Source organism: Bidens hawaiensis, unplaced genomic scaffold (assembly GCF_021521415.1).
Source record: "Bidens hawaiensis isolate Kalapana, Puna unplaced genomic scaffold, B.hawaiensis_p1.1 tig00001461_1, whole genome shotgun sequence".
NCBI lineage: Eukaryota > Viridiplantae > Streptophyta > Magnoliopsida > Asterales > Asteraceae > Bidens > Bidens hawaiensis.
Genome location: NW_027491082.1, coordinates 2,636,611 through 2,708,699, shown reverse-complemented (window position 1 = coordinate 2,708,699; position 72,089 = coordinate 2,636,611). Strand labels below are relative to the sequence as shown.

Sequence of the window (72,089 nt, the reverse complement as noted above, 5' to 3'; positions counted from 1 at the left end):
GCAGCCCTCTCCACGAGGCTGGTTTGGAGCCCTCCAGGTCGCAGGAGAAGAGGCCGATTGAAGAAGATGAGGAGGATGAGGGAGCTCAAGCTGAAGACTCCTTCGGAGTCCGTGCCAGCCCTGCGATGCCACAAGACTTCGCAGCGCATACTTCTGGTGGGGCTGGCGCTGACTTTTCTGCTTCATCCCCGCAGGTATGTTTTAATTTGTTGCTCCGCTGCGCGTACTTCCATATAAGTATGTTTTTATGACTTAGAACATTTCTTGTGTTTTGCAGGAAGGTAACCACGTTTACCGCCCGAGATGGAATATTAACGAACACAGTTCCTTCCAATCCATGGGTGTATGCGAGGACTTCTGGGCTCATGCCGTGCCTCCTACTGAAAGGAGGTATCAGGAGGGGCGCACCCGCGCTGACTTGCTCAACGATCACATTTTCGCTGGGTCGGCTTTCTTTGCTGCCTCCCAAGAGCTTCATCGTGATTATATTAAAGTACGCGATGCTCTTGTGGAAGCCCAGCAAGAGGCTAAGGTGGCTGCCTGGAACCTTTCTGATGCTCGCGCACGAGCTGAGAAACTCCAGGCGGAGCTCAGCGAAAACCGAGCAAGTGCCAACACCGCCTTTATTAAGCGCGGGCATGAGCTCCAAGCTGCGCGGGAGAAGCAGCAGGTGGCGGAGGCCGAAGTTGCCAAGTACGCGCGGAGAGTGCGTGACTTGGAACTGGAGGCGGAGGCGCGTGACCAAGCTATCGTCCAGAGTATCACTGAGAAATCATCACTGGAGAGCGAGGTTGCGCGCCTAAAGAAGTATTTGGCGGCCGCGCAGGCCGATAGAGATGAGGCCTTGGCGACGGCAGCGTCTAGCCGGGAAGCACTTGATGCTGCGCAGGCGGAGAAAGAAAAAATTTTGGCGGCAGCAGCGTCTGATAAAGAGGAGCTAAAAAAGACCAAGGAAACTGTTGAGTTATTAAACTCCCAGGTTCCTGCCCTCGAGACGTCTGTTGCTGGCCTCGCGCAGGATCGCCAATGGCTGGTGTCACAGGGCATGACTCGTTGCGCTTTGGCGATGAAATATTCTGGCGAGTTTCAGGCCCTTGTGATGGACTGCAATGCTGCCGCGCGCTTGGTCGGTCGAGCTGAAGGGTTTACGGATGGCTATGAATATGGCATGTTGAAGAAGAACCCATCCGAGTACCCTTACAAGAGCGACGCGGCCTGCGCGGACATGGCCGCGGTGGGGGAGAAGTATATGAATACTCCCATCCCCATCCTTGTGCAGGTACCTTGACCTTAATGAGTTTTTCTTGATTAATTTTCCAAGTGTTTTGTACTCAATACTTTTCTAATGATTTGCAGATAGCTGCGCTTGCTGACCAGCCCGACCTCGGCGCGCTAAAGAAGTTGCTCGATGAATGCGAGGGGGCTGGTGGCGATGTTGGTGGCGCGGGGGATGTTGCCCCTGCCAGCGGCTCTGGCGCGGCGAAAGAATCTGCTCCTGACACCGTCGTGATAGAAGACTCCATTGAGGAGGAAGAACTTGACTATGGTCAGTTTGGAGATGAGGAGCGGGTCGCGCCAGATGCTGCGGGAGATGATGAAGGTGATGAAGTGGCTGACGTCGACGTGGAGACTTGAGAAGCCCTTCATCTTTCTAATTTTTTTTTTTTTTTTTTTTTGTTATACTTGTAATTTGTAACTCATCACCCTTGTAAATTTCAATGCTATGGAATGAAATTTGTTTTCCCTTTTTCACATCTTGCGCATTTCCATTCATCTCTTCATGTTTGCTTGTATAGATATAAGATATGCTTGCACGTTAAAATAAGAACAAGGTTGTAAGGAAATTATTTACTTAACCATAGTCCTATTTTGTAAGTGGTTTCGCAGTATCTTGTTTATGCTGACACGCGCGATGACTTTTCACTATTCCTTTTTTGCGCGTCGTTGTCGCGCGTTTTTTATATGGAATTATGAGTTTTAGCCATTACATGTCAGCATGTGTTACTCAGATATCCACTATGATTCCGCGCTCGACCTCGACCTGAGACCTTAACAACTATGATTTGGCATGTACTTTGCCTTAGTTGTGTTTAGGGATTTTTATGATCAGGCTGCGCGGGATGTAAGATGGATGTTTGTGAGTGTTTTGAGCTAAGGCTCTTTGTTTTGGGCTAAGGCCCTGACGTTTTTAGAGTTAAGACTCGTTAACGTGTTTGAGCTAAGGCTCGTAGGTTTGGGCTAAGGCCTTGACGTTTTAGAGTTAAGACTCGTTAACGCGTTTGAGCTAAGGCTCGCGCAAGTATGTTTTACTTCGTTTTATTTTGTTTTGAAGTCAATATAGTTTTGTCATATTGCTCCAAATTAATAAAGGAAGTGTGAAACATGTATGCAAAGGTAATAGAACAAATATTGAAAGATAGCGCGAATCATCATTCATGATGGCTTAAAAGCCTTGATTACATATTTGAATTTTTACATGAAGCATTTTCTAAGCTGTGCTGCGTTCCACGCGCGCGGTATCTTTTTTCCATTCAAATCTTTTAAAGTGTACGCGCCTTTCCCCAATTCTTCTGAGATTTGATAAGGTCCTTCCCAATTGGGGGACATTTTTCCTGGGGGTATTGCGCGGCTAGCTTCATTGTTTCGAAGGACAAAATCATTTTTCTTGAAGTGGCATTCTTTAACGCGCTGATTATAATATTTTTCCAGCTTTTTCTTGTAATTGGCTTCGTTGATGATAGCCGCTTCTCTGCGCCCTTCAAGCAAGTTGAGGTCCAATCTTCTTTCGCGCTCGTTATCAGTCTTGCTCATCATGAGTACCCTATGGGATGGGCATCCAATTTCTGCTGGGATCATAGCCTCTGTCCCATAGGTTAGGCTGAACGGGGATTCGCCATTGCTAGTTTTGCTTAATGTCCTGTGCGCCCACAGGACATTAGGTAACTCTTCGACCCAAGAATGGGATTCTCCCTCCAACCTTTTCTTCAGCCCATTTAACAAACTTTGATTCGCGCGCTCCACTTGGCCATTCCCCTGAGGGTGGTAGACCGAAGTGAAGATTTGGTTGATGTGCAATTCTTTGAGCCAGCTGGATATCTTCCTGTCAGTGAATTGTTTGCCATTGTCGCTCACAATTTCCATAGGAAGGCCAAAACGGCAAATGATGTGGCTCCAGATAAATTGCTTCATCGCCTCAGCTGTGATTTTTGCTAGTGGCTTGGCTTCAACCCATTTTGTGAAATAGTCTACCGCCACTACCAAAAATTTCACTCGCCCTTGCGCTTGCGGCAGGGGCCCCACAATATCAATGGCCCATTTGTGGAAAGGCCATGCGGAGGTCACTGGAATCAAGTTGTTCTTTGGCCGCATGGTGTTTGGCGCGTAGCTCTGACATGCCTTGCATTTTTGGATTTCTTTTAGCGCATCCAAGTACATGCCTGGCCAATAGTAGCCTGAGCTCATTGCCTTGGCGACCACCATGCGCGGGCCAGCGTGTATTCCGCAGATTCCTTCGTGAATCTCCCTAATCACATAGCTTGCTTCTTCAGCATCCAGGCATTTCATGAGCGGTCCAAGATAAGAGCGTCGATATAATGTACCATCAAGTAGTTCATAGTTCTGCGCCTTGTGTCTTATCTTTCTCGCCTGTGCGCGATCGTCCGGTAACTTCCCCTCCTTCAGGAATTCCATTATTGGAGTTATCCAGGATGAAGGGGTTGTATGAATTACAAGGACAGATTGCGTTTGCACTGACGGTTTGCTCATCACTTCCACCCTGACATCTTTGCCAAAGTGATCAAAATTAGTTGATGCCATCTTACTCAACGCGTCAGCGGACTTGTTTTCGCTGCGCGAGATGTGTATGATTTTGAAGAAGTCAAACTGCTCAACGAGCTTTTTTGCCTGCTCTAGATATAGAGGCATGGTGTTCTCCTTGGCATCATAAAGGCCATTGACCTGTGCAGCTACCAAGTAAGAATCAACATGGGCCTCTAGCCTTTTAACTTCAAACTTGCGCGCAATGCGCAGACCAGCCAGCAGGGCTTCATACTCAGCCTCATTGTTGGTACTCTTGAAGTCCAACCTAATAGCATAAGTATATTCATGATTATCAGGGTCCACCAGTTTGAGGCCTGCGCCGGACCCTTCGCTGTTGGAGGCTCCATCAGTGAATAGCCTCCAAACATCTTCTTCATCATTTGCTCGCAGAGGGTCTACCTCGCGCTGAGCTTCTTCAATCTTTCCCTCTGGGATTTCCGTGATGAAATCCGCTAAAACTTGACCCTTTATTGCTGGACGGGGCTTATAGGTGATCGTGTGTTCACCTAATTCCAGCGCCCACTTTGTCAGCCTTCCGGAGAGCGCGGGGCGTCGCAAGACTTGCTGGATGTTGTAACCTGTCAGAACTTCAATAGGATGACCATTGAAGTATCTATGAAGCTTTCGCGACGCGTGTGTTAGTGACAAAACTAACTTTTCCATGATGGAATAGCGCGTCTCAGGGTCTGTCAGCACCCGACTCACATAGTATATTGGCGTTTGGATCCCCTTGCGATCCACCAATAATACTGCGCCGATGGCGCGGTCTCCAGCTGACAAGTACAATGTAAGGGTTTCGCCAGGAAGTGGAGCTGTGAGCGCGGGCAGCTTTATGAGACATTCTTTTATCTCACTGAAAGCTTGCTCAGCCTCAGGCGTCCACTTGAATTGGCTCTTCTTCAAGCAGTTCCTCAAAGTGTTAACGAATGGAGTAGATTTGCTGGCATGGTTCGCTAGGAACCTGTTGATTGACACCAATCTACCATTCAGCTTCTGAACCTCTTTCATGGTGGATGGTGAAGGCATGTCAAGGATGGCTTCCACCTTTTCAGGGTTCACCTTGAAACCATCCTTAGTGACCATTACACCAAGAAATTTCCCCTCTTCCGCGCCGAAAGTACATTTGCTCGGGTTGAGCTTCATGTTGACTTCCGTTAAGCGCTGAAGAGTTTCCTCGATGTCTTTGAGCATTTGTCTCTCCTCCCTGCTCTTGATCACCAAATCATCAACGTAGACCTCTAGATTTCTTCCGATTTGTTCACTGAAAACCGAATCCATAAGTCTCTGATAAGTGGCGCCCGCATTCTTTAAACCAAAGGGCATTTTTGTGTAACAAAAAACACCCTTGTCGGTTCTGAAGGCAGTCTTGTCTTCGTCTTGTGGTGCCATTTGAATCTGGTGATAGCCTTTGTAGGCATCCAGGAAACATTTGAGCTTGAATGGCGCCACGGAGTCCACCTTTGCGTCGATGTTTGGGAGGGGGTAACAGTCTTTCGGACATGCTTTGTTGAGGTCCTTGAAGTCAATACACATCCTCCATGACCCGTTGCTTTTCTTTACCATCACAGGATTGGCTACCCACGTCTGGTATCGGATCGGGCGGATGATGTTTGCGCGCAACAGATCCTCAACTTGCTCATTCATGGCCTTCGCCTTTTCATCCCCCATGATTCTCTTTTTCTGAGCAATTGGCTCCACCGACTTGAACGTGTTAAGAGAATGTTGCGCCAAGTCTCGCGGGACCCCAGTCATATCGGAGTGTTGCCACGCGAAGACCGACGTGTATTTTGTGAGCAACCTTTTCATTCTCAATCTCGTTTCGTCTGAAATGGTAGCGCCAATTGTGACCGTTTGCTCTGGGAATTTTGGGTTTAAAATCCACTTCTCTGGCGCATTGTCCGCCATTGGAAGTTTCATTCTCCCTTCCCGCGGCGTACTTGTCACTGCGCACAAATGATCGCGGTAAACAAATGTTACGCCTGTTGGTGTAGGGAACCCCAATGCGCCGTGCGCTGGCGACGGTATAGCATTAAATTGGGCAATCGTTCCCCTACCCAGGATCATATTGTGGCATGACGTGGTGGGCAAGACCAAGAAGTTGACAACTTCGGCTCGCTTGTGCTCATCATCCCCCATAGTTAGTTCAAACTGAATTTGACCTAGGGGATGGATGATTTCATTTGAAACACCACAGATTGGTGCCTTCACCATCTCGAGCCGCGCTTGGTCTGCCGGGTCTAACTTTCTGAAACATTGCTCATACATAATGTCAGATTCGCTTCCACTGTCCACCAGGACCTTTGACACTTCGTAATGAGCAATGTGTGTGGTGATGACGAGAGGGCTGCTGATTGAAGGGCCTCCCCTGATTCTTGGGAAGATAACTTGCTGCTCGCGCCAATCTCCGCTGATTTGCGCGCTTCTCTTTTTTGTCGTCTGCCCTTGTCGTCCCCCCTCAGCCACACAGATTCTTTTGTATTTCTTGCTGGCAGAGGCTCCTTCCGGTTGCTCATCTTCTATTCTTGGGTTTTTCACCAAGTGAGCCAGCCTGCCTGCTTTTACATCCTTCTCGATCGCATCCTTTAAATGATGGCATGCGTCGGTGTTGTGGCCCGGGGACCTGTGAAATTCACAATATTTGCCACTGTTTTGCGGTCCCTTGTAGTGTAGTTGCTTGGGGGGCTTGAATTGGACATTCTCAGTACTTAACACCTGTGAAGGTGTTTTAGTGAGGGGAGTCCATATTCTTGGCAGAGGTCTGCTAGGATCTCTGCCGCCCTACCTCTTGTCACCCTCCCCGCGATTACGAATATCTTTTTGGGGCTGGGGTGAGCTTGGTTGCGCTTGCTTTTCTGCGGAAGAAAAACTTGTTGGTTGCAACCTGGACCATACAGAGTTCTGTTTGGCCCTCTTCTCTTTGCTGCGCGGTGATTCAGCCTGATGCGCTCTTTCTCTTGCCCTATCTTGGGCAATCTGTTTTTCATTTCTCGCGAAGACTCGCGATGCTTCCATTAGTTTTGCCCAAGTGGTGGGCATACCATCTCTGCTTACGAGAGCTCGGCGGAGTTGATCACTGCGCGCGCCTTGTATAAAAGCCACGCGCAGGAGTTGCTCAGTTATACCCCCGATTGCCAGAGACTCCTGATTGAAACGAGTGATGTAGTCCTCAATCGTTTCATCATTCCTGCGCACGCAGTGCATGATGTCATCAGGATCGCGCGTGTGTCTGCGCTGCTGTACGAAGTGGGCTTGGAACTTTTCCAATAGTTCCTCGAACCCATCAATTTGCCCAGTTGGCAAGCTCTCGAACCAGACACGCGCCGCGCCCGTAAGGCAGCGGGCAAACATGTGACACCATGTTGGCATCGTCCAGCTCTCCAGGTTTCCCGTGTTATAGAAACCTTGCAAAAAGTCATCTGGATCTGTTGTGCCATCATATTTGCCCAGACCACTTGGCATCTTGGTCTTGTGCTGGATGGGGGCCTTAGCGATGCGCTCAGTAAATTTTGAGTGCTTCACTAAGATGGCCGGCCTGTACGGCGTGGTTACGTCCACTTGCCCCCTCACTGGCGGGCTGTACGGCATGTGCAGATCCAGATCTGCTCTGGCTCCAGGCGCCATGTTCACAGGCGCGCGAGTTGTGAGCCTCCTGCATGAGTATCTCGCGTCTTCCTCATGCTATGCACTTCTTCATCACTGAACTCAGTGTGTGCAGTGTGAACAGAATGTCCGTCTTCCGGCGCGCGCGGCCTTTTTGTAGTCTGCTTATCAAACGCTTGCCTTTGTGTTTGGTCGGCTAGCTTTTTCTGTTTGACCATTTCATTGTACTTTTCCATTAGACGCCGCTGCTCGTTTATGAGCCATTCATTCGGATCATTTGTTTCTTCTTCTGGACCCATTGGTCCTTTCAGTTTCGCGCCGGCAAGATTTTGTAACGTGAGATCGTCTGGAGGAGTTTCAGTCTGGCCGTGAGGGGTTGTGATGAAGGGACGGTTACTGGTGGCGCGCGTAGAATCACGCGGCACCCTCAGAAACTGCTGTCCCTCATTGACACCCTCACGTTCAATATCCTCCAGAGCTTGATCAGCGTTATGAACGCCAGAAACCATGGTGATTGATTTTTTTTATGTAGATCTGATGAGATCTGATTGCCGTTTGTAACAGTGGATGGCGCCAATGAAGAAACGTGGATCTACTCACTGGTAGCAGATCTACTTTCCTCGGGTTTTGATTGTACTATTTCACCGATGGTTCTTCTGGATCTGTGTTCTTCCACCTACAAAATGAACAACGCCGTTAACTTACCCCTCAGAAAGGGACAGAGGGGTCCTCTTTCGGGGTAACCCTCCGGCGTGAGAATAAGTATATGTAGGAGAAGATAATAATGTGAGAGTAAGGGAATCTGGAGAGTATTGCTTAATAGCTGAATACTGTATGATTGTGTGACTGTGTGTTTGTATGTAACTGACTGTGAGTGAATGTAATTCAATATGATTGAATGTGATATCACTGCCTGTAACTGTCAATGATTGAGTATGAATCTGTCCATCAAAGTGGAGTTGATGCTGTATTTATAGTGCTAGGGTTTCCACTGATTGGGCTCAGCCTCGTTGGCATCCTCCAATCGCATTGCGCCACGTGTCCTCTGGGACACCTGGCGCTTTCTCGTTGGTTGTAATCACGTGGTAGCACATGTGTCATGCTGAGTTGTCGACCTTTCATTTGGCAGCTGTCAACATCAGCATATTCTTACTCCTTAAAAAGATACCTTCTGGAAGGTTGTCTGACGTGCACAATCAAGGTTGCCCTAATCCTGATTTGGTGCATGTGTGATATGCGCCAATCCTGAGGATGCGCGAGGTCTTCTCTTTATTCTCACGCGCAGATGTTTCATGCGCAGATGTGATATGCACGAGCATGTGATATGCGCCGTGCGCTGATGCGCCGCGCGCATATGTGATGCGCGAGCATATGTGTGCCTGTGCATATGATGCCTGAGCATGTGTGGTGCCTGGGCATATGATGCCTGAGCATGTTTTGTATGCGCCATGCGCATAGGTTTTGGCTTTGTGCCTTCATAATGTCTTTATCTTGTGGGTTGACCCGCCTTGCTCGGTGTTTAGGCGGGTACATACCTCTTCAGTCTGGTTTCATTTTATTAACGGGGTTGTATATGGGCTAATACAGACCAGTTTCATCCTTAAAGTTAAAAACTTAATTGTGCAATCAATTCATACTTATTTTCTAATCATTCTATGTAGTATAACCTGTATAAGTTTTGGGGGTCGTTAATCAAATTATATATCTATTGTGATAGACTATAATATAACGCGATCAATTTCTAAGTTATATTTTGCACTTTAACCGTGAAATTTATAATATAATGTTTGTAAATTTCCGAGTTAATTATGTATCTTATCTGATTATATTACTTTTTTATTAACTTTAAAAGGCTATATTTGGTATTTTAGCCATATAACCCGTATCTATTAGCAGTTTGCCAGGTCATCTTAACAGAATAAGCGAATTGCCACCCCTATAGGCTACACTCTACACTAATAATCAACTCCCAAAGTCCCAAAGGTCAAAAGTCCAACACAAGTTTTTGGAAGTAGGTATTTGGGCTTTGAGCTTCTCCAAATAATTAACCACAACCCATAAATAGCATCTCAAATGGCCCTTACCCTTCTAATGTCTAAGTAGATTCAAAACCCGTAACATTACGACGACACACCATCGCTATCGGCTAGGTTGGGTTTGTTAACGACACTGAACCCAAAAAGTAAATTAGTAAACCTTGTTAATAGTATTGGCACTCGTATAGCTTATGACATAACAAAAAACATATGTAAAACGACATATTCGGTTGGTAAATATGAGCCAATGCGAATTCGTTCGTTGTTGGTTTAAGTTAGTGAGCGTACTATAAGTAGAGCAAAAAAAATACATTCTTTAATGTCCAAATACCAAAAGTTAACATGTTTATCAAAAAATTAAAAATAAAAAAAAAAGAAATGGCTCTGATACTAAACCCAAAAAATAGACTCGTCTTCGGTTGGTAAAACCTGCTCATTGCGGGTGCGAGTCGTCACACATTCGGCATGTATCGGTTTGGTTAATGATGGTGCCATAACCAAAGCCAAAAACTACATTCATCAACGCTCAAATACAAAAAATTAACATATTTTTAAAAAATAAATTGGAAGCGTCAACAGAAGTAAACCAAAAAAATTGGCGTTGGTTGGTAAAACCTTCTCGTTGCAGTCGCGAATTCGGTTGGTATCATTTAGGTCTGTGAAGCCAACGCAATTAAAGCAAAATATACTTTTGAGCATGTCACGACTTTATTTATTTGCTATCTTTTATGGTTGTAATATCAAGTGCCAATACTATATTGATACCTTAATGAACCTTACTGATGCTAATCGAATTTCTATCAAATTCCACTAATTTGATGTACAATGATTATTAAATGTGAAGATTTGACATTTATCATTTTTACTTTACGATAAAAAGGTAAAAACTTTAATCATATATCAAATCTTTTTATTAAATAAGTATACAAAATTAATTTTTAAATGAAATAACTTTTAATAACTAAAAACAAATAAGTAAACTTGAATAAAAAATAAGTAACTTCAACTAAGATCCTTCAAATTGGAATCCTTTATCTCTTAACTTTAAAAACCTTGTTTTTATCAAAATTTGTCTTTATTTTTTTCTTAATTTTTTATTCTTCATCTATGTCTTTGTATATTCGGTATAATTAAATCTTTAAATTAGTTATAGGGATATGGAGCTTATTCATCAAATTAGAGTAAATCTCTCTAATTTTTAGAGACTGCGGAAAAAAATAGAGATTCTAATTCAAGTTATTTTAATAAAACTAGTATTTTCACCTCTTCTGTTGTCGGTTCAGCCGTTCAGGTGTAGAGTTAAAAACTCTGCCACAAAAGATTAAGATTTCTATGTATATGTGGGTTGCCTAGGAACAAATCTTGAATTATACAATTGCTACAAAAGTTTAAGGTTTAAACATATATGATTACAAAACTTGTAAGGGTCATACGCTAGCCAAATAAATACGTAATTTCATAAAGATAGTACATCTCTAACTCCACAAAGTACAAAACCACAATGCCAAGTTTAGTTGAAATTTTTATTATCTAATCTAATCTAACCTCTAACTATATAGTAAAGCAATATGATTTTTTCACATGATATCATTCTAGAGCTTTCACATAAGATGCCACATAGATGTCATGTGAGCGGTTTCCTATTTTATCATCTCTTCTTCTAAACACAATATGGAGTATGAACCTGTTTTGTTATGTTATAACTCCTGACCCGGTTTCTCTTCAAATACAACCATCTTCATATGAAGATAACACTTCTAAACACAATATGGAGCATAAACCCGTTTAGTTATGTTATAAACCATGACTCGGTTTCTCTTCAAATGCAACCATCTTCATATGAAGATAACACTTTGTAAAATTTTGAAAAATCAATTATTGTGTGATACAAGTTTCAAACCAAAGACCTCATGTTTCAAATTAAAGATGTTTACCAACTCCACTTAAGTAGTTACCGTGTTGGATTTCTTGACTTATAAATGATATATTGTTAATTCACTTATAATTAATACCAGAAAATCATTAAACAATTAAGTTAACATCTAATGCTGTATTCAAAGAGGCTTTTAGAAATTTATGAATTATAAAATTTTGTTTATAATTATTAATATCTTATGAATCTATAACTATAACGCATGTTATAATGTATATTACTAAATTTAATTTTTTTGTTGTTTTTAACCATCCGTGTATTACACGGGCTCTATCCTAGTATAAATAATATATTTTTTGAACTATTAGTATAAATAATATTAAAAGAACAAGATCAAGTTTTAAGACTTAATATAAAATATAAATACAAATTGAAATAGCCGAACCAATGCATAATTTCAAAATTTTTATTTCTTAACTTCATTAAGGGTAATTAGTTGTGTAATAATGAGTATTCAATGCAGATATATTAGTATAAAATACAGGGAAATCTTAAAATACAGAGGGAGATAAAATAAAAAGTGTGAGAAGTATCTGTGCTCATACAAAAAACTCCTAAAAAAATTCCAAAATTAATAAAAAAAAGATCATAAATCAAAATATAAATAAAAAATGAAAAATAAAATGTTTAATTCGTCATTCCTGTTAAAAAAAACGCCGAAAAGACACAATACAAAAACAAAAGTCACAATGACGAAAATGAACAAAAGACACAATTATAACTAAAAAAAGACACAATAGATCGCAAAATATAACACAGTGCATAACAAATTATAACAAAGTGTTGAGTAATATAACACAGTATCAAGCAAAAAATACACAATGTTAAGGGAAAAAAACACAATCAATAACGAAAATAAACACAACGATAAACAAAAAGACACAATTATTTTTTTCCCTCTACATTGTGTTTTTTTTTTAATTTTTTTAAGAAGAGGAAAACGGTGGAAATATTTTTGTGTTTTTTTTTTGTTTTTTATTAAATTTTGAGTTGTGATTTTTTATTTGTTTATTTTTTAGTTTTTTGAGGGGCTTTTTGTATGGCTATAAACCCTTTTTATTCTTCTCATTTTTGTCCTTTTGTAAAATAACTTGATCCTAAAATACAAATCAAAATAAATGAACCAAATAGCATAATTTCAACATTAATTTACAATTATTAAAACGTTTAAACTAGTGTCGTTCAAGATAATAAAAAAAAAGGTAAATTAGTTGTATAAAAATATGAGAATTAAATGCAGAGATTGGGAGTTGTCATTATCTGCTTCAATAGATAAAGGTTAAAACATTGATCATATATTAAAGCTTTCTGCGGTCAAAAAAATTAAAGCTTTTTATTAAAGTTGTTAAAAACACAAGTTAAATTTAAAATTGAAAGTAGCATTTTTTAAATGAGAAGTTACTTTGTAATATGTGGGATTCGAACCCAAAAACCTAAGTGTTAAATAGGTTTAGTATTTACCACTAGACCACCAATCACTGGACAACTAATAGTAATATTTAATATCTTAAAAACTAAACAAACTTGATAAAAAAAAACATTATCATTGTATGGTTTTAAGAGTAAATTCAAAACAATAGTGATGTAAATGGACCAAGTCGAGTAGAGTTCAAATTTATTTAAGTTTGAGTTCAGTTCGTTTAACTTAAAATAACTCGGCTCTTAAATCACATGTACAATTTGACTTCAACTCGTTTAATATATCTTATATTTTACACAAATACAATTAATTTAGTCGTGTTTACAGCTGGAATCGTATAGCTTAACATATCGAATTAGATTATGTCCATGAATATCAAAACAGATCCCGAAAAATCCGCACCGAATCACAAAAGAACCTTCGTTTTTCATTTATAACCGTCAACATAATAAATATTAACCCAAAAATCACAACCATACATTGATTATACCAACATCACTTCATTAAAATAGGAAAAACACTCAAACTAAAACAAAAAGTAAATAAAAAAAAATGAAAAAAGAGTTTTAACAATGGGCCAAGAGTAATTAGTACCATGAAAAGTCATTATCACAAGTTCATGAACCTCACAGGCAAAAAGCCCAAAACCCATTACAGTCCACGTGGCATGACATCACTGGCTGTTACACAAAGACTTGTACACCGGACTCCATGCTTATACATACATATACATATACATATACATAATAATATATATACACACACAATAAGAATAATAATATCCCTCACTCCCTCCATTCGCCAGACCGCCTTCTGTTTCTTCAAACCCCCAAATTGCCGTCAGTCAATTACTCTTTAGGTTTCCGGCTTACGTCACGTCATGACAGTGATTACGCCAGAACCGATGGATGTATGTATTTCTAATTCTCTGTTATTTCTGTTTGTGTTTGTATATACCTGTGAAGTTGTAGTGATTGTACTGATTGTAGTGTGTTGATGATGTTTGTGAGTGTTTAAGTGTTAATCGTTACGTTACGGAAGCAATTGCTGGTGCAATTGAGGTTTTGCTAGGTTTACGAGTTGCGATCACGCTAGGTTTTTGTTGCTAGTGTGTGGTTTGCTAGTGTAATCGGCGGTTTTGAAGTGTTGATTTTAGGTTTTTTGGTTGTGGATGGTGAATTAGGGTTTTAGGTTGATCAGAGTTAGTTGTTTGTGTAATTGTGTGGTTCTGGTTGAAATTGTGTGCTTAACAGTGTTGTGTTGGTTGATTGAATGCAGCAAGACGATGTTCAGCCGCTTGTGCCGCATGATGAGGTTGTGGAAGGTGCTCAACCGGTTGAAGCACCTCAGAATATGGAAGGTTTGATTTTTTATATATATTTTTTTGTTTTGTTTTGTGTGTGTTACAGGTTTTTTATTAGTAATTATTAATTTGTTGATTTGGATTATTAGTGGAGGGTCAACCAGAAGTTGTTAGCACTGCAGAGAATCAAGTCGAAAATGAAACTCAAGCAACTAGGTTTACATGGACGATTGAGCATTTTTCCCGAAGAAACGTCAAAAGGCTTTTCTCAGATGTTTTTGCGGTCGGGGGATATAAATGGTAAATAATATAACTAATGATAATCTCCTGCCTCCTTTGTTTTTAAAATTTCTACTTTCATAGCTAATCATTTATTTGCAGGCGTGTGCTTATGTTTCCACAGGGAAATAATGTGGACTACTTGTCCATGTATCTGGATGTGGCTGATCAAGCAACACTGCCAATTAATTGGAGTAGATTCGCACACTTTAGCTTGGCTGTGGTAAATCAGGTGCACGGTAAATTAACAGTGAAAAAAGGTATGTTATCTTTGTGTTTTTGGTTGTGGGTAATTTGTGGTTGGATAAAATTTGTGTTTAATTGTTTATCACATTGTAGTCACATTGCTTGTTCTTTTATGGATCATTATAGTGTTATAGTATGTAATATATATAGTTGTAAATTCACATTTGAAACTAATAGATATCTTCGAACGAGGGAAAGTTTTCTATTTCTCAATCAAGTCATGTTGGCTGGTATAAAAACTAATTGATACCTGCTGCTATGTATTTTATTGATGCTAATGTTGAAAAAAGAAGATACACAAACATGCTGGAAAACAGATCAATCACTTTTGGCAAAAAATAAAATTAAAATTGAAGTTTTGCTAATTTTGCAGATGCACAGCACCAGTTTCATGGAAGAGAAAGTGATTGGGGGTTCACATCTTTTATGCCTCTAAGTGACCTATATGACCCCAGTAGAGGTTACCTTGTGAACGACACATGCGTTATTGAAGCTGAGGTGGCAGTACGTAGAATGGCTGAGTACTGGTCATACGACTCAAAGAAAGAGACTGGCTATGTTGGACTTAAGAATCAAGGAGCAACATGCTACATGAACTCTCTGCTTCAAACTTTGTACCATATTCCTTATTTCAGAAAAGTATGTAATTTCTATTATCAGCGCTTATACGTATAGCATACTTGTTTAGAATGAAACATCTCATGTAAAATTTAATATCAGGCTGTGTATCATATGCCGACAACAGAAAATGACATGCCATCTGGCAGTATTCCATTGGCTCTTCAAAGCTTGTTTTATAAGCTTCAATACAATGAAACTAGTGTTTCAACAAAAGAACTAACAAGATCTTTTGGGTGGGATACATATGATTCTTTTATGCAACACGATGTCCAAGAACTTAATAGAGTTTTGTGTGAAAAACTTGAAGATAAAATGAAGGTAAGGTTTTCGTTTGATGGTTTTAAGTGTTTGTTTGGGTCTGTTTAGTTAGATGGTCTGAACTTTTGATTCTTGCTTGTTCAGGGAACCGTCGTGGAAGGTACAATACAAAAGCTATTTGAAGGACACAATATGAATTACATTGAATGCATTAACGTGGACTTCAAATCAACTAGAAAAGAGTCATTCTATGGTATCAATTATGTTGAAATAGCAAATAGTCTTGTATAGTTTGAATGTGCTTGCTTAGTTTTGTTTTAGTGACATCAAAACTTTGATTTCAGATCTTCAACTTGATGTGAAAGGTTGTAAAGATGTTTATGCTTCTTTTGACAAATATGTTGAAGTGGAACGACTTGAGGGTGACAATAAATACCATGCTGAACAGCATAATTTGCAGGTTAGTTGTCAGTTTTTGTTTGTAAATTGAACATTACAACTACTATTGAGAATATAAGGTTTATCATCATATGCTATAGTTATTATGCTTGTTTCATATGCTTTTCTATCCAGGATGCTAGGAAGGGAGTCTTGTTTACCGATTTCCCGCCTGTTCTCGAACTTCAGCTAAAGCGTTTTGAGTATGATTACATAAGGGATGCAATGGTAAAGGTAAGTATGTTTTGTTTTAACTTTCCTGAGTTTCTTTCATGAAAACGAGGGTTTAATTTTAATTTGCATTGTTTTACATGAAAAGTTGGTAACTTTATATAATGTGTGAAGAGAAAAATAGAGACATATTGTGTTTGTTTAGAATATAAAACAAAGGTTCATATTACATTCCTACAGGTTAACTGTTTTAGTGAAATGCAATGACTCCTTTTGTAGATTAATGTACAATTGCTGTTTTCATCTTTTGGTGAAACATTTACTAGTGGTATTTCTATAACTTGTATGTGTTCAGCACTCATGAGTATTTCTGTCTTGTATATATACGTGAATTATACGTGTTATTTGAAAGCACAATTTTAGTTCTTTTTTAGTATGCTGTATATGGTTTCAGATGGAAACAATGGATATAATAGAAGCCCAGATTTTTTCACAAGTTACTTAATGTGATTCTTTTTGCAGATAAATGACCGTTATGAATTCCCACTAGAGCTTGATCTTGATAGGGATGCTGGCAAGTATCTATCTCCTGATGCAGATAAGAGTGTTCGCAACCTTTACACACTTCACAGGTATCAATATAGCCTTTTGTGTTTGTTTGTGGGTACGGGTGTGCATGGGTTGGTTTTTGGCTCATACAAAAATCATCGAAGTTTTGGTTTTGAGTTTTGAAAACCGCTCACCTCGGATTTTTCGGTTTTGCCATTTGGGCTTGAATTTTTTGGGCCAAAAAAAGCCCCAAAGTAATGAATTTGGGTCTAAATATTTTTGTTAATTAATGACTAACTGATTATTATGCATTTGGGTAAAATTTTTGGGTTACAATATTTATTAATTTTTTTATAAATTACTTTTAAAACTCAAGGTTAAAAATGAAAATCTATATAAGTTCTGTTTGGATCGTTCTTAATTACATGCAAAACGCTGCCGAATTTACGAAAACATAAAATTAAACCGCGGTTTTTGTTTGGGTTCGGTTGTTTCGGTTTCGAATTATTTTCAGTTTCATGCACACTCTCCTAACAAATTTTTTTTTGTGTACAGTGTGTTGGTACATAGTGGCGGCATAAGTGGTGGACACTATTATGCATTCATTAGGCCTACCCTATCAGATCAATGGTAAACCCTTTTCCTATTCATTTTTTGTGTATATTTTCAGACCTTAGTCAGTTTCTGGTTATGGTTATATACATATCTCTAATTTGGGACAGTATGAAGGTTTAAACATTATTTGCTATCTTCTTTTCTCTTGTTTCAAGTCAATATAACAATGGCTTCATGGACAGAGTATTCTTTTTCAGTATTCCTTGATTCGCTATGACTAAATAGTGTTACTAGTTATGTTAGTTGTGATTATAGGTGGCAATTATGGCCCCTTTTCCAAATAATGGGTTAATTCAGGCAAAATTAAGACGTATATGGGTTCGTTTAGGTCACCACAAATTAATCTACGGGTTCATTTGGGTTGACTCAAATTAGTCACAGGACAAAACATGATAACTTAAAAAGGGTTCAACATGGTTAGCACCACCCATGACCATTATGTTTCCACCACCTATACTTGTGGGGTGGGGGTAGTATTGTATAAGTTATTTGTTTTTATCATATGATTTTAAGTTTAAGTGAGGAAAACTATTTTGGTACTCTAATTTGGTCAAAACGAGTTAAACTGACCCAGTAACCCAAATCCGCTCAATAACATCTATATCTTGTACTTTGGTTGTCTACAATCAGGTTCAAGTTTGATGACGAAAGGGTTACAAAAGAAGATTTGAGGAGGGCATTAGAAGAGCAGTATGGTGGTGAGGAAGAGGTAAAGATTTACTCCGTCGTATAGGTACTTGACACTTGTCACCAACAACAAACTTATTTTTCTCATTGTTTCATTTCTTCCTCAACAGCTGCCTCAGACAAATCCTGGCTACAATAACGCTCCTATAAAATTTACAAAATATTCAAATGCATACATGCTTGTGTACATACGTGTGAGTGACAAGGAAAAGATTGTTTGTGATGTGAACGAGAAAGATATCGCAGAGCATCTTAGGGTAAAAACACAATTACTTATTACTTATATGGCACTAGGGGTGCGCATGAAACCGAAAATAGTGATTGTAACTGAAATAACCGAACTTAAACAAAACAGACAGTTTGGTTTATTGTTTTTGTAAAAACTCAACTTTTGGTTTGGTTTTGGTTTTGCGTGTAACTAAAACCAAGTTTGTTGATTTTCATTTTAGTTTCGAATTTTAACCAATGTATAAGAGTTCAATAGTGTTACCAAAATGTATGATAATCAGTTGTCTATTACAGCAACCATACCCGGTAAAAATGCTACCAATTAATAATCAACTAAAAGATTTGGACCCAAATTCATTATTTTGGCCAAATGTTCTTTCTGCCCAAGCCCTAATGGTGAAACCGAAAATTTCGAAACTGAATTGAACTGAACTGAACCTAAACCAATAAGACCAAAAAAGAGAAGGAAGATTTTGGTTTTTGGTTAAGTTTGAGCCCAAAGTCGACCTAAACAACCCTTGCACACGCTTATATGGCTCGTTCTTGACGAGATTTTGGTTTTAGTATAAAGTTAAACTCTTGCGTTTATGTATTTTAGATAAGGTTGAAAAAAGAGAAGGAAGAGAAGGAAACAAAGAAAAGATACAATGCAGAGGCTCATCTCTACACTATTTTAAAGGTATTTGATACTTTCTAAGAATCTTTAAAGTTGAATACTACTAATATATGTTGACATTGAATAGGTTGCTCGTGATGCTGATTTCGTACAACAGATAGGAAAGGATTTATATTTTGATCTTATTGATCATGAAAAAGTTCATAGTTTTCGAGTCCAGAAACAGATGCCATTTAACGTTTTCAAGGTACAAATACTCATGTTTTCTGAATTTCATAATGTTTTGTTATTTACCGGACTTAATATTTGAAGCCTAATCATGGGCCATTGCATTTTTTTTTCTATTCTGATATGTCTTTTTATTGGATTGTTGCAGGAAGAAGTTGCCAAAGAATTAGGCATACCTGTTCAATATCAGCGTTTTTGGTTATGGGCAAAGAGGCAGAACCAAACATATCGCCCCAATCGACCTTTGAACCAACATGAGGAAATGCTAGCTGTATGTTTTCACTTCATAACGCTCTTTATATTGTTTAATATGCTTTATTAAACTGAACTTGTTTGGGTCTATTGTTAATGAACTTAAGAGTTGGCTAGAGGTTTTTAAAGCTGTTTAGCTATGAAAGGGTTGGTGCAGGGTATGTTTTATATCAAATGGATCGAACATTAGCCAAAAGTGTATATTTAATGCTTGCAAAGTTTTAAATTGTTTCAAGGAAAAACATTAAATTACACTGCAATATTATAGTGTTTCAAAAGCACATGATTTTATTTGATATTTAGTATTTTGTTTCAACTTTTGAAATAATTTGCCAAAATAATATTTATGATCATTATTGAATTTTCAGGTTGGGAACTTAAAGGAGACTTCTCATAAAGCTCCAAGTGCTGAACTGAAATTGTTCTTGGAGATAGAGCTTGGACCAGTAATATCCTCTTTACAACATATATAATATTAGTTATAGTTTCTATTAAATCGTTAATAAGTTGTATTTTGTTTCAGAATTTAAATCCACTTCCGCTACCTGAAAAAATTAAAAATGAGATACTTCTTTTCTTCAAGCTTTACGACCCCGAGAAGTCAGAACTTCGGTATGCGTTCATTACCATTATTGGTTAATATGCATTAGTAATCAGGTTGGATGATTGGGATTATATGTTTGTCACTTTATTATCTAGCGATATGTGATTATGGTTTCCTGAGTAAACACTACGGTTTTTGTTTTTCAGTTTTGTTGGTAGATCTTTTGTGAAGATATTTAGTAGGGTGAGTGAAATTATACCAAAGTTGAGAGAACTAGCTGGTTTTAGTCCTGATGAAGAAATCCAACTTTATGAGGTTTATTTTCTCATACTGAAATAGGCATTTTTATGTCTGTAAATGATTTCTAAATATTAATCTGTAATTCGTCAGGAAATAAAGTTTGAGCCTAATCTCATGTGCGAATGTCTTGAGAAGAGTGCTTCGTTTGGATCTTGCAATGTAAGTATTTCATTAATTTTACTTAACAGATTATGTTAGTCAATATTTAAAGTTCCACTTAAATGTGAAATTAATTTCTTTAATTCTTTTCAGATTGAAGATGGTGACATCGTTTGCTTCCAGAAAATTCTACAGCCTCAAGTTGCTGAGAAATGCCAGTATCCTGATGTCCTATCGTTTTTTGAATATGTTAAAAATCGTCAGGTTTGTTATAGTATCAATGGTTTTATATAAATAGAGGAAGTAGTCTTTAAACGAACTGAACGAACACGAACGCAAACAGAGCATGTTTGTGTTTATTTATATAAACTTTTAAGTTTGACCAAACAAATGGTAGAACGTGAACAGTTAAACGAACGGGTTTTTCTTGTTCGTGCTCGTTTGGTAAGAAATTGAACATGTTCGTAACGAACGAACATAATTAAACGTAGATGAACGAACATAACTGAGTTGAAAACTGTTATTCTGTTAATAATAGTGTGAAGAACTGTGTATTGCAGTATTGGGCCTAAAAAGTTATTAAAACTAAACACAGTTGTAATGGGCCAAAAAATTTAAATGAATATATTAATGAACTTAAATACACGTAAACTAACAAATGTTTTTGTTCATGTTCGTTCGTTTATTAATTAAACGAACTTTTTACCGAACGCGCCGCTATCTGTTAACGGAATGTTTGGTTCGTTTGCGGATCTGTAGGGAAGTGACTATGTATTATCTGATTAATATTATCTTCTTTGCAGATAGTTCGTTTTCGATCTCTGGATAGACCTAAAGAGGATGATTTTTGTCTGGAATTGTGAGTTCTGTTTCTTACTTATGTTAGATTTCTGTCAAACAAGCCTGTTGACTGTTTCTTACCCGGGCGAAGCCACTTTTACTTATAGCCTTGTTTGCGGTGCGCACATATGATGTATATATGTGTGAACCCTCGGGTGGGCAAAAGTGAAATTGCACTAATTTTGACGTTATTTTACTAATCTCGTGAAAATAACGTTAAAAGTGACGGACGGTTAATCAGGCATCATGTAGTGGCGTTGATAGCTGAAAGATAAGGGTACATGCACCGATCAGCTGGTGTCCCGATGATTGAGTGCTATGTGCCTTATGTCCAAGGCTTGATGCAAAACTACTATCGAGCCGGGGGTCTCACCGGAAGCAGGGAAGTGACTATGTATTATCTGATTAATATTATCTTCTTTGCAGATAGTTCGTTTTCGATCTCTGGATAGACCTAAAGAGGATGATTTTTGTCTGGAATTGTGAGTTCTGTTTCTTACTTATGTTAGATTTCTGTCAAACAAGCCTGTTGACTGTTTCTTACCCGGGCGAAGCCACTTTTACTTATAGCCTTGTTTGCGGTGCGCACATATGATGTATATATGTGTGAACCCTCGGGTGGGCAAAAGTGAAATTGCACTAATTTTGACGTTATTTTACTAATCTCGTGAAAATAACGTTAAAAGTGACGGACGGTTAATCAGGCATCATGTAGTGGCGTTGATAGCTGAAAGATAAGGGTACATGCACCGATCAGCTGGTGTCCCGATGATTGAGTGCTATGTGCCTTATGTCCAAGGCTTGATGCAAAACTACTATCGAGCCGGGGGTCTCACCGGAAGCAGGGAAGTGACTATGTATTATCTGATTAATATTATCTTCTTTGCAGATAGTTCGTTTTCGATCTCTGGATAGACCTAAAGAGGATGATTTTTGTCTGGAATTGTGAGTTCTGTTTCTTACTTATGTTAGATTTCTGTCAAACAAGCCTGTTGACTGTTTCTTACCCGGGCGAAGCCACTTTTACTTATAGCCTTGTTTGCGGTGCGCACATATGATGTATATATGTGTGAACCCTCGGGTGGGCAAAAGTGAAATTGCACTAATTTTGACGTTATTTTACTAATCTCGTGAAAATAACGTTAAAAGTGACGGACGGTTAATCAGGCATCATGTAGTGGCGTTGATAGCTGAAAGATAAGGGTACATGCACCGATCAGCTGGTGTCCCGATGATTGAGTGCTATGTGCCTTATGTCCAAGGCTTGATGCAAAACTACTATCGAGCCGGGGGTCTCACCGGAAGCAGGGAAGTGACTATGTATTATCTGATTAATATTATCTTCTTTGCAGATAGTTCGTTTTCGATCTCTGGATAGACCTAAAGAGGATGATTTTTGTCTGGAATTGTGAGTTCTGTTTCTTACTTATGTTAGATTTCTGTCAAACAAGCCTGTTGACTGTTTCTTACCCGGGCGAAGCCACTTTTACTTATAGCCTTGTTTGCGGTGCGCACATATGATGTATATATGTGTGAACCCTCGGGTGGGCAAAAGTGAAATTGCACTAATTTTGACGTTATTTTACTAATCTCGTGAAAATAACGTTAAAAGTGACGGACGGTTAATCAGGCATCATGTAGTGGCGTTGATAGCTGAAAGATAAGGGTACATGCACCGATCAGCTGGTGTCCCGATGATTGAGTGCTATGTGCCTTATGTCCAAGGCTTGATGCAAAACTACTATCGAGCCGGGGGTCTCACCGGAAGCAGGGAAGTGACTATGTATTATCTGATTAATATTATCTTCTTTGCAGATAGTTCGTTTTCGATCTCTGGATAGACCTAAAGAGGATGATTTTTGTCTGGAATTGTGAGTTCTGTTTCTTACTTATGTTAGATTTCTGTCAAACAAGCCTGTTGACTGTTTCTTACCCGGGCGAAGCCACTTTTACTTATAGCCTTGTTTGCGGTGCGCACATATGATGTATATATGTGTGAACCCTCGGGTGGGCAAAAGTGAAATTGCACTAATTTTGACGTTATTTTACTAATCTCGTGAAAATAACGTTAAAAGTGACGGACGGTTAATCAGGCATCATGTAGTGGCGTTGATAGCTGAAAGATAAGGGTACATGCACCGATCAGCTGGTGTCCCGATGATTGAGTGCTATGTGCCTTATGTCCAAGGCTTGATGCAAAACTACTATCGAGCCGGGGGTCTCACCGGAAGCAGCCTCTCTATCCCTATGGGGTAGAGGTAAGGCTGCCTACATCTTACCCTCCTCAGACCCTACCATAGCTTTGCTATTGGTGGGATATACTGAGTACGATGATGATGATGATGATGATGATGATGATATGGCAGGTCAAAGTCACATACATATGATGATGTTGTGGAGAGGGTGGCCTATCAACTTTGTCTTGAAGATCCCTCCAAAATCAGACTTACAAGTCATAACTGCTATTCTCAACAACTGAAACCTCACCCAATTAAATACCAAGTTCCAGATCAACTTCTAGACATGCTTGTTCACCACAATCAGGTATCTGTACTTTTTAATTATTTTAGTTCATTTTTAATTAATAGTTTGTGTACATTATGATTACTAAAAGGTATAATGTCATCCTATTTTTTTTTATTACAGATGTCTGATATTCTATACTATGAAGTGTTGGATATACCTTTGCCACAGTTGCAATGTCTGAAAACTCTTAAGATTGTTTTCCTTCGTTCTCCAAAGGAAGAGGTATGTTACTAAAACTGCAATAAATGTTTCATTTTTGGCCAACATATTGTAATCTATGTTATTGTTTTTATTATTTTGTTGTAAATTTTGTTGCAGCCTGTAATTCACAATATTAGGTTGCCCAAACAAAGCACTGTTGGAGATGTTCTCACTGAACTAAAGACAAAGGTATGCTTTCAATAATAATAATAATAATAATAATAATAGTAAACATCAAACTCATAATTTACAATTAAGCAGATTATTGCTTTTTAGGCAGTTTCAAATATGCCTGAAAACTGGTATTATATCATATTTACCCAAGCAAAAAAGTTATATACCCATTCAAAGTTCTTGAAATTTCATATGTACCTATTTTATTAACTACAAGTTATAATATGACCATTATGCCTCTCCTTTTTTGCCTTACACTCCAAACTCTCATATACTATCGCAAGTTGCGAGGGAGGGGTATGAAAGTCATATATGAAATTGTCCCTCTTTTTGTGGTTTTTTCTTTGGTTACAAAGTTCACATGTATGATTGAAGCAATATTTCTGGAAAACACAAATTTGACGTCACTAAATGATTTATCTGCTGACACTTAGTGTTTTTATTCTTTGATATATTCTAATCTGCACATCAAAATAGGTGGAATTGTCACATGCAGATGCTGAACTGAGACTACTTGAAGTGTTTGTTCATAAGATTTACAAGGTGTACCGTCGCGTATTTTACATAAGTTTTTAATTTAGGTGGAAATGTGTATAGTATTATAACAAGTTTTGTACTTTATTAGTTTCTTTGACTAGTTTTTTTTAATGAATTTTCTTTGCAGGTTTTTCCTCTGAGTGAGAAAATTGAGAATATAAATGATCAGTATTGGACAGTACGTGCTGAGGAAGTAAGTTTCATAGTTTCTTTTTGCCATTTGTTATTGATTATCTCGTGTACATGCAATGTGCTTTATATATAATAATTTTTCTTTCTCATCTCAGATTCCCGAAGAGGAGAAAGACTTTGGACCCCAAGATCGGTTAATTCATGTTTACCATTTTACTAAAGATACTAACCTAATGGTATGCAGATGATGCTTTTTATTTATTTTTCAATATAGTTTGGAACATTATTATTAACATTTTCATGTTTGATGGCTTTGCAGCAAGTGCAACGCTTTGGCAACCCGTTCTTTCTGAAAATTCATGTAGATGAAACTTTAGCAAGTGTGAAAACTCGAATTCAGAAGAAACTACAGGTTTCTGATGATGAATTTTCTAAGGTACTTTTTTAGTTTATTATTAATTTTCTAATAATATGTTATATATAAAAACTGTAATGTAAATATGCGTATAAATAAATAAAAATATATTTTAAGATGTATATTATTATAAATACCAACCGAGCCTGAGTTTGTAAAACAACTCACGAGCTGAGCTCGAGCTCTCTCGGAAATTAAACGAACCAAGCCTGAGCCTAGTTGTGCCCGGCTCTGCTTGTTTGTATAAAACCTACTTTTTAGTTTATTATTAATTTTCTAATAATATGTTATATATAAAAACTGTAATGTAAATATACGTGTAAGTAAATAAAAATATATAAAAAGATGTATATAATTATAAATACTAACTGAGCCTGAGTTTGTAAAACTAAAACTGGAATGGAAATATACGTGTAAGTAAATAAAAATATATAAAAGGATGTATATAATTATAAATACTAGCCGAGCCTGAGTTTGTAAAACTGCTCACGAGTTGAGCTTGAGCTCTCTCGGAAATTAAACGAGCCAAGCTTGAGCCTAGTTGTGCTAGGCTCTGCTTGTTTGTAGTACCCTTAAAATTGTACAACATGTCAATTTGGGTTATGAAACCTACTTTTGAGCTGCTTTTATTTATAAGTTATTGTAATTGCAGTGGAACTTTGCATTTTTGTCTCTTGGGAGGATAGAGTATCTTGAAGACACGGACATCTTGTCTAGCCGTTTTCAGGTTCGTTGGTGGTGGTATCTTTATAGTAATCATATTACATAATAATTTAACTTAAATGATTGAATTTGTTTATATAGAAAAAGGATGTTTATGGTGCTTGGGAGCATTTCCTTGGGTTGGAACACCCTGATACCACCCCGAAAAGGTCCTTCACTAACCAGGTAACGTTTATTTTCGTTTTGCGTTTCTTAAAATATAAATGTCTCCATGTTTCTAATGGACATGTTATTGTTGCTTGCAGAACCGTCATGCATATGAGAGGCCGGTTAAAATATACAATTAGATACTATACAAGTGCAAAATGAAATGTTGAATGTGAAGTATTTGAGGGTTTTGTTTTGGGGATTATATTTTTTGTAGAGTATTTATTTATAATAACTCTAAGTTGGAAAAGGGATTTTAATCGTTGGTTTTTCTTTCTAGTTTTTGTTGGGTTAACTCTGAGCCGTACATAACCAGATTTTGGCGTATGGGTCAACCTCAACTAGTTGTAAAACCTTTTGACTTTGATTTGAGATTATAATATCGTTAGCGTTGAGTATTTTGTGGTTGCTTGCAGTTTAAGAAACAGGTTATACAGGGTTTGAGTTAGATGGTATTGAGCTGAACAAAATATTTTTAACTAGGAGATTGAATTTTAATAGATGAGACCAAAGTACCAAACCATATAAAATAGTTAGATGTAGACCAGGATAATATGATATTTTAGGGTGTCCGGGGAGGGTTACTTGGACCACTCCGGTTTTAGCGACTAGGCGGGTGAGTAGTGGGTATTGGGGAGGGTTACTCGGACCACTCCGGTTTTAGCGACTAGGCGGGTGAGTAGTGGGTATTGAGTTCTAGTACTCAGGTTGACTTGAGGTAGCATTATCTTATTGGTTAATTGTTGAGTGGATGGGGGGTACCCCCTCTCCTCTTCTCTTAAATTGGGTAGACGTGGGTTGTTTTGAGTTGACTGCGTTGGTGAGTAGTTGGGTGAGCGGGTAAACCACCCCCTCACCCTTATTGGAACTTCGAATGGCGGAGTGCACTTAGAAAATAATAACTGTCAAAACTTGTGTTGGCTAACAAAATTGAAAGAGAAAGTAGAGAGTGAACCGTCTTGTAAGGATTCTGAGCAGTTTTTTTTTTCCAACTAGGGTCCATCATACCGAGGAGCAAACTTATTGTTTATATGAAGTTTAAAAAGATGAAGCTTGAGATAGACGAACTCATTTCTTAAATGAACTTTTATGATCTGTATATATTATCGGACTGCATTAGTGCTTCGTTTCGTTTCTTGCTGATTCCAATGTATGTTCCAAGTTTTGGAATCATATCTTCCAGAGAAGAAATAGGTCATCCATGACCATGCATCAAAGAGCCTATGCTTGTCCATCTGTATGGGGATGATAGGTAGTTTTTAAGGCGATAACAACTCTTTACATCTATGAGGTTCAAAATTTAATAATGATATCATCAATTAAATGATCCGATCGCTTCACACTGTAGGGACACTTCTCCACTAGAATTGTTGCTGAGACAAATTGCGACACTTCCTAGTGTCGCAAGCGACAATTGACGATTCACAGGCTAAGGCTCAAGTAACTAAAAATAGTGTGTTAGGGCCTTATTTGTAAGCGTTGGTCATTGTGTGAGCCACTACCCTACGGAAACTCACACATGGTGGAAGAGAAAGTTATGCAATTTTAGGTTCAAGTTTTAATGATAATCATAGCTTTCGATCTTCTATTGTCTATCATTATGATTATGACTGTTTAGCTCATAACCACCTGCCTCTATCATTATATATATATACACACACACACACACACACACATATATATATATGTATATGTATAGGAGAAGTATAGTTTGAAAACCCTCTTGAGTTGAGAAAACCCGTGAAAACCCTATGTAACATCGTTTTTTTTTTGTTACATGTAATATATGTTGTTACATTTAATACAGAACATCAAAAACATAAAAAAAAATGTTTTGCTATTTTTTTTACATTTTTTTAGTAATTTTTTTATATGTTTTCAAGAGAGAGAAAATATAAATAAACTTTTACATTTTTTATTAACTTTAATTGTAGACCACAAGATTTAATATTTAATTAAAAACATGTGGTTGAGAATGAGTTTCTAGATTTTCACAACTCAAATGGGTTTTTATTTTAACCTAATATGTGTGTTTGTGTGTATATATATATATATATATTAAAAACCAAATGGTAGTTATCTCACAAAATTACTATTCTTGAGTTAAACCAATAAGGCTTCTATATGTATGTTAACTTTGATTTTAATATCATTGTATGTTTGCATGACCATATTGTTTTTCAAGAGTTTTGTCACTATAGTTTGGCAAATATACATTTTTAGTCATTAACTTTAAGTTTCACATATATATATATGTTATTGGCCCATCAAATTTAAGTATCACATGTATAAGTTTTTTGCCCATTAACTTTTGTTTTCCATGTTTCGCATATATATATATTTGGTTGGCTACTAAACTTTGGTGATTAAACTTTTGCCATGTAACTTTTGCCCTTACGAATCGAACCCACACCGACCGATTTCCCGTCACGTGCTAATCGCAACGCACAATAGCTTTTAAATTGCCACACAAGTTTCACATATATACCTTTTGGCACCTCAACATTTGTTTCACGTATTTTACCTTTTTGGCTCATAAACTTGGTAATGAATTTTTACCCTTACATTTTTACTTTTGGGTCCATTCAACTTTTATAATACACTTTTGCCACAATACTTTTAGTGTAACACATCGAACTGATAGTAACCGACTTCCCGACGCGTACTTGCCACAATGCATGTTAGCTTTTCGAACATGTAATGCATTTACCTCACTTCATTGCAACGCACATGTACAATTACTTGTTTATATAAAAACGGGACTTGAAATCAAAGATCTAGCGGTCATAATATGATGTGCTTGTCAAGAGACACCCCTGAAACAATGATTGTTGTTATATAGGGAAAAAGTTTTATTTATGTATGCAATGGATGGTTATCTTTAATTAGCATCGCTCCCAACCCTTTAGATGATGCATTTATTTCGAAAATGAACAAATTTTTAAAGTTTGGCAAAGCTAAAACGGAAGCTTGAGATTAATGTCATCTTCAAGTTATCAAAAGATTGTTGTGCTTCATTGTTACAAATGCATCCTTTTTTAATCGACATGCCATTTATTTTACAAGAACTTCAAAAGATGTAATAAAAATCTTCGGTGGTAGCCATCTAAGCCTAAAAAATCTTATAACTGCTTAAAATTAGTGGGTATCGGCCTGTGTTTTAACTTCTATTTTAACAAAATCAATGGTTACATCTTCACAAGTGATCACATGACCAAATTACTCTACTTTCGTGCCCCTGAATATGCATTTAGACCTTTTGGCCCATCAATGAATTCAACCTCAAAAAGGACCATGCTTCTTGCAAATCTTTAACATGGTAAATTAAATTAAGGATACTAAAGAACAATTTCACAATACTTGTACCATAGTACTATGTGAATAAATTTACACATAACTTTGCACAATTTATTTTCATAAATATTATTAAAGAGACATTTTGTAATATTTACAAGAATTTACTCTATTTGTAAGGATATAATAGTTAAAAAACTAATGAACACTTGCAACATTACAATCGACAGTAGTTCTGTCATTTATCATTATTTTACATTTCAAATTCTTAACATTTTCAAAAATCAAACAAGATTATGTCAAAGATGTCATTCCAATTCTTACAAAATCATCATATGCAAATCAAACTCTCTGAGGCTCAACGTTTGAATGTTCTATAAACTTGTAACACTTACAGGTTCGTTTTATGTAAAATGCATTATATTTGAAGTAGTTATAGAGCGAGAACCTAACTTGTAAGCTTAATATCCGATAACAAAATGGGGTGTTGCATTTATAGGTTTTAAGGTGTAATGGGTAAACAAAAAGCGCCTTCCTAAGTAGAAGGTCGTTGATTCGACCGCTACCTGGCGGGTTTTTTTTTTTTTTTTTTTTTTAAAAAAATGGATAATTTTATAGAATAGTAACAAAGTTTTAAAAGTGTTTCAATATGTTATTTGAGTTTTAAAAGGTGTTTCAATTAAGTCACTCAACTTTATATTTTATTAAAATTATAGGTTTTAACATTTTTTTAGCATTTTTTTTTTTTTTCACATAGGAAATCTTTTTATCATTTTTTTATGTTGACGTGAAATTTATTTTTTATTTTTAATATTAAATATAATAAACGTTTTTTTTTATTTTTTTTAAATATAACTCTATATAATGCAATCTCGACCCCCACATCTTTTCCTCCAATGCTTTTTTAACGCACAAAAAATCTGATGAGGCTCGAACAAAAGATTTAGTTACCCAATTTGAGAAAAATTTTCATGAGTGACCTAATTTGAGCACTTTTGAAACTTGGTTACTGTTACATGACATTTTAAAAATGTTATCTAGAAATAATAAAATAAATAAGTAACATTTTAAGGCCAAAATTCATCATCTAACACTTCTTTGTTCGCCAATTAGCACGACGAATACTAAAGGAAGCGGATTGCGGTTAGGTGCTGTTTTAGGCTAAAACCGAATCAAAAACCAACTTTTTGTTTTTTATTTTATTTTTCAGAACCGGCGGTTTCGGTTTTTTAGGTTTTCGGATTCAATTCTGTTTTTTCGGTTTCGCTATCAGCCAAAAATTTTTATATCTCGTCCTCCGAATCACAAAAGGTCCTCGGTTGTTGCCACTACGAGAGAAAGCAATTTGTGTAATTGATTATTAGTATCCATAAGTACCATGCAGCTAAGATAGGTCTCTAAAACATTTATTAAGAGCCTCAGTCAGTGGACGTACAAGGTGACAGAAATTCCTTTACATCCTTTCAGAAATTGGTTAAGAATATAGGGTCACGATCTGCTATGATTGTCAAGGGGCACACTTGATATTTGAACGTGTTAACAAAAGGTTAGCCAATATTGGTCACTGTAAGCGGGTGTGCTAATGGAATAAAGTGTGCATATATTCTTAATATGTGCTTTGTACCTTGGAATAAAGTGTCAGTTTCTGTTTAAAAGAGGCTACAAGTGACTATTAGATATTTCTTTTCACTTAATGGGGTTACACGGACGCGTGGGATGATAAGGTGGTGAGCACCTCATTCTGGTGTTATTTTGCTCATTTTGGTTTCCATTTGGCTTTCATTTGCTCGTTTGAAAAATGCCGTCGCTGTTTTCAATGAACGGGGCTAGTAACGACTAGTTGGCTTTTGTTTCCACTGAACGAGAATATCAGGGGCTAGTGATATGATTAAGGAGGTGATTTCCTTATTCTAGTCTTCTTTTACTCATTTTGCTTTTTATTTATTCGTTTGGGCTTTCATTTGTTCGTTTGAAAAATGATACTTTTGTTTTCAATGAGCGGGGCTAGCAGCGACTGGTCGGCTTTTGTTTCACTAAACGAGGCTATCAGAGACTTGTGGGATGATTAAGGAGGTGAGTACGTCATTCTGGTCTTATTTTACTCATTTTGGTTTCCATTTGTTCGTTTGAGCTTTCATTTGTTTGTTTGAAAAATATCGTTTATGTTTTCAATGAACAGGGCTAGCAGCGACTGGATGGCTTTTGTTTTCACTGAACGAGACTATCAGGTACTTGTGGGATGATTAAGGAGGTGAGTACATACCTCATGCTATTTCTTTTACTCATTTTGGTTTCCATTTATTCATTTGTGCTTTCATTTGTTCGTTTGAAAAATGCCGCTTCTGTTTTCAATCAACGGGGCTAGCGGAGACAAGCTGGCTTTTGTTTTCACTGAACGATGTTATCAGGGACTCGTGAGCTGATTAAGGAGGTGAATACCTCATTCTAGTCTTCTTTGACTCATTCTGGTTTCCATTTGTTTATTTGTAAAATGTCGCTTCTGTTTTCAATGAGCGAGGCTAGCATTGACTGGTTGGCTTTTGCTTTTACTAAACGAGGCTAGCAGGGACTTATGGGATGATTAGGGAGGTGAGTACGTCATTCTAGTCTTCTTTTACCATTTGTTCGTTTGAAAAATGTCGGCCACATTTATTTTTAATGAACGGGGCTAACAGCGACTTGTTGGCTTTTGTTTTCACCAAACAACTCTATCAGGGACTTGTGGGATGATTAAGGAGGTGAGTACGTCATTCTGGTTTTCCTTTACTCATTTTGGTTTCTATTTGTTCGTTTGAAAATGTCGTTTCTGTTTTCAATGAACGGGCCTAGCAGAGACTGGTTAGCTCTTCTTTTCACTGAACGAGGCTTTCTATATTCTAATGGGCATGTTATTGTTGGTTGCAGAACCGTCATGCATATGAGAGGCCGGTTAAAATATACAATTAGATACTATACAGGTGCATATTTGAAATGTTGAGTGTTTTGTTTTGGGGATCGTATTTTTTGTAGAGTATTTATTTATAATAACTCTAAGTTGGAAAAGGGATGTTAACCGTTGGTTTTTCTTTCTAGTTTTTGTTGGGTTAACTCTAAGCCATACATAACCAGATTTTGGCCAATGGGTCAACCTAAACTAGTTGTAAAACCTTTTGACTTTGATTTGGATTATAATATCATTAGCGTTGAGTATTTCGTGCTGCTTGCGATTTAAGAAACAGTTTTATTTACTTTCATTAGCACCCATTAGATGGTGTCAAAAGTTTTGAGGTGTAACATTGAGTTAACAAGAAGCTTTATATCGGATTAAAAATATAATAAAAAAAATTGGATTTTCAATTTATAAGTTTTGAGCTGTAAAATTGAGTTAACAATAAGCGCCTGTAGCTCAGTGGATAGAGCGTCTGTTTCCTAAGAAGAAGGTCGTAGGTTCGATCACTACCTGGCGCGTTTCTAATAAATTTATAAAACTTCTTGTATTAGGGGTGTAACCAGTGCCGTTTTGAGCTAAAACCGAACAAAACCATTTTCTTGGTTTTTTTTTTCTCAAAACCGTTTGGTTTCTGTTTTTTGGGTTCGATTCGGTTTGTTTTTGGTATTTCTAATCGGGACAAACTTTTGAATCCCATCTTCCTAATCATGAAAGTTCCTCCATTGTTGCCACCGCTCTACGAGAGAAAGCTATTTGCGTCATTGGTGAGTAGTATCCATAACCATGCATCTAATATAGGTCTCAGAACATTTATTAAAAGCCTCTGTTGTTCATCCGTTGGTGGATGGTAACTCCTTACACCCACAAAATCCTTTTATAAATTGGTTAGGAATACAGGGTCACGATCTGATACGATTGTCAAGGAACATGTCAACAAAAGGTTGAGCAACATTGATAGCAGTAAATGGGTTTGCTAATGGAACAAAGTGTGCATATGTTGTTAATATGTTAGGAAGGCTAGTAATAATATTTACTAGGCAATGCAAAGGTCCTTCAAATGTTAATGAAGCAACGGACGACGTTAGAACAATCTTAATTTTCATGCAATACCTCTTTCAAACTTTACAATGTTATTTCAGCTCTCAACAATTGATATTTGCCGAAATTTTGTTTTCTATTCAAAGCATTCCCATCCCAAATAGCATTGCATTCGACATGACCTTAGTGGTATTACGACATTTAACATCCACATTCAATGCAACTTTAACTATAGCCTAATAACCTGGAAAGCCAAGTATGCAAGTTGGATGGTTATCTTTTATTAGCATTGCTTTCAACCCTTTAGATGATGCCATTTGTTTCAAAAATGAACAATTTTCTAAAGTTTGGCAAAGCTAAAAATGGACTCTCGGTTTAATACCATATTAAAGACGTCAAAAGATTGTTGTGCTTCATTGTTACATACGAAAGCATCCTTTTTTTTCTATAGTAGACATCTCATTTATTTTGCAAGACTCCAAAAGATATAATGCATCTTCATTAGTAATCTTCTGAGCCTAAAAACCCTGTAATTGCTTGAAATGAATGGTTATAGGCCACTATATTACAGCTTCTATTTTAACAAGATCGGTGCTTACACCTTTAGAAGCGATTACATGACCCAAGTACTCTACTTTTGTGCCCCCGAATGTGCGTTTAGACTTCAGACCTTTTGGCCATCAATGAATTCAATCTTAAAAGGGATACTACTTGCATATCTTTAACATAGTGTTCCATGGTAGTGCGGTAAATCAAAATATCGTTAAACATATTATTCAAACTTCTAATTTCACAATCATGGTATCAATAATAATAAGGAACTTATACACTGCCGTACAGTAGTTTATATGAAATCAACCCATCAATAGTCTCCACAACTAAACGGTTCATCTTCACGAGTAACAACAGGAATGATCGTGTTTTAGGGCCTACGTTCACCAGCAGCACAATTTTACTTAGCAAAAGTTATGGAAAAAAAAAAACTTTGACCAAAATTGTTTAAAAAGTATGTGTAATGCTTATTACCTAAATCAAGTGATGAAACCTCATCTTGTGTAAAGAAATTGTGATTCTTGGTTTTCTGTTTAAGATGCATGTTCATCTTCTCTGCTACAGTAAGCAAATCCTGTAAAAGAGTAAACTTGGAATCGGTTAACTTAAACTTAAACTCAGTGTCAAGTTTTGCATAACATAATATAATAATATGAAATATTTACCTCCCAAGATGCTAATGATTTCATATATGAAGGAAGACTATCATAAGCATCTTTCGGTACTATTATTAATGGTTTCAAATCTTCCGTCTCGTTCTGTTTGTCATCTGTTCGCATGATAGAGACAAAAAGTCATCGATAATGTTAGAAATAGGGTGGGGGTCATATAGTTGTTTACTTTCTGTTTTTGAGGAATCCAAGGGTGGTTCATATAGTGGGTCCAACTCAATCTTATTATAACCTGCAGTTTTGAGATGAGAAACAAGAAAATAAGAGTAAGCTTGTAAACAAGAATCGAACAGAACACGAATGGGACATGTTCGTTCGATTAACTTAACTGTACAAACGAACAAGCACGAGTAGTTAAATGTACAGGGTTGTTTGTGCTATGTTCTTTAATAGTATGAACCAGCAATTCATGAACATAAACAAATATATAACTGAACATAGATGAACGAATATAAACGACATAACTGAGCAAACACCAATTAAAAGTAAAAGTGAATCTGTCGGGCCTAAAAAAGATATGAAACTAGACTAAATAGTAACGGGCGATAATTTAATCTAATAAAACTAGACTAAGCTTTAATGGGCAAATTAAATGAATACATAAACGAACAAGCTAAAACAAGAGTAAACTAACCAAACATAAACAAATAAACAAAACATCTGTTCATGTTTGTTCTTATAAAATAAGACTTCTTTTAATCAACTAACCTTCAGATTCAATAGTGGCAAGAGAAGCATCAGAAATGCCAAATTTCTGCAAGGTCAATGTATCATCAAATCTAACTTTAGTTAAGAAATGAGAAGAACAGAATCCCAACTAATTGGCATGTTTGTGTAATTATCAATTTCAACAATTCCTGATTAGAAACAGGGAAGGTTTATATCAATTTCATAATCTGTAAATTAAACTGTAACTAAGGATACAAAGAGTCATCTTCCACCATGTTCTTCAAATCCAAACTAATATTTGGTTGTGTATCATTCATGTCTTCTTCAGGTTCATCAATCTCCAACCCTACAGAAGTAGTACTAGCTTAACAACTTGAGAAAATGAGTGAATTCAACATCAATTTGTAACAATTAAACTCAATCTTTTATCGTTTTGCGTCCAGTTCGAATCAAAATTGTGTCATCAAATTGATTATTTGAGAAATTGAACAAATTCAAGTACTTAGGGCTCAAATTATACTCAAATTTAATAGGGATGAGATCGGTACCGTACCGATATCGAACCAACACCGTACCAAAAAATACTGATACTGAAAGCAAGTAAAACCATATACTGATTTTTTCGGTTCGGTACCGGTACATTGAAAATACCAAAACCACACGGTACTGATACCGAAAACATGAAAAACTAATACCGGTACAGATACCATCGTATTGGTATTTGGTAAAAAAATGTTCATCCCTAAGACCATGTGCAGCAGGGCACTCCCCCCCCCCCCGGGCGCCTTGAGGTGCTTAGAAGGGGGGGCGCTTCCCACATAGCGCCAGGAGGTGGGGAAGAGGAGCAATATGATTGGTGGTTCTTAATTTGTTATTTTTAATAAAATAATAATAATAATAATGGGGTAATGATTGGAAGGGACACTATCCACTGCACCCCTTTTGTGTATAATGCCCCTAAGCGTCACATGGCGCACAATGCCTCCATAAGGGCATTATGCACTACACACGGTCTAACTCGACATCAATTTTGTAACAATTAAACTCAAATTCTTATCGCTTTTTACCCAATTCAAATCATATTCTCATCATTTTCGAATTAAACAAAGCACGCGTGCTACCTGCAACATATCCAAACGCAGAGAGGCGTTCCTCAAGCTCAACAATATCAGTCTGATTCTTCTTATAGATCTCGTTGCAGTGACCTAGCAACTCCTCAAACGACACCGTATCGAACGTCATAGATTCGAGGAGGTTGAGATCACTGGTGGCCGTTGACACACGACGGTTCAGGCATTGCACAAACGATAACGAAGCAGAATCTACAAAACTAATAATCATTATTAATACAATAAAATAAAACCTAGATCTAAAGTAAAGTAACAGTTATTTATTATTATTATTAACAAAAGTGAATTGTATTATTACCGAAGGGGATCGGACGACGGTTAACGGATTGAAGTAACGCGGCTGAGCTCGATTCGAGGTGGTGGCAGAAACGAGCAATGCCGTCGCGGAACTGCGTAATGGAAGCTTCCATGGTAATTGGATTCAAAAGCTTTGGAATGTTGTTAGGGTTTAGACTTTTGAAGGGATGATGATTGAATTCATTTGGCGGTTGTTATCGGAGGGAGATTTGAACCATATGAATTAGTTGCTAGACCTAATACGTATTAGATTTGATGTGTAGCGTTGATTTAACAATAAGCGCCTGTAGCTCAGTGGATAGAGCGTCTGTTTCCTAAGCAGAAGGCCGTAGGTTCGACCCCTATCTGGCACGGATCTTTTGCTTTTCAAATTTTGTTTAGAAATTTTTATTAAACTGCCAACAAAAAAAATTTATTAATTAGAAAAAGAAGCAGGATAGTAAGCTAAGCTGCTAGTCCACCATGAGCATATTTTTTTCGACCGTAGCTTTTGAGATGGTTAGATTGAATTCCTCTCTTCTAGTGGCAACTCATGTAAACTATTTTTAAAGATGAAAACATGATTTAGATTTATGATTGGAACCATGCAGAACACATTTAGAAAATATAAAAAATATACATCTTCATGGAATCTAACACCTCTATCATCTTTCATATTTATCCAACCAAGCTCATGGTATAACATGTTCACATTAATTAAATAAAGCCACGTAACATAAAAGGATAATTCACCTATATTACATTAAAACAATATATTACAAACATTCAAACTAAAACTTATCTTAAAAAGATAATATATAACAAGCATTAGTAAACAACAAGCTGGATAATTTAAAAGGATACCACCCCACACCGCTTGAGCAAACCAGCACAACACCGTAAGATGTTTCGCCGTTTCCCCCTCATCTCTGCACAACAGGCACCTAGCCGTCTCAAGTCTCAACTGCTATATTGCGCCTTGCCAATGCACATAAAACCGGTAGTCTTTTCATCTCCACCCTCCAAGCAAGTATCCTGACCTTCCTTGGTACAAATTTATCATTTGAAACTTCTTTGTTCATCGATACAGTAGCATTCTTTGTATAATCAAATTGCATAAACCTCAATGCGGTGATAGCATGATAGTTTGTTAGAGTAAATAGTAAATACTACTACTCTTAACTATCGACACCCTATGGATTCAACATACATGTTCGGATTGTTCACCTGTTCTAAGTAATCATCGCACCCTTCTTACGCTTTGTTGCTATTTTAATAAAGATCTTGCAAATGTTACTGATTAATTTTGCAGATAAGTGCAAAGATAAGCGGACAAGCGACAGTTATAATTTAGCAACCTGCATAATAAACATAATACGGCGCTTATACTTGAATTATAACATCAATAAGATATAAAAATTCTAACAATCACCACAACCAAGTTACGTCAAGAATGAGAGAAATACATAAGTTACACAAGAGTTATAACTAAATAAATCAATACACTCTAATAAACTCTATAACTTTATATATATTTTTAGTTATTTTTTATAATTTGGCATTGAAAAATATTATTATATATTTAATACATTATATATATATATATATGTATGTATATACATCATAGGCTCATGAGTCAGCTTGAAATCGATAAGTAAAGCTCATTCCCGGGCTCGTTTATTAAACAAACTTCTTTTAAAGTTTGAGCTCGATCTACTCAATCTGAGTTTTTAATGAGTCAATCTTGAGTGACTTGTTTACATCTCTAGTTGAACCCTGTGATGTAAAACTCTACCATCTTCTTTCAGTGAATTCACTGATTCAAGAGAAAATATTTAGACATATGAGCGTCTAATTACACACTTTCATTAATGAAAATTAACTCAAAAACAAGTCAAACAAAGCGCCTGTAGCTCAGTGGATAGAGCGTCTGTTTCCTAAGCAGAAAGTCGTAGGTTCGACCCCTACCTGGCGCGTACGTTTAATTATATTTTTTTTTGCTTTCTGTTTTAAACTAAGCTTTTATAACTGTTCTTTAGGTTAGTTTTTCCGAGTCAAGTTCTTCGGGTTTCAAAGTTTACACTTTCTTTATGACTAATTTACTTGCATCATAAAAGATCGTTGAATTTGTAAATTAAGTTCAAGCTTAGTATCTTAATCGAGATCATCTTAAAGAGTTTCGGCCTTCTACATAGAGATAACATTAAATCAAGTTTTGGATAGCGCATTTTATTATTGGATATAAACGAGTTAAGGTGGAGTTTCTTATTGAACGTATTTAGGGGTGTTCATCGAATCGAATAATGAATTTTCAAGTTAAATCGAATCGAATAATTGTTTTTTATGCCAGTATTCGTATTCGATTAAAAGTTGAACTATTCGATTCGTATTCGTATTATATGCCCAATTCGAAATTCGATTTGAATTCGTATTTGAAACTCGAATTTGGATCGAATTCGAATAAGTTCAATTTTAATTCGAATAAATACAATCGAATTCAAGTTTACCTATGCCAAAAATTCGAAAACCATAATCATAATTGCAAAACAAACATATAAATTTAAAGTAGTTGCAATACCACATGATAATAAAATTCAAAACTAAAGTACAAATAGTCTAAAAATCAAAATATTCAAAACGAGAAGTAAATAACACTCATGTTAATATGAGCTAAGAAACAATAATATGGCCTATTGGGTTTAATTAATTTGTAATGGACATTTATTATTTATGGATTTGACACAAGTAAAAAAAATAATTATATGTATTCATATATGTATATATAATTTGAATTCGAATTTCGAATCGAATACGAATTCGATTAATATACTCGAATACGAATCGAATTTTTTAAAACCAAATTCGAATCTTAATAATCGAATTCGAATCTAATCAAATTTCGAATGTTTCGAATGCGAATCGAAATTTGAACATCCCTAAACATATTACGTGCATCAAGTTTTCAAAAACAAGGTTGAAATATACATCAAGTCGACCTTGAGCTTATAAGAATTTTAATGAGCGAGTTGAATCGAGCCAACATCAGCTTACTCTCGAGTTCATAAGTCATAATAATATTGATGTAGGTTTTTTGAAACGCGATCAGGCTGTTTGCCTGTAATTTGATTTGGGCCGGTCCATCGAGCTCATGGTGGTTTGGTAGCTTAGAGACCAAGTCAAGCATATTACTTGGGCTACATGATACGAATTAATTAATTGTTTATATATGCTTTTACTAATTAGTTTTTGAACATGATAAGATTTTGTAAACAAGTCTAATTAGATTTTAAAGTTTAAATTAATATATATACTCGAGCTTTGGGGGCTATATCATGATATTGTAAATTTTCAACTTAATGAGAATTAGATGGATTGATCTTATGCTCTAAAACATTGTTTGTGTTTATCAGTTTTGGTTACCAAACTTCACAAACGGCTCTATAACTTGATGATTTTAAAGTCAAAAGCTTAAAAATCGATGCCCCCGTATCAAATACAAGTCTAGATTAGTTGACTCATAATCTCTCATCCGATCTTGAAGTTGAGCTCTTATATAACTCAAAGTGAGAATCAAACCGCGTAATTATATTTACAAGTAGTGTAATTATGTAATTATATCGTAGTATAATTACGCCATACTATAATTACACTATGTTATATATATATAATTGTACCACTTGATTTTCACTGTTAATACATTAACTTAGTTTGTATTTGAACCAAATCCATATTATATAATGGGCTTACTTTAATGATTTTGACCCACTTTATATTTTAGAAGACGCTTATTAATAAGGGCTATAGATTCACTTTTACTGGCTTACTTATTTTGACCAATACTAATACTAATTAATAAACAATAAATAATATTACTTAGGATAATCACACGTTTTATTAGACGGCCGATGAATGAAATAATGAAATGGTCTAATTTTCAAGAAACACGCAAAGCCCAACTCGATATATCTACTATTTTGCCTTTGTTTAGAATATATATAATAATTTTAAATTTTATGTTTACATTTACTTATAATTTAATCATTGCTTTATTTATATCAATGATTCAATGATAAAAAATTCTTATTTCAGTAAACTTATTTTATTTTGAAATGCGGATAAACTTAATTTATTATTTTTCAAGATGAAAATTCGAATTTCAACCTTTTAAATTTTCAATAAATCAAAAATAAGCATTTTCTTAAAAGGAAACATCGATCAAGTCACTAATCTTATTAACACACTAAATTACAATGCTTATATTTTTAAACTGAGTTATACTCGTACATTTTTTTCTTACATAAAATTCATCTTGTAATTTCGTAAAAACAACACATTATATCGTAACTACGCAAATAAACAAAAACAAATGTGAACAATTATATTTTACAACCACAAAGCATATACTTGTTTAAATAAATAGAACTTGCGGGTAACAATCCCTGCTTCACAAGAAGTCAGGTATTCAGATGGTATCAGTTCATCCGACTCTCGATATAGCAACCAAACAAGAAAATCCAAAAAAACAAAGCTGGGAAATAAATTAAAGTCCGATCGTGGCGCGAATATCGAGAAACCATTATCAATAGAATATTATAATATAATATAGTATACAAATATTTATTGAATAATATTCAAATATGCAGACAAATAAACAACTACAAGCATAAAAGATAAATTAAATCTAGGGTTTGAAATTGTTTTCAATCTAAACCCCCAAATTTTCCTCTTTTCCCTCCACAAAACCTATTTTCCTGCCAATTTTTCACATCAATTCGATTTCATCTTCATCACCAGCTCACGATTCCTTGTTCCGTACGGTATATTTCATTCACCTAATCTCCATTTTCATCAATTTCGTTCATATTGATTCGTAATCGTAACTGTTGATTTGTAATTGTAATTCGTAGGGTCCTATTGGTGTTTTCTTTAGCCTAGAAGCTGCTTTTGTTATTGTGACTGTTATTGTTGTTATTTGACTGGATTTGATGCACTTTTGGTGTTAATATGGAGTCAGAAAGCTCGAGTACGGTCAAACACTGTGATTGTCGTTGTATTTATTGTGAATCTGGAACCGGACATTATTCCGGGACATGGTTACGGTCTGTGAAACGAAAAGTAGACGAGTTTGATCACGATGGTGATAAGTTCATTATACCAGGTCTTGTAATCCCGTCTGTGGCGCGTGTGGATATTGAAAACGAATGTGACGCGTTGCGTGAGATGGTTAGCAACCAACAACATACAATTCAGGGCCTGATTTCTGATTTGGAAGAGGAAAGATTTGCTTCGTCGTCTTCGGCGAATGAGGCTATGTCGATGATCTTGAAGTTGCAGCGTGAAAAGGCGGAAATTCAGATGGAAGCGCGGCAATTTAAGCGGTTTTCGGAAGAGAAAATGGCGCATGATCAGCAGGAGTTGATGGCGTTAGAGGAGTTGTTGTATAGGCGGGAGCAGTCGATTCAATCTTTGAGTTGTGAAGTGCAAGCGTATAAACATAGAATGATTAGTTTCGGGCTCACGGAATCGGAAGCAGACGGTAATGTTGCTACGAATTTAGAAAGTCAGTTTGATTTTGCGCCGTATGATTATCCTCGTTTAAAAGTCAACAATTTGAATGAGAATCGGGATAATGATAATGAAACAGTTGATATAGAAAAGTATGCATTTGGTGAAACTCCACATTCTTTAAAAGATATAGAAGATAGAATCAATGAACTAGAAGAAAGTCAAAGCCAACCGGTTCTTGAGAAGGTTATAGTTGGTTATTCACCAATGAAGAAACACTCGAGTGATAGTGCCAGCTCGTTTTCTACACATGTAAAAGAAGTAGAGCCCGCATCCGAATTTGGGGATGAAATGAGTGATAGGATTTATACTATTGACTCTATACATAATGTGAACAATGATCAAAAGGGTAATATTGGTAGTTATGATGAATTTAATTCTTTGATGGGCAGTGATAAAGAATCATCTTCACATACTGAAATTGAAAGTCCGGAAGTTAAGAAGTTATATGCAAGACTTCACGCGAGGCGGATCGGGAGTCAATGAGGCAAACCCTTATTTCTATGTGGACTGATAAGGCCCAGTTGGTATTATTGAAGGAAATAGCTCAACAATTGTGTAAAGAAATGCCACCGCCACGCAAAACTTATGTTAACAAACCGTATAATGGCGTGGGTTCGTCTTTCTTTTCAATGCTCAAGGTAAACTTATTATTGTTATATTTCAATTTGATCACATATGCGTATAAGATTAGTTTTTGCATATAAAATTTGATATTGATAAATTAGTATGTATTGTTGTATTGGTAAAACATCAAAATTATATTTGTTATCATTTGCTCTTTGACAGTGGGTTGCAACCTTCGGTTTCTTGAGAGGGAAAACACAACGAAACAAGTAAGTATTGTTAATCTTTTCTAAATTTGGATATAAGCAATTAGCGTGTTTTGGATAAGTAGTTTAACAGCACCGCATGTAACAAACAATCGTTCAGTATGGTGACTTAAAGAGGACTGCTACTTACATTACAAAATACGCATTACCTTTTTTCATAATGCCATTTTTGGTCTTCCGATATATTAGGTTTTTTAATTATATTAAATTGTCGAAAATTAAACAACTAGTTATCAGGCTATGATTTTATTCTTTTTATTTTTGGGATCTTTTCAGGCACATTTTTATTGCATTGGCGGGGAGCGCAGGCTTGCTCATGCTTCTTGACAAGAGACCTCAAATCAGGCAATGGAGGTGTCTTTCAAGTACTAGTTTGAAAAAGTGATGTTATAAGTCTTGATATCCATTTCTCTGCTGATGTCACCCATTTCAACAGATTTTATTTTTAATTTTTATTTCTTTCAAAATTAGTATTCACATATGTTGTGTGAACATAGATGTAATTTTGCTACCTGCTCCTGTATATTGCTTGCAATGCAGAACTACAAATTCTAGTATGATTTTTCTCTAGCTTTATGTTTCGGGATCAAACTTGTTACGTTCCAGCCCATTCAACTTATGCTATGTTGACACCCTCGAGACATTGGTCATAATTGATAGTATTCGTGTATAGATGACAATGGCTTGGTTTTAGATGGGATTTGGTATTCTATGTTCCATCCATGATCATAACAATTAATATGCCCTTCAAAAATTAGCATCCGTACGTTGATGCCTTGATGATGCCATCCTTTTTGATACTTATTAACTGTCGTGTTTGCGAGTTTTCCTGGAAAGATTTAGGATTTTGTTTATAGTCTGGTAATATGTGAATTGGTTGCAAAAATTTTGAAGGGGCTGGATGCATTTGATACTCATTAGCTGCGTATTTGAGTGTTTGGCATTTCAGTTAGGTTTTTGAGGTGAGTTTACCATCATGTTTTGGGTTACTGGTATCTAATAAGTAGTTTTTGACCACATCGCAAACCAGGTGGGTAATAAGGGCAATAAGTAACGCTGTAACGCCTTTTATAAAGAATTCTTAGATTTTCCATACGCCACTTTTGCACTTCTTATAAGTAAATGTTGTTAGAGAACCTTTTAGATTATCCTTTTTAAAATTTGTAAAACACAATTAAACTTTACACAAACAAAGAGAAAAGAAGATTAAAAAAATTAAGTTTTTCATTTGGTGAAAATACATAGCAAGAGTTTTGGACTCTCATGCGCAATGAGTTAAGGACTAATATTGATTCGTTTGTAATTGTAAGTATGAGAAGTTAATGTCTAGAAGGAAAACGGGAAATAGTGCATCTAAATTTTCTATATGATTCACTGTCATAATAAGTTTTTATTACAGAACTGGCTAACCCAAGCACTCTTTAAGCATTAACATGGCACGCCCAAGCCAAGGAATCACATAGTGTGTTCAACTTGTATTGATGCCAAAGTTGTGTATGGTTAAAATTATGCAAATATCTTTCTCCCCTATAAGTCAATCATGTAAACATTATGTGCCCCAAAACCTGTCTACAGTACATATTTTATAAAGAAAACAGTTTTACAACAATCGATTATTTGTGGAAGTATCCATAAGAGCACCATCAACGTTCTCCTTCACAGGCGACATCACATTAAATTTGCCTAAATTCTGGCCTGCAACGTCTCTCCTAAATCCTAATCATGTCAGCAACTTCTTATCCCTCTCTCTTTCACGTCTACTATTCGTAATTCTAAAACCCACCAATTGCATACTATCTTGCTGAATTGTATAAACGTGGGCCAAAATAGAGAGCTTAAAACCTAGAAGTTAGAAATCTAATCATACTTATGTTTTCAGTATTATTCTTGTGATTTTCCCTCCTTAATTAACTAAAATAATAACTCAAATTCAATTCATTGAGTCAACTCAGCAACTCGTCCACGTTTCATTCCCTCCATTTCCCATAATCCAATTTCACATTTCCCCCAAATTCACTATTCGTCAATAATTAGGGTTTCTGATTAGCAGTAACCTGCGTATTATCACACAGTCACTATCCAACTTCCATCAATTTCATCTCAATTTAACTAAATCCTAATTGTTCACGCCAATTTCACCTTCGGAGACGTAAACCTCATAATATCCTGTTTTCGGTGTATGACCGGATCACAATTCACACACCTGCAGCTTCATCACGCATAATCGATTTCATCAAATGCGATCCGCACGTTTAAATCCGCGAGTCTTAAGGTTAGGGTTAGGGTTCAGGTTTCGTATTTGGTGTAAATTCTGAATAATGGGAAACACTTGTGTGGGTCCCAGTGTAGGACGCCCTGGCTTCTTGCAATCCGTCACCGCCGCCGTCTGGAAAACCCGCCCGCCTGAAAACACTCTCCCACCTCCCAACAAAACCAATACTAATGATAGTAATAATAATAACAATAACAATAATAAAAAACCAGATGATGGTTTAAAGTCAAAGGTATTAGGGGAAAGCGCGCAAAGTGTGCAGAGTACTCCGCCCGAGACTGTTAAAATGTCGGTACAGGAAGTGGCTAAACCAGTTGAAGCAGTTAAGCTACTGGAGGAGAAACCGAAGCCTACAAGTAATTTTAAACGTGTGAAGAGTACAGGACTTCAAAATTCGGTATTACAACGGAAAACCGGGAATTTGAAGGAGATTTACAATGTGGGGAAGAAACTAGGGCAAGGTCAATTCGGGACGACGTATTTGTGTATAGAGAAGGAAACCGGGAAGGAGTTTGCGTGTAAAACAATAGTTAAACGGAAGCTAGCAACGAAGGATGATGTAGAGGATGTTAGAAGGGAGATACAGATAATGCATCATTTAGCGGGGCATCCGAATGTGATATCGATTGTGGGTGCTTATGAAGATGCTGTTTCTGTTCATGTTATTATGGAGCTTTGTGCGGGTGGGGAGCTGCTTGATCGGATTATACAAAGAGGGCATTATACGGAGAAGAAAGCTGCGTAGCTTACTAGGATAATAATAGGGGTTGTTGAAGCGTGTCATTCTTTAGGGGTTATGCATAGAGATTTGAAGCCTGAGAATTTTCTATTTGTTAGTGAGCAGGAAGAAGCTGCGCTTAAAACTATTGATTTCGGGCTCTCTATGTTCTTTAAGCCAGGTATATCTATAAATATTTGTGTTATTTGATTTGATGATTATAAAGATTAAAGAACCAAGTTAAATGATATAACAAATTGGATCATAGGTAACTGCTACAACTTCCCTAGAAAAGAGAACTCCTAACAAACAAGCATACCCAATCGTACTCTAAGAAGGTGATTGTTCGTTAATTTCATAAACGATCACAAATGAACATAAATGCACAAACGAACATATATTAATTTGAAAAGTAAAAAATTAACATTTTTAAACTTAAACATTAGACAGTATCACCCAAAATAAGTATAAAGTTTAGTAATTGACATAATTATCTGTTTATACTTGACATAGTAAACTAAAATTTTGAAAATATAAAAAACCTTTTAATGACCAAATGTAAACAGATGAACATGAAAGAACGGACATTAATGAACGTTAAGAACGAACACAAATGAACACGTTATTGAATGTTCACGAACACGACCTCTGTTCGTGTTCATTCATTTAATCAATCGAACGAAATTCCTTGTTCATGTTCGTTTATTTATTAAATAGAAGCACGTAAGCAAATTTCCTGCAGAATGGTTCGCTGAACATTTGGTTCATTTACAGCCCTAGCTCAGTAGCTCCCATTGGCACTTTTGGCTTGGGTTTGGTTATTTTGGTTCGGTTATGTCTGTTATTTTGGTTATGGATCTTTTTTTTTTGGTTCTGTTCATGCACACCCCTAGTTTCTATTTATGTATGTTAGTAATATTTTGAGTGCTTTAACAGGTGAGATGTTCACTGATATGGTCGGGAGCCCTTATTATGTGGCCCCAGAGGTCTTGAGGAAATTCTACAGTCAAGAATGTGATATTTGGAGTGCAGGTGTAATCATCTACATTTTGTTATGTGGGGTCCCACCATTCTGGGATGGTGAGAAACAGAGAACGTTATCTTTGTCTGTTTTGTTTTTTGTTTATCGCTTTTGTGATGATATTATTATAAGGTTGCATACTTGCATTTACCTTTCTGTTGTTGTGATCTGAATCAGAAACGGAGTCAGGAATATTTGACCAGGTTTTGAAAGGTGATCTTGACTTTTCATCAGAACCTTGGCCAGACATATCTGAAAGTGCAAAAGATCTGGTTAGAAGAATGCTTGTAAGAGATCCTAAAAGACGGCTCACAGCACCTGAAGTTCTTCGTGAGTATACATCCCTATTTTATAATAATAATAAATGTTAATGCTAATTTTGTACACACCCTATTTTCTTTAGTCAATTCCTTCATGAACATTTATCCAAGTCCTGAAAGCCTCTAGTATGAAAAGGCAGTACACACTTTGATAAGAGTATTTTTGGTAATGACAATGCTGACACTTTTGAATACATCATCAGTTGAGTTAAGTTTTTCACACGGGCATATTATAAAACTTCACAAGTTAGTGTACATTGATTAAGGAAGATGTCAGGCGTTTGGAAATTGGAACTGCTTGAGTAAATTCTTTATTCATGGTTAGCATACTAAATAATGATTTCATTATATTGATTATAGTTGATGATCTTTATTGATATAATGGGATGCACATGTTACCATACTAATAGATGAACTCATAATGTTAGTTAGACCATCCGTAGTGGGGGCGCTTCCCACCTCAAAACTCTATGAACACCGCCCCCCCTCCCCCCTTTAAGTTTGAGCTAAGTTTTGGCATGGAGAGTTATCCACAAAACGCCATCTCTCCCCCCCCCCCCCCCCAAAAAAAAAAAAAAAAAAAACAAACTCTTCCAGCCAATCAAATTTTTTGTCCCATAGGATGCCACGTGTCTCACAATGTCCCTACATGGAGAGTTTTGACTACACATGGTCTTATAATTATAATTTTTTTGTTGACATTATCGCAAGTAATAAATTCGTTCCATCACACATGGAGAATAAGATACATACGTATGTAATTGGAGTAACAAAAATTACAAATATGAAACTCCAACAGTAATATATAACTAAGATTCATACGTATGTGATTTTTTTTGGTTGATGATTACCTTAGTTTTAAAATATTATTGAATTTTAATAGTTTTTTACCATCATATTCTGTTATAGGTCACCCTTGGGTTCAAGCTGATGGTGTGGCTCCAGATAAGCCTCTTGATTCTGCTGTTCTTTCCCGTCTAAAGCAATTTTCCGCCATGAACAAAATCAAGAAGATAGCTATCAGAGTAAGTTTTTTTTTCAACTGTTTTCTGTTAATCCCTTTTTAGCCATAAATCATAGTGTTTATCATCTTTAGATAAATTGTTTACCATAAATCATAGTGTTTAACTATAAATCATAGGTTATTGCTGATAGTCTATCTGAAGAAGAAATTGCTGGACTTAAACAAATGTTCAAAATGATAGATTCTGATGGCAGTGGCCAGATCACGTTACAAGAATTAAAGAAAGGCTTAGAGAAAGTTGGCGCCAATTTAAACGATTCAGAAATTGCTCGCCTAAAAGAAGTGGTAAATTATCCAAGATACCTTTACTTCCAGCTTACCACCAAATCTTTTTGTTAAAATAAAAAAGGTCTTGTGTGATTATTTTATGTGGGGCTGTAAACAAGTCAAGCCAATCTGAGCCAGGGTGGGCTTGTCTATCTTAATGAGATGAAATGTTAAGCTAGACCAAGTTCGTGGCTCGTCTGGCGATTCGCTTTTATAAAAAGAAATTGAAGTGTTACAAAATTTTGAATATTTTACACATTAATATATAAACTAAAAATAATATTTGTAACATGTACACATAATGCAGAATTTATAGCCTAAAGAATTCATAATTTATATATATTACAATTTGGGTTATAATTAATATTAAAATATGGGATTCACTTTAGAACGAGAAGTTTTAATATGTTTCTTATTACTTTCATTAAAAAATGTCACACGGCTTTTAAGTCATACATATATACAAATTTGTGCTTTAATTCAAATGAGACAACGATCCAGCTAATGAACGAGCCACGAGCCAAGTTGACCTTGGCTCGGGTTTGGCTTGCCTCGTTTAAAGCCGAGCTGGCTCGGCTCTAATGCTTTTGAACAACCCTAGTTTTATGTACACAAGTTGGGTTGACCCGTTCGTTAATATTTGTTTCCATTATTATTAAATTTTACAAAAATCAATCATTTTGGGTCACTTTCAAAAGTGCAAAATCCATAAATTCAGTTTGGTTCAGTTTTAGTTACGTGCAAAACCAAAATCGAATTGAATATTCTGTTTTCCAAAAACAGAAAACTAAACCGTCGGTTTTTGTACGGATTAGGTTAGATTGATTTCATGCGTTTGAAAGATTTACCCATTTGACCCGTTAGTGGTAAATATTACCTGAAAAATGTCAGTTCTCTTACAAACCTTTTGTTTTTATAATGATTATAGGACGGGCGGATAGATTACAGTGAATTTGTGGCAATGATGACAGAGGGTGACTTTGGGAAGAACATAACTCCTCGGTTAAGGTAGAACAGTAGAACCGTAATTTTTTAATTTTCTTTTCTCATAGTTTTCATACTTCACTTACCGATTTTTTAAATATTAAAACAATTAGCAAGTCGTCATCTTTGTAAAGATCCACATCATATACACCGGTTCTAATCAGTTTCTAGGTAATTAACTAATTATTGAATCATTTGGGTTTTCATAATTGTTCCAAAAATGTAGATAAGTGGAACAGATTATCATACATGATCTTTTCTAAAACGCGTTTATAAGAACAGAACGTAACGTAACGTATCATAATCACTAGCACGTATCACGAGTCGTAACAGTTGGAGCATACATTTGTATGAGGTGCATTTGTATGCATATATCTATCAATGTGTGCATTCTTTTGATCACATGAAAAAAGTGTTGTCTTGATTTGATATGATTCACTTGATATACATGCCATCTTTTCATGAAAAGAATTGAAGATAGGAAACAAGTAAAAGTGTACCAAATTATGTGCGGAAATGTTACCTGTTTTGGTGTAACTAAATATTATAATAATCCTTATTATGAAACAAAGAGTGACACTATGGATATCTTTTTGCAAAACTATACTCGTTATTATCATTTTCTCTGTTATTTCATTAAATTTACAATCATTATAAAAGACTAAACGGTCTGTTTAAAATCGTACTTTACCATATTATGATCCATGTTTCGTATAAGAACCAAAATTGCACCAATTACTCAAGCTAAAAACCTTATCCTTTGCGTTATGACTATGGGGTATAATATATACGAGTCGTAGCATGCTAAGTTTAAGTTCAACTTATTTGATTCATAAATTTGAATTCGACTTGTTATTGTTTATTAAATACTAGTTTGAAGCTCGTGTATTACACGGTTAAGTTAATTGATGAAAATTTTAAACTTTAACCATTAAGTGAAATAAAATCAACAAAAATGATCATATAATGTTAATAAAATTACAATTTTCATTAAAATAATAGAAATTGCATAACTAAGACTACACAAATATGCGACAAATAAGTAAAACCTTCTTTGTATACTACATTTGTTATTGTATTGGTCGGTATACACTGTTTATCAAAAATCAAAATCTTTAGTCTATGTCTGCTTGTAACTCTCAATAAAGTAACAAATAGGCCGGCTTATAACTCTTCTGTGTGGCAAATAAGGTTCTTCAAGTGCATTCCAACCCTAATAAATGATACTGTATCCATGAAAACCACAAAAAAATATCCATGCACATAAAATATCATACCTTTTAATTAATTAATACGATGTCATTTGAGATAATCTCCCAATGAATGAATCGGTTATGATTTACATTTAATAAAAATATTGAATTCATATATTGACATGACTTAAAGAATAAGGACTATACATTGAAATGTGTTGAAAAAAAAATTGAGAATAACTATGAGATTGACAAGTGGCAAGAATATGTAGTCTTTTATTAGAGGTGGCAGTGGGGAACAACGGTGGGAATTAGGGTTTGTTACTTGGGTTGTTTGTGTGTTATGAAAAGAAATGGAAAGGGTAATAAAAGGATCCGGAAACTATTATTTGAACGGGTTGACCCGAACTAAAAACCATTTATTGAATATGGTTTAAAAAAAGTGAGGAGTGATAAGAGCTTGACAAGTGGCACAATGAAGTAGCCTTTTATTAGAGTAGTAAGATTAGGGTTTGCTATTTGGATTGGATGTGTTATGAAAAGAAATGGACAAAATAATAAAAGGATCCGGAAACTATTATTTGGACGGGTTGACCCGAAATAAAAATCATTTATTGAATATGGGTTGTAAAAAGTGAGGAGTGATGAGAGTTTGACAAGTGACACAATGAAGTAACCTTTTATTAGAGTAGTAAGATAAGATGGGTTAAAAAAAGTGATGAGTGATGAGAGCTTGATAAGTGACACAATAAAGCAGCCTTTTATTATAGTAGTAAGATTTTGTAGTTCTAATTTTATATTTTTAACTTAATATATACAATTACATGTCTTTATTAGTTCTATATATTATAGAAAGTAATAATCTTTTACTTACATAAATAGTTAATAATAGGTTTTTTTAGGCTTTTAAGCCTAGTCGAGCTTGGAATGTGAAGCTCAAGATTATTCATTATTGAAGTTTTAATTTTGGCTCGCTTTAGATTAAGTTCATCTTATTTTAAACTTTTAACAAGCTAATTTTAAATATCTCGGCCCATTTACATTTCTAATAATTAATACGCTCATTGGTGTGAAGTTTTACTCTTAACATTTGATAAAATTTATTTCCAAGCCATTTTCAATATTTTTATAATATATTAACATAAAAATATCTAAAAACATTATTTTCTTTATTATTATTTGTTATGAGATGGGAGGACACTTGTTGTTGATCTAGCTTGTGAAGCAAAAAAGGGGCACACCCAATGGCTACTACACATGACACCATACCTAACACCAATAATACCAACATACATATCCACTCTGATTTATGCTTTAATACAAAATACACCTTTTTATTTATCTATCATTTTCTGTCCTTTTATTTTCAATGTATATATTTTTTTCTGAAAGGCATTTTCAATATATTTTAGTAAGATATATTTATGATTGAGTTGTCCACTTTGCTTTAAGCTTCGAAGGCCCATTTTTTACTTTTGATATTTCATCTTTCATAATTGTAAATTTGTAATGCTTTCACTTTTTGCGAGAATTTAATAGGTATCGGTTTGATTTATACGGTATTGACATGATACCAGCATTCGTTATACAATAACAGTTCGGTCCATTAAAGTTTTGGTAATGTACAGTCACTTGATATAAGAAAGATAAAACCCAAAAAATAAAGTCGAGATATGCAGTAAAGAATATCAACATTTTTTTTACATCAACCGAAACCTTAAAAATAAATATCAGTAACAATTACGATAACTACCAATACCGGGATGCTGCTCGATTGGAATCGGCATGGGATCAATACTGTTGGGACGATACAGTTCGGATAGTCACACTTTATTGCGAATATAACTTCGCTTACAACAAAATTTATATCGGAAACCATTAAAACAAATACTAGTACCACTGTCGAAATTGTTCAATTAGTATCAGTTTGATTCATCATGGTATAGAACAAAAAAATAAAATATATTTTTTTAACATAATTTTATTGAAACGTAGATAAAAGTAAACACGTCGCAGTATAGTCGGAAATTTAGAAACATTACATTATATGAATAATGAAAAGGTTAGATGACTCCAATTAATAAAAAAGAATATAATTTAGCTTTGATAACACGTATCTTTGTGTTTTAGTTATTTGATAACACGTATCAGTATTTACAACTCGGTTTTGAAGAAAATGATATCTAGACATAAAAAATATTTATATCGCAAGGACATACTCGAAATTTTGAAGCATCGTATTTTAAAAGTTACAATAGAAAAACAAAACATGCTCGAAATTAATTATAATAATAAACAAATATTTTTTTTATTAAGGAGAAATTGAACCTATACATAAAATTTATGTTACGCAATATAGAGGTGAGATATTGATATTCATTACTTCATAATAGGGGTGAGCAGGAAACTGAACCGAAACCGAATTAACCGAACCGAAAAATCGAACCGAAGCATTAACCGACGGTTAATTTTTTGTTTTTTTGAAAAACCGAACCGAACCAATATGTGTTTTTACTTAAATATTAATACAATTATATGTGTTTTTTAGATGTTATTATCAAGGATAATCATCAATATAATCCCACGAATCATGGCTAGTCAAAGATGGAGATATTCTCTTCATAAGTTATGCTTTGCATATAATTGTAATTAAATGTATTTCTAGAATTAGCTTTCAATTCTTGTGTGTGTGTGTGTGTGTTTTATTGTAATAGACAAAGTGTGTTTGATTATACTCTTCTTCTAATATTGTGATTTTTTTATCATATTTTCCAAATCATTCTATTCTTGTCATGGTATCACAGCTCATATCTCCAACGAGAAGTTCTTGATCCTGCGGCCATCAATCTCCATTCCTCTTTCTTTATTCCAATAATCTCCCCTACTATCACAATATTTCTCCTTCAAACACCACCACCACCCTCTACCACCTATAATCAATTTTCCAGCCATCTTTTTCTTAAAAAAAAAACAACTATCTACATCACCATTGCAATGGTTACTTCTTCAAACACAACTACTTCTCCTTCTATATCAGTTAGGTTTTGCGAAACCGATAATCCTATCATCGCCGCAAAAATCATTTTTTTTCGGCGAACACTAACTTTGATTTTCTATCTTTTGTTTCATTTACTCTCTAAAAAAAACAAACCCACGAATCATGTCTTCTTTTGCTTCATCAACTTTTCTTACATACCCCAACATCTACTTTTATTTAAGATTGGACTTATCCTACGGTCGTCCATCTTGCGGGGGCATATCAAGGATAATCATCAATATAATCTCACAAATCATGGCTAGTCAAAGATGAAGATATTCTCTCCATAAGTTATGTCTTGCATATAATTGTAATTAAATATATTTCTAGAATTAGCTTTCAATTCTTGTGTGTGTATGTCTTATTGTAATAGACAAAGTGTGTTTAATTACTCTTCTTCTAATATTGTGATTGTTTATCATATTTTCCAAATCATTCTATTCTTGCCAGTTATGATCGGAAACAAAACACCAAAAGGAACTACCGTTGATGATGATGAAGATTATGAAGATGATGAAGATTGGAAGTAAATTTTGAAGATAAATAAGATGAAGAATGATGATTGGAACTAACTTTTAGTGTTTTTTTTTAAGAATTTTGTTAAATTTTAAACCCTAGTACTTTTGCAAGTTTGTATTCGTTTTGTTCCACGTAACAAATGCCTATTTTTCTGTTTTGAATACAACATGCATTTTCATTTTTATGGAGTTTTTTTGCAATGCCTACACACACCAAAAAGAAAAAAAAAACGATTATAACTAAACCGAAAAAACCGAAAACCGAAAACCGAAGGATTTGTGTATTTGAAAAACCGACTTTTCGGTTTCGGTTTCACCTAAAAACCAAACAGAACCGAACCAAACCAAACCGTACTCAGCTCTACAGTTCATAATCTGTATATAATGAATAAATGAGGGCATACTTGACAAGATTAATAAAACCCTCTAGTTTGTAATAGTTATATATATATATATATAACTAGACTGATATTTTACCGTAAGGGTAAAAGTAGGATGAGAAACTATACTGTTGTTTGCGAGTACTCCATGAGATAGGTTCGAACCCAAATAGATAGCAAATCCTCCATGGAATGGAATGATAATTTGTTGGAGGTAACATGTAAATTAGTAAAACTAATAGTAATTTATATGGAATATGAAATAGTGGCCTCAAAATAAAATAAAAATAAGCATTTTTTTTAACAAATTAAATACGATATATTGTTTATTATAGTTATTTATCTTTTATATTTGTGATTTTAGAAAACCTTAATTGAATAAAATAATTTAAAAATGAAAATAGTTAAATTGATAACATCTACCTGCCGTTTATGAATTATGATTGATCTAATATTTTATTATCAACTTACAAAATCCAAACTTTTATTGTTTGACTTGAACTAAATTGAGTACTAATTTAAAAAAATATACAAGTCAAATTTGCCGATTTATATTAATTGAAAGTGACAAATAATGAGTCTTCCTCGTCGTCTATGTCAAAGTTCCAATCACCGTGAACCAAAATTTTTTGTTTTTAATTAAGTTTTGCATAAATGTTATAAAGATTATTTTCATTTGTCCCAAAACTAGTGTTTTCACCTATCAGTAAAACCGTGCGGTGGTAAAACTCAAGCACTATCGGTCCTGGACGTAGAGACGGTAAGTTGACGCGAATCAGCTCGGTTTTGGTTACGTGCATTAATTATGATATCAGAACTAAAACAAAAAAAATTTGAGGTCGACCAATAGGGTGGCGTCGGTCGGTAAAACTCGGACATTGGTAAAACCTAAGTGTTGAGTCTATGTAAATTTGGTTGATCTCCGTCATGTTTGTTATGGTATCAGAACTAAAACACAAAAAAAAAAACAAAAAAAAATTTGCATTCAGTCGGTTTTCGTTACGTTTGTTACGGTATCGGAGTTAAAACAAAATGCGGGTAGTTAAAGCAAGTTAGGTTGTTTTTCATCACGCTCGTTACAATACCGGAACTTAAATAAAGGCAAAAACCAAATTGATATTTAGTCGGTCTACTGGAGAAAAAAAGAAAAAAAAAAACAAAAACAAATTATCATCGACCATTAAGGTGTCGCAAAGTAGCTCAATCAAGTATCTGTGGCACCAAAGTGTTTTATTATATATAAATAATGTTCACAGCCAAAAATTTACTTGATTATTATTTTGTTGATTTTTTATTTTTCATTTTGTAGAAATTTTGCTCCAACTATATGCATAAAAAATTTGTAACTTAAAAACGTTAGTTACTAAATGCTATGCGACAATGAGGTTACAAAATTTCGTTAATCAGCTTAAATAATTTGATCAGCCTAGATATATATATTGGAAAATCTAACGATGAGTTAGTCAACTTAAATAATTTGATCAGCATTAATTAATTATTTCATCGAATCAATAGATGACGATTGTAGGCTTACTCACAAGTCAAATACAAGTATACAACCATATCCAACTATAATATATAATATCTATGGATATTAGAAGATCAAACATGCGTAGTAATCAAATAAATGCAATCTTAGTTTGTTCAAAATTATTAGGTTATCGCTTATGTACGGTTTGTTGATATTATATGAAAATGGGTGTCCGTGCGATGTGTTGAGTGGTAATCACTAATCACATGACGTGTTAAATTTTCTTGAATTGAAAAAAAAACAAAAAAACTATACTGATAACATACCCAAATTAAAAAAAATAAAATGCTCATCATTATGGTAATTTTTTTAAAATGTTAACGTATGAAAAAGTTATAGACGTTTAAAAATTATAAAAGAAAATTGGTTTAATAATCAAATTAAAATAAATATATTGATAAATATGATGGTAAACTTGTAAATAATTTTTAATTATTCAAAACTTGACTAAGAGCATCTCCACCGGTATGGGTGTGGAGGTTTTTGTTGACATCGAATGATGCAAACAAAAGTTTACGGGTGGAGACAAACGTTTGTGGAGGTTTTTGTTTCCACTCTCAAACGTTGAGAGATGGGTTTGTAGTGGCCCCACCACAACCACTACACACAAATCATATATATATATATACATATTTATTATATTTTAATGTGGTTTAGATTGGTTTATGGATGGAGAAAAAGTAGGATTTTTTTGTGAAAAGTTTAGAATCTGATGTGACGATAAGATAGAGATTTGAATTGGTTTGTAGGTATGGATGCTCTAAAAGTTAATTAGAGGCAAAGTTGTAAGTTATTTTTAATCTTAAAAGATATGCAAATATGCAATACAGGTTGTACAATTAGTAATACCATTTTTTAATAGGCCCTGCTAGGGACACCGCCCTACCACCACCCTAGGCGTCGCATATAGGTCTATACGCAGCGTATTAGGGTACGATTTGATATCTTAGCCTGGCATGTCATAGGGTTGTCGGATCGTACGGGCTATACGCCGCGTATAGGGCTATACGCGGCATATTGTCTTTTGTATATTTTTGGAGCCCGGCTCCCTCCCCTCCCTCTCCACCATTTCTTTTTTCCTTTATTTTTTTTTCTTAACCCTCACCCTCTTCATTCAACCAACACCAACAACCATATATGTTTCCGAAGTCGGACGAGGAGATGCCGGACGGCGCTAACGGTTAGTCAGAGTTAAACCAGGTTTTGTTTTATCTTTATTTTTTACATGTTAGGACATAGTTGTAGATGTCAGGACAGAGATTTGGTAAATGTTTTACTTTAGAAATTTGTCTAGGCACCGACCGTTTGACGGTAACCCTAGTTCGCCGGGCCTCCTAAACTTAAAATAGATTTCCCGTATTGTTACCGTTAGCGCTAAAATTTTTATTATATTATTACTATTAAAATATTAATATTATTAAGATCTTGTTGTTATGAAAATATTATTGTTAGTAAAATAAAATACTATTATTGTATTTATTAAAATAGTATTATTATTATTAAAATAATAATATTTAAATACTATTTAAATATAAATTATTATATTATTATTATTATTATTAAAATATTATTAAAATAATTATAGTAAAATACTATTAAAATATTAATTATTATATTATTATTATTTTTTGTCACACCCCGACCAAAGGCGGCGGAACATGCCGAGGTCTAACGATTGTCCATAAACACATGACACTAATTAAAGTGACAGTATTTAATAAACTCATTTCATTTCACAACATCGAAAATGTCACATAACAATTATCCATAAAATAACCATAAACAAGATATCACAAAATATGGCAAATTTGATATTGTTCATTTTTACTAATATCCTAAGGTTTGATGTCGTTTTCTTCACAATCATAAATCAACCAAGATGCAAACCTGCAACATTTCATAAAATAAAGTTTGTCAACACAAAGGTTGGTGAGCAATTCATAAGTTTAATCATATTAGTATATAATAAAGATAGCCACAAAACTTGCAAACGAAACGATAAATAAAAGTGGTAATTTGGATAAATATATATCGCTAAACACATTAGCGACACCTAGCTATAAGGGGATGCCAAATAGTCTAGGATTTTATAGTTATCGTTAATTGCATTACGTTAACGACACCTTGCTATAAGGGGATGCCAAATAGTCTAGGATTTTATAGTTCCACCAACCAAAAGCGATAAACACATAGGCATATAAGCATAGAACACCAAATCGAGCAATTATTTAGGTAAAGTATATAACTACGTTTGTGGTTTAAGATTTAAATATAAAGCATTTTGTTGAATAAGTATGAAATGTCACCCCCAAAATAAAAGATGGAAAATGGGGTATGAAATACTCACCTTCAAGTAGTAAACTTGAAAGATGATAATTTGGAGATTTGTCGGAACGACGAGTTTAACGCACAATGCCTAAAAAGAAAAGAAGTCTTGAATTTAGAAAGGTTGTCTTGAAGGTCTTTAAACAAAATAAATGTTGAGAAATTTATAATTAAAGTTCAAGGTTTAAAATGTAACTATTTAAGAATTTATAATAATAACCCTTTAAAAATGTAAGTTTGCTCGAAACCGGGTTAAAGTATCTAACCTTAATATTTACTCAACCTATGTTAAGTAATAAGGTGGGTAAAATGCAAGAATACAAATCCTTTTGGAATAAAGATACTAAAACGGTTTTTTTTTATCGAGTGTTCGGGTTGTCGGTTCGGGTCTTGATAATTGGTCAAACCCAAAGTCAACTTTCCAAAATATTGAATGTTATGAGATAACTCAATAAAATTTAATAAGACTTAACCAAGTATGTAGTTCCATTGATTTAGAACTAACAACGCACGTTAAGCGAGTGTTCGGTTTTGTCGGTCCGAACTTTGTTATGAGATCAAGTTGGATCCAACATTTCCAAGTACTTCAAAAAATATTTAAAAATCAATTTGTAACTATTTTTAAAGAAATATACAAGTCTTGATGGCTAAAAAAAACACACTTGTGTATCTTAAGCGAGTAAGAATCGGTTTAATTTCCACATGTCCAAACACTAAAAAACTTGTATAATAATGTACAAATAAAAAAATACTTTAAGTTTTACAACCAAAAGTTAACAATAAAGTCTTTAAACAAAAGTTCGGTTTTCGGTTCGGATCGTGTTTCAGGTTAAGACCGAGGTAAGATTCTACAAACCCATAACCATAGAATTTGTAAAAATGATTTTAGAAACTTAGATCTAACAATAAGTATGTTTAAACAATTATTTAACAAAACTAGTAACAAAGTTCGGTTTACGGTTTAGTGCTATTTACGGTTAAACCGAAGCATAGACTCTTAAAAACCCATAACCATGGAACTTGTAAACATGACCAACAAACTAAAATAAGCAAGATTAATATGTATGAACAAGTTATATAGATGTATATATATCAAGGACACGAAGTCCTCCATGAAGCCTTGCCTTATGAGGTCCGAAACCTCACCAACTGGAATCGGAGAAGTAACTACCAAAGGTAAACAAGGGGTGTATATTATATATATGTTGCACAACCATAAACAAGTATTAATAAGACTACATAAACTAATTAAGATGAAAGACTAAAAACCTTCAAGAACACTTAAGAAGATAACCTTGAATCTTTGATGTTTGAGAGAGTTTTTTTTTTGGAGTTGTAGCAAGGGAAAATGAAGAGGAAATGTGGTGTATATATAGGGTAATGTTGGTGGTCAAATATGGGTGTGAGACACAAGAGTTTTTATGCAAAATAGATCAAGACAAAAACACAAAACAACAAAAAAATAATAATAATAAAATAAATAAATAAATAAAAATAAAAATAAAGGTAGGATGTTTTCAAGACCCAACAAGTGTGAAACAATATTGTAACATAAATCCATCATTTTGATTATAACATAAGCTTCGGTTTACAAATCGGGTCGGTTTACATAATAAACAAATACAAAAATGAATACAAACAAGACCCGAAATTGACGAATGTCACAGTATCCCCTACTTTAGGAAATTTCGTCCCGAAATTAAGACGAAGACGATGCTGCGAACAAATGTGGATACTTCTCTTTCATTTTGTCTTCTCGTTCCCAAGTGAATTCCGCGTCGCGTCGTGATTCCCATCGAACTTTGACTAACCGAATACGGCTACGCTTGGTTCTCTTCTCGTTGTGATCCATGATCTCAACGGGTCGTTCAACCAAGACCATCGACTCATCGACATGTACTTCGTCGAGAGGTATATGGAGATTACCCTCGGCTAAGCACTTTTTAAGATTTGAAACATGAAATGTCGGATGAACACCGGTAAGTTCTTTCGGTAGTTCGAGTCGATAAGCTACTTTTCCAACACGCTCAAGGATTTTAAAAGGACCAACGAAACGAGGAGCTAGTTTACCCTTCTTTCCGAAACGGGCTACCCCCTTCCAAGGAGATACTTTTAGAAGGACAAGATCGCCAACATTAAATTCGATCGGTTTTCGTCGTTTGTCGGCGTAACTCTTTTGACGACTTCTAGCGGCTAGGAGGTTCTTACGGATTCGATCAATAACGTCAGTGGCTTCTTGAACCATTTCGGGTCCCGTGATTTGAGCTTCACCGACTTCGTTCCAACTAATCGGAGAACGACATTTACGATCGTAAAGAGCTTCGAAAGGAGCCATCTCAATGCTCGAATTGTAGCTATTGTTATAAGAAAACTCAATGAACGGAATGTGAGAATCCCAATTCCCACCGAAATCAATAACACATGCTCGTAGCATATCCTCGAGAGTTTGTAATATAATATAATATAATATAATATAATATAATATAATATAATATAATATAATATAATATAATATAATATAATATAATATAATATATTATGTTATATTGTATTATGTTATATTTATGTTAGTGAGTTTTTATAGAAAGGCCCACCGGTGTTGTCTTATTATGGTTTTTTTTCCTTTTTTTATTTCTTTTCTTTTCTTTTGTTATTATTAATGTTATTTATGATTATTATCAATATTAATAATATTTAACTATCAATAACATATTATTATTGGAAATTTGATAAAGGACGTTTAGTAGCAGGATTTATTTGGGAAAATTGACAGTGCGAAACGAACTTTTAAATTATTGGCTGCTTTCGTTATGGGCATCTTCAATCAGTTACAGTGGCTTACTTGGGAAAACTGGCATTTCCAAACGAACTTTCAATTTCTTGGCTGCTTTCGGTATCGATATCTCAAATCTGGCTCTTCGATTTCTTCGAACTCCAACGGTCTTGACCGCCGGTCACCACTGACAACCGTAGTTGTGTTCACTCGAACACATATTAGTCGTCACTAAGCTTAAGCTTAGGCTTGTTATTAGTTTTATTTTTAGTTGGGGGTATTCTAAGTTGTTCATGTTGCATATATTAAAGAATTATCGGCTTATATATATACGTATATATATATATATATAGTAGATGTGCGGTATAAGAATCCATTGCGTCGAGATAACCAGCACCAAATCGAGACGCCTGTTTGATGAGTTTGAATCTCTCGGATCCGCGGTATCCGCTAACGGCAGCGAGAACGAGAGCCCCTACTTTGGAGAGATAGGTGGAAATTCGGTCATTGCTCCAACATAACGAGCACCAGATTGAGATATTAGTTCGCACATAGTTGAACCGGTTGACACGTATGCAGACGTGGATTTAGGTTCGGTGTTGACCCGGATATTAACACGTTTGTTTACAGCATTCGTTGACACATTTGCATAATACACAATGAAAGCACAAACTCAAACAACAATCCATACAATAGCAATTGTCTTCGTTATTTTTCTCTTCTTCTTGTTTGACTGGTCGTTGAAGAGAATTGCTATTGTATGGATTGTTGTTTGAGTTTATGCTTTCATTGTGTATTATGCAAACGTGTTAATATCAGCGCCAACACGGAGCCTAAATCCACGTCAACATACGTGTCAACCGGTTCAGGTAAGTCCCGGCTAATATCTCAGTCTGGTGCTCGTTGAGCTGGAGCAATGACCGAATTTCCACTTATCTGTCCAAAGTATGGGCTCACGTTCTCGCTGCCGTTAACGGATACCGTGGATCCGAGAGATTGAAACTCATCAAACTAGCGTCTCGATCTGGTGCTGGTTATGTAGGCGTAATGAATTCTTATAACACACATCTACTATATATGTATACGTATATATATACGCCGATAATTATTTAATACATGCAACATGACCAACTTATAATACCCACAATTAAAAATAAAACTAATAACAAGCCTAAGCTTAAGCTTAGTGACGACTGATATGTGTTTGAGTGAACACAACTACGGTTACCGGTGGTGGCCGAAGGTCAAGACCGTTGGAGTTTGAAGATATCGAAGAGGCAGATTTGAGATGCCGATACCGAGAGCATCCAAGTAAGGGTTCATTTGGCACTGCCAATTTTTCCCAAGGTAATCACCGTAACTGATTCAAGATGCCCATTATGATATCAGACCATAAATTGAAGGGTCGTTTTGCAATGTCAATTTTCCCATATAAGGCCTGCTACCGAACACGCTTTGCCAAACTGTGAATAATAATATATTATTCATAATTAAAATAATATTAATAATAATTATTATAAATAACAAAAAAAAAGAAAAGAAAAAAAAACAAAAAACATAACAAGACAAGCTGGTGGGTTTTTCTAGAAAAGCTCCCCTATCGGCCGCGTATAGACCTTTCCGCGACGTCTTTTTATGAATTATACGCCGCGTATAGACCTATACGCGGCGTCTTAGTTTGATTACAACCTGCCCTGCAAAAGCTGGGCTAGGTTGTCAACTCGTACCTTAGACGCCGCGTATAGGAAGGACATCGACAGCATGTCTGGTTGAAGAAGCTAATAAACAGGGTGTCGATTCACGCTATAGGTCTACTTGTGAACGAGTATGGGTTGATACACAAGATGCGTGATGGAGGCGATTCATGTGACCGCCATTTGTATTCGTCTTCGGGGCTGCCATGTGCTTGTCGGATTGAGGGATACATAGTTAACGACACGTGTATCCCAATAGAGGATGTTGACCCGTTCTGGAGGAGGCTTAATTTTGATCCAGCCTATCCGCCGAACGAAGAGCCAGACTACGCAGCAGGTCTACGGGACATCACAGATACGCTATCGTCCATAGATGACCCTAATCAAAAGAAAAGTTTTTTACCCAAGCTCTTGTCTACTATTCCAGGGAGATCTAAAAAAAAGGAGCCAGAAAAAAGAGAGGATCCTCGGGGGTGTCCCAAAAAACTAGATCCCCCGAGGCACAGCGCATACACCCCGGCTCTAGATCTCCTCAGACACAGCTCCTACAACCCATCCTCGTCACAAGGGCCCAGCCAAGAAACCCCCACCCCATCCTCACTGACTCGTTCGTTGTCCCAGTCAGCGTCGCGGTTTAAAACTCCTCGTGGACGACCTAAGACATCAAAACTACGGGAGCTCACCTCGGGTTTCCTTTGATGGTTTCGCCAGCGTAAGTACCGGCGATAGAAACGTTTAGGAGCGTCATTCCTGGCTGGGCCCAGCCGTTCGTCGCAGACATCAAAAACGTACGCCCAGACGGTAACTGCGGTTTTCGATCAATCGCAGTGGGTTTGGGGATACATGAGAAAGTTTGGCCGAATATTAGGCGGGCGATGCAGAACGAGCTGGAAACGAACGAAGGGTGGTGGAGGGCGATGTTCAACAAATAGGATGATAGATTGTACGGATGAGTTCATTCCAGCATTCCATACTACAATACGGTCAAACCGGCGCCGCTGAGTCGTTGGTTCGGCTTACCCGGTCACGGGCACGTGGCTGCTCAGACATACGCGTGTGTGTTAGTCAACCTAGTTGGCAATCAGACCTAATCTTACTTCCCATTGAGAATCGATCATGACTTGGTTCCGGATCCACAGGTTATAGGCATCGCTAACTGGGGAGGTGATCACTGGATATATATCAACCTGGTAGGGGATTTCCCAATGCCTACGCCAAACCTTAATTGGGAAAAAAGCGCCGTACCGGCGGCGCTCGAATGAAAAACACGGTTCGGACAGCGTTTGAAGGAGTACGAAGACATACGCCAGGGTTGGCGAATGGAATTCTCTAACGTAGATCTAGACAGCTTATAGAAGACATTGTATCAATGGACAAAAAGTCTATAATAATAATAATAAATATTAAATAATAAATAATAATTAATAATTTTAATAATAATAAATAACAATAATTAAGTAACAAATTAATATTAATATTAATAACTAAATAATGTAAAAAAATAATAAAAAATAATAATAATAAATACTAAATAATAATAACTAAATAACAAATTAATATTAATATTAATAACTAATAAATAATAAATTCTAATAAATAATGATAATTAAATAAAAAAAATAGGCCTAAGACGCCGCGTATAAGCCTATACGCAGCGTCTAGGACCCTTTATATCAGCAGACGCCTGCTCAGCTGCCACACTTTCAAATTTTAAAACTCCCGCCCGAACAACCGAGCATCCACACACGAGCTTATATCGAACAGACACCGACCGGAATACCAAACGAGCTGACGAGATTTCACCCGACACCGACACGACATGGAGGTAATTTTTTAATATTATATTAGTGATGATGATTAGGTTAACATGATGATGAAGATGTGTTGTTGATGATGTGATGATGATGATTATGTTGTTTGGATGGATAAAACTGTAGGCCGGAGTCTGGCCATAAAATGGCCGGAGTCCGGCCGTCGGTTTACAGGGACTATCAGACGCGGCGTATAGCCCTATACGCGGCGTCTGATATAATTTTTTTTTCTGTTTATTTTTATTATTAATATTAATATTATTATAAATATTATTATTAATATTATTATAAATATTATTATTAATATTTATTATTAGTATTTATTATTATTGTTATTACTATTAATATTTTTATTATAATTATTATAATAATAATAATAATTATTATTATTTGTTATAAATATTATTATTAATATTTATTATTAGTATTTATTGTTGTTATTATTATTGTTTTAATATTATTATTTGTTATAAATATTATTATTAATATTTATTATTAGTATTTATTGTTATTATTGTAATTGTTATTGTTTTAATTATTATTATTATTTGTTATTATCATAGTTTGTGGACGACGAGATTGAGGACGAGCTCGAGCAGCTCGGGCGGGGCCAGGGCTATGTCCGTGGCCGGGGCCGGGGCCAGGGCCAGGGGCGGGGCCGCGAACCCCCCTAGGGCAACGATGTGTTGCTCACCTACCCTCATCTGCAGTTTGATGAGGGTACTCCCGCCCACACACGATACATTCGTCTACGCCAGATGCACCCATTTTCCAGCACAATTATATCCTGGCCATTTTTGGAGTCCTGTGACGCGCACCAGTGGGCGGCTGAGTACATTGGACATGATACGCCCTGGAGCCGATGCTTCAGTATGCCACTATCAGCTCACCGAGAGCTGACACTGGAGGTTTACTCCACGATACGCGTTACGTAATTTTACTCCACATTGTTATGTTTTTAATATATTATATTATATTATATTATTGCATATTATATTATATTATTGCAGGCCCCGCGTGCCTGGTACGCCAGAGATTGAGACGAGGGTGCCAGGCGCCGATACGACACAGTCGGAGATTTACTTCCGCATGTTCGGGCATGACGTCAATCTCTCGATGGAGGAGTTCGCGGTTGCTGTAACATCCTAAAATTTATAATGTTGAATAAAGAAAGTTATGTTAGTAATTTCGCGTTTTAATTATTAATATCGAGTAGGAGCGGGTCATGGACTTGGATTAATTGAGATAGGATAAATGAGAATGGGATTTCAGGGATATAAATACCCCCAAAATCCCAAAATATCTCATTTCTCACCAAACTCCACACACACTCCACACACTCCTCAAAACACACATACTAACCGATCAAGATTCAAAGCCGAAACCCGAGATTTTGTTGATAGATCTGAGTTGGTAAGGTAAGAACAATCCAACAAAGCTATTATTACTGTAAATGGTTAGGATTGGATGGGTTAACCGGACCCGAAACCCAAACTGCCCAAATCGGACCCCTAAAACGTCGATTTTAGGCCGATTTGATGGTTGGGATTTGTAGGCGCCGATCTTACGATTCCGTGGGTACCAAAATCGAGTTATTTGGCTAAGAAACGAAGGAGTTATGGGCAAACAGATCTGCAGCGCGATAACTTCGCCTGCAAGATTAAGTTCGCCTGATGAACTTCGCCTTCAAGCGTAACTTCGCCTTCAAGCGTAACTTCGCCTAAGGATAACTTCGCCTACGGCCAAGTTCGCCTAAGGATAACTTCGCCTACGGCCAAGTTCGCCTAAGGATAACTTCGCCTGAAACCAAGTTCGCCTAAGGATAACTTCGCCTGAAGCCAAGTTCGCCTAAGGATAACTTCGCCTGAAGCCAAGTTCGCCTAAGGATAACTTCGCCTGAAGCCAAGTTCGCCTAAGGTGTAACTTCGCCTGAAGCCAAGTTCGCCTAAGGTTTAACTTCGCCTGAAGCCAAGTTCGCCCGAGGTTTAACTTCGCCTGAAGTGAAGTTCGTTTAGAAAATAAATTAAAAACCTAATGGAAAATGTGTTAAGGCAGTTATCGAAAATAAAATTTTTCCAAGCTGACCTGGCAGCTTAACCCCAGCCAGGGGCTCTGCCCCTTGGACCCCGCTAGGGGCTGCCGCCCCTAGAACCCCGCTGCCAGGGGCGCTGCCCCCGGACCCCCGTTCGTTGTGGGTCATATATAGATAGAAATACAAAACGAGTAGTAGTAGTTAATTGATATGTGTAAATATTATACAGTTAGCCGAGCCCAGTTAAAGAAAGGAATTACGATCAACGGCGAGCGTAACAGGATCCAGGTGAGTTTCTAGCCCCATTCCTTGTTATGTTTTCGGGGCTGTGTGCATACTTGATGTGTTGTTAATACATTTATCCTAAGTGATAAGTGTATGCCATATGTGATATATGTGATATGTATGAATGATTGCTTGATGGTACGTGAACGATCTTCGGATATTGCACGTACTGTCAGGTTGTAACGTTATAAATATGGTAAGTATGCTATGTATGAATGATTGCTTGATGGTACGTGAACGATCTTCGGATATTGCACGTACTGTCAGGTTGTAACGTTATAAATATGGTAAGTATGATATGTATGAATGATTGCTTGATGGTACGTGAACGATCTTCGGATATTGCACGTACTGTCAGGTTGTAACGTTATAAATATGGCAAGTATGATATGTATGTTTATGTGTATGAACGTAATAAAGTTAATAAAAGAAGGAAATGACGGTTGTATGGTTGTATGGTTACGAAAAGGGTACCGAGCCCTAATAATACTCGAGGTATGATGTATGGTTGTATGGTAACGAAGAGGGAATCGAACCCTACTAATATTCGAAAACAAGGGACCAGACCCTAATAATATCTGTGATGTTAGGGACCAGACCCTAATAATATCTGTGATGTTAGGGACCAGACCCTCATAATATCTGTGATGTTAGGGACCAGACCCTTATAATATCTGTGATGTTAGGGACCAGACCCTTATAATATCTGTGAGGTTATAGGGCGAAAGGCTCTTTAAAACGTATGATTATGAATGTAAAGAAAGTATGTAAGTAAGAAAGAAAGTATGTAAGTAAGAATGAAGGCATGAGTACTTATGTGTGTATGAAAGAAAGTTATGAGGTTAAGTACGTATGTATGTAATAAGGTATTGTATGGTATTGTATGATTAACTAGAACTCACTCAGCGTAGCTGACTTTTAGTATGCACGCAGGTGAGTAGGTTGAGACAGCTGGCTTGAATGGAGGACACATGGCAGAAGACTAAAGCCTGGCATCTGAAGATCTGATATGTTTTATAAGTTATGTTTTGATTTTGAAAGACAAGAGGAATGTTTTAAGACATGATTATGAATCGATATGTAATGTTTTATGAAAGTTTTATATTCCGCGTAAAGTTTTTAATTAACTCTGATATTTAGAACTGTGTTTATGAGTAAATCCAACACGAAAGTAGGGTTACCGGTAACGGGGCCTTACAGTTGCTCTGGGCTTATACACCGCGCAGGAGGTACGCAGCCCGATATACACGGAGAGCATCCACCAGATGCCGGAGGACGAGCTTCGGGTATGGTGGCGGGCCATCAGTGATCACGACTTCGGGGATAGGACCTTGGACACCAGTTCCAAGGTCTCGTCTATTAGGGACCCGCTGCACAGGTACGTTCTTAAAATGTATAATATAATATAATATAATATAATATAATATAATATAATATAATATAATATAATATAATATAATATAATATAATATAATATAATATAATATAATAATTATTATTATTAATAAATTATATTATCTTATATTACGCAGGTACCTTCACAGGCTGATTGCGATGTCCATTGCGGGTCACAATCAGGGCGCGAATCACTGCAGCCTACGCGAACTGTTTTTTTTTAGGTGTCTGCTGACTCACAGGCACTGCAACCTCGCTAGGGGGTTTGCAGACTATTTTGTCGCCTACCAGTTCAGGCAGGGACGAGGGTCCTTGATGGGTGGCGGGTACGTCACCCAGCTTGCGATATCTCTGGGCCATGGAGCCCTGGTGGACGGCCTGCGTATCACTCCGACCCCTCCCTGCCCGCTGGACCACCAGCGTTGCAGCGACATGCACATCGTGCGTTCGTTCCCCGAGCCCCATGGCTCGCAGGACGTGCGCCTTATGTTTCGGTGCCTTTAGTCGAGCCTCCCCCGATCGCGGCACCGGAGGTGGAGCTTGTCCATGAGCCTGTTGACGCGGGGAGGGGGCCGGCGGGGATTCGGACGACGGTGGTGCCGGACGTGAGGATCCGGGCGCATCTCAGGTACGTTTTAATATATTATCGTTTTATTGTTTCTTTTAATTTGACTTCATATTAAACGTATTTCTGTGGTTTTGTTGTTAGGAGCCGACGCAGCATGTTCCACGCACATATCGCGTGGTGCGTCTGGGTCCCGCCACCGACGCTAGGTTGGAGGCCCTAGAGTTGGAGATGAGGCAGATGTCGCGCCAGATTGACTGGCGGATGAGCCAGATGTCGCGCCAGATCGACTGGCTATTGCCAGTCGGGTAGCGGAGCTGTCTGGATAGCAGTACACCGTGCCACTGCCACCGCCACCCAGTTTTGACCACGAGGCGAGCACGTCTGGCGTGAGACGCGGACGGGGCGACGACGTGGATGCCCCGGACGGTTCGGGGCCGAGGCGCAGGGCAGAGGACGGCGCCGACGCGTTCGGGGGGCTTGTGGGCCACGACGACGACATAGGCATGGACATGGGGGACTTCACGTAGATTTTATGTTTTAGTTGTCGTATTTTCTTTTATTTGTACAGATTTAACAATGATTTTTGGTATATATATGTGTTAATTGTTTTTCACCGAAAGGATATTAAATAATAAATAAATAATTAATTAATATATAATAATAATAATAACAAAATAACAAAGAAAGAAAAACATAATAAGACAAAATTGGTTGGATTTTCTAGAAACACCGGTGTATACGGCCGCGTATAGATCTATACGCGGCGTATATACGCGGCCGTATACACCGGTGTTTTAGCAATTGGACGGTGTCCCTATAAAATCCGTTTTTAATACTTCATTTTAAGATTTTCTAGCTAGTATATATATATACACACACACATATAGATTACTGATTACATACGTGTTTTTGGTTTGATTTAGTTTTTTCGTTAATGACATCTAATTGTATAAACGATTTTACATTCTACGAGGATTTATTTAATGACTTGTAATAAATTTTCGGTATTACTCTATAATTTTATGTTTGAATTTTACTTATTTGTCGAAAAGATAAAATTTTTTAAAAAAAATCTAAAATTAATATTCAGCATATTAAAGCATACGTGCATCACATGCACACGTAACAATCAATTTTAATAGAAACCTTTGATTATTACTAAAAGTGTTTTTAATATTATTAGTATAGTTTTAAAACTGCTATTATTTTTAATAATCCTTAGATTAAGTTGAAAAGTTTTTCACCTTTGAATTTCTATAAGTCTTTCAAAATAAACTTTAGATTTTGTGTTTCTAAAAATGAAAAATGAAAACAAACATTATATTTTAAACTTTCCTTCCATAACAACTTCTAGCAACTAATTTAGATGCCTATCAAACCTGCTTCTAAGTCGACACCGATTAGACACCATATAAACTGAAAACTCAACCACTTAAAAGTAAACACCTTTACTATACCATGATACCTCATACCTTACGAACAACATTTAACTAATATATATGTTATATTCCTATATATTATTATTACTATATAGACCATCAAGTATATATTCATGTCTGTTAACTTCACATCACCATTTTATCTCATTTCACCTACCCTTAACATCCCACTTCAACTAAGGAATTGAAATAATTTAACGTCCCTAACATCACTTTTTACATTTATTACTACACTCACATTCCTTTAACCCTTTTCCCACTAGTTAACACCTTAACATGGCCACATTTTAAAGCCCCTTAACACCTTGCCGGAGTGGTTTTAAAGCTCCTTAACGAACCCTAATCAGTATTATTATTATTATTATTATTATTATTATTATTATTGTTGTTGTTGTTAAATTTCAATATAAAAAACAAATCAAACAAACTTTTATAATGACGGTGTGTTTGGGATTGCTTATTTGAGTGAAGAAAGACTTTTTGTTAAAATGACTTATTAACTTATGAATTTTTGTTTGGATTAGCTTATGTGTTGGAGAAAACCAAAATGAATAAAATGAACACTCTTTTTTAAAAGGAGTGTAATGAGTTTTAAAGATTATATGGATGTAATAGGTAAATCAAACCCATTAAGTTAATAAGTTATATATTTATAACTTTTCAAAGCTCTTTTATTTTGTCTTCTCCAAGTTAAAATCAATAAGTCTTTAGCATTTACCAAACACCTTATACTCCTTATTAACTTTTCAAAAAGTTTATATGTTATAAGTTGATGAAAATAAGAAATCTCAAACACCCCTTAAATAAGTTAAAAAAAACTGAATTCAGCATAGATAGACAAAAAGTTATTTTTGAGTGTCTACGAGCACCACATGCTCAAGATTTTCTTCTTGCTATCTCTATAGATGGGTTATGCCAACATATGTCTCTAGCGGAGTATCGTACTGTCCTTAAGTATTGCCTCATGATTCCTCTATTACCGGTTGATGAGATATGCCCTGTTTGTCGTAAGGCGTGTTTAGACTCATATGGGGAGCACGCGGTGCATTGTAAAGAGCTCCCGGGGTTCAAGTACCGACACGATCTGGTTAGGGAAGTGCTCTTTGACATATTCAGGCGGGCCGGAATTTCTGTTAAGAAAGAAGCATATGTGAATTTCCTGACTGACCCGTCGGAGGGAAGATTATCTCTTCGACCGGCTGATATTTTGGTGTTTGGATGGATAGGAGAAAAACATGCTTGTGTGGATTTAACAGGGGTTTCCCCTCTAGTGGGCTTAGGGAGTAGTGGTTTCACAGCTGGTCAAGCTGCTTCAGGGAAGGTGACCAAACATGAGAAGACGTGTCTTAACAACCAACATTTGTTTATTTCTTTTGCTTTTGACACTTTTGGTTTCCTCGTGCCTGAAGCTGTGGAGCTACTTACCCGTGTTCAACGGGTCATGCATAGTAATTTTATGACTTCAAGATCCGGTTTTTAAAAGATTAGGTTTTGCAATTCAAAAAGGGGTAGCAACGCTTTCTGTTTCGATGTAATTTAAATAACAATTGAATTTTGAACCTGAGCAAAAATATAAACTATCATTCTAAACACAAAAATCATTCTTAA

The 72,089-nt window shown here is 36.0% G+C and overlaps 1 protein-coding gene, 3 non-coding genes and 3 pseudogenes across 6 annotated transcripts; 6 read left to right on the top strand and 1 right to left on the bottom strand.

Moving 5' to 3' along the window:
* The first annotated feature begins 14,086 nt into the window (after nt 1-14,086).
* Nucleotides 14,087-26,300, top strand: LOC143577852 (ubiquitin C-terminal hydrolase 12-like; annotated as a pseudogene). Its single transcript, XR_013143181.1, has 30 exons — nt 14,087-14,168; nt 14,261-14,411; nt 14,493-14,650; nt 15,010-15,275; nt 15,357-15,575; nt 15,660-15,768; nt 15,860-15,975; nt 16,089-16,187; nt 16,647-16,756; nt 17,229-17,303; nt 17,919-18,232; nt 18,802-18,882; nt 18,947-19,066; nt 19,196-19,318; nt 19,668-19,745; nt 19,823-19,911; nt 20,050-20,158; nt 20,234-20,302; nt 20,396-20,506; nt 21,046-21,101; nt 23,449-23,626; nt 23,729-23,830; nt 23,927-23,998; nt 24,461-24,526; nt 24,648-24,713; nt 24,808-24,888; nt 24,972-25,088; nt 25,720-25,794; nt 25,872-25,955; nt 26,036-26,300. The product of XR_013143181.1 is annotated as a ubiquitin C-terminal hydrolase 12-like (transcript).
* Nucleotides 26,301-32,605: 6,305 nt separating this feature from the next.
* On the top strand, nt 32,606-32,678 carry TRNAR-CCU (transfer RNA arginine (anticodon CCU)). The gene has a single exon. It is a non-coding gene; the product is annotated as a tRNA-Arg (tRNA).
* Nucleotides 32,679-33,981: 1,303 nt separating this feature from the next.
* Nucleotides 33,982-36,630, bottom strand: LOC143578790 (uncharacterized). Its single transcript, XM_077062268.1, has 8 exons — nt 36,519-36,630; nt 36,212-36,412; nt 35,346-35,436; nt 35,130-35,200; nt 34,591-34,653; nt 34,416-34,519; nt 34,225-34,324; nt 33,982-34,127 (listed from the first exon to the last, which is right to left on the bottom strand). Exons 1-8 carry the CDS (start codon nt 36,628-36,630, stop codon nt 34,021-34,023), a joined length of 849 nt encoding a protein of 282 aa, XP_076918383.1. The 3' UTR covers nt 33,982-34,020.
* A 167-nt stretch (nt 36,631-36,797) lies between these two features.
* Nucleotides 36,798-36,870, top strand: TRNAR-CCU (transfer RNA arginine (anticodon CCU)). Its single transcript has one exon. It is a non-coding gene; the product is annotated as a tRNA-Arg (tRNA).
* A 1,529-nt stretch (nt 36,871-38,399) lies between these two features.
* TRNAR-CCU (transfer RNA arginine (anticodon CCU)) lies at nt 38,400-38,472 on the top strand. Its single transcript has one exon. It is a non-coding gene; the product is annotated as a tRNA-Arg (tRNA).
* Nucleotides 38,473-41,461: 2,989 nt separating this feature from the next.
* LOC143577016 (myosin-binding protein 7-like) lies at nt 41,462-43,304 on the top strand (annotated as a pseudogene). Its single transcript, XR_013143038.1, has 3 exons — nt 41,462-42,702; nt 42,851-42,897; nt 43,171-43,304. The product of XR_013143038.1 is annotated as a myosin-binding protein 7-like (transcript).
* Nucleotides 43,305-44,827: 1,523 nt separating this feature from the next.
* On the top strand, nt 44,828-48,686 carry LOC143577005 (calcium-dependent protein kinase 20-like; annotated as a pseudogene).
* Nucleotides 48,687-72,089: the final 23,403 nt, after the last annotated feature.

Excerpts from the sequence above, each read along its gene's own strand:
- LOC143578790 (XM_077062268.1), bottom strand. The coding sequence starts at position 36,630 with ATGGAAGCTTCCATTACGCAGTTCCGCGACGGCATTGCTCGTTTCTGC. Across the intron at positions 35,201-35,345 it reads ATGGTGGAAGATGACTCTTT|ATTTGATGATACATTGACCT; the intron begins GTATCCTTAGTT and ends AACTAAAGTTAG. Across the intron at positions 34,325-34,415 it reads AATCATTAGCATCTTGGGAG|GATTTGCTTACTGTAGCAGA; the intron begins GTAAATATTTCA and ends ACTCTTTTACAG.